A 72,089-nucleotide genomic window follows, 5' to 3' on the forward strand; every position below is an offset into this window, starting at 1 on the left:
GCTGAATAAAAATTTAACCTATAATATTATGTGTTGTTTTATTATTATAATATTTAAATGCGTAAATCTTCAAACTTCCAATAACACTATTTGATGCTGTTTTAGGAAGCTTAGAGATTGGTTTAGGTATAATTAGAAAATTTTGTAGGAAATTTAGAGATCATTTACTACATGCATCTATACATTTATAGTACAGGATGTCCATAAAATATACTGTTCGTTTTCATCATGTTAGAAAACAGAAAAATTAAGCATTTAAAAAAATGAATGATAATAATGTTATTTTAACAATTTACGCATCTGTTCAACATGTTAAAATTAAATGTCAATAAGGAGATAAAATTTGCACTGTACTTAAGAAAATTAATATGGCTCTGCATTTTGATTTTTTTCGAATCAGTACGTTTTACATTTGACGTCAATATTTTTCTGGTGTGATATTCTTATGAAATTATTTGCAAGTAAAGATAAAATTAAATAAATAGTTACTTACTCTTTTGGTGCCAGAACAAATTATGCATGTGTAAAGTTTGGTTAAAAGGTCATGGCAGACAATAAGTTAGTTTTTCTTGTTATCACGTTATTGCAATAGAAAAGGAAGACAGTATATTATTAATATCTTGTAAGGTTAGAACCTTACAGGCATCCATTAAGAAAAGGTTGGACCAGTAAATTTTGGACGTCTGGTCAGGACCTGTAGTCCATTACGAGAATTGGCTTTATAACTCGTAAATCTACAACCTTACAGGCACCCATTAAGAAAACGGGGTGTATTAGCATTTGGACGTCTAGTCAGGTCCTGTAGTCCATGACGAGAATTTGGCTTTATAACTCGTCATTCTAAATTGTCTAAATTCTGTAACAATTTTATCTTTTCGGCCATAATAATAATTATTTTTGTTGAAAATATAAAGTAAACCTTATTATATTAAAGAAGTCAATAGAAATGAATTTGATCATGAAAAAGAAATGTTAAAATACGTATGCAGTACGAAGATAACTATAAAATGTATAGACAAATAGTATAACCACGTAATAGAAATACTAGATTTAGACTAAACTACCGAGTTAGACATATATGAACTAGAATGAGATTTGTCGAGGAAAGACAGTGTACGTTTATAGACTAGTGTCCAATTTTATAAAGTTGCTATTGTTATAGTACAGAGCTGCAAAGACTTGATTGCATTTGCACGTATAGACAAGTCGCGTTAGTTCTTTGCAAGAAAATGGTTATTTTAAGCACAAACGATTATTATTTTTGGAGCTGTTATCAATTACCCTCCATTTGAAAATGTATCGCACACGTTTCAGGGGAAAATATCTTCATTTTTTATAACGTCCTCTTTTATTTTTTCTTATGATGTCATCGCCTAACGATGTTTTGTTAACAGCTCATATGGGAATGTACCGATTTATGACTATAAGAGAATAGGGATTCTAGGATATATTGTAGTAGTCACTCAATTCCTATGAGTGTCAGTAAAGATCAGCGCTTAGTGCAAAACTCCAGCTATGGGTATAGCGAGTCTGTTGTGCTTATTGACTTTAGAGGTCAACTCACTAATCTGTTGTTACTTTATTTTTCTTATCGGACTCAACTTTGGTGTGTTGTGAGGTTAGGGAGAAACGTCAAATTTGCAGTACAAAGAGGCACATTTGAAATATAAAATTTCACTTTATAACGGAAAAAAAGTAAAAAAAAAATTAATAGAAATGTCTAATAATAGTATAATATGTAGATACTAATAACAATTTAGATAAATAATGTCACATTTATCAGATACAAATATTAATTCTCGTATATATATATTTAGATCATCTTAGCTAATGAATATCATGTTTAAATAATGTTTGTTGAGTATTGTTTATGTAATTTGAAGTCATTATATTCGTTAAATCCATGTATCTTGATAATAATTTTCATACAGTTTTAATAAAGACACAATATTTTCATTCTTGTTATATAGGACTTTAGTCAAAAATATTTAAAATAGCATATTTTACTTATATTAACATAGTTGATTGGCGCCGAAATATATTCATAATGTTAGATAGTTAACGTTAGGAAACGAATAACGATATTTGTCGACAACATTTATGCTATTACTATGTTATAGTTTAGGTATGAAATATAATCTTTTTCAGGCGATTTGTTTTTCTTGTCCATTTATATCTTAAGTTGTGTGTATTGTTTTAGGTTTCGATGAATCTATAAATCTTCATCATTTCGAATGACATACGTTAGGCCGTACATATATGTCGTTAGAAAGAAAAGAGAGAAATACGTTTTGCTTGTTACATTTTGAAAACGAGTAGACATATATTCTTCCATTAACATTTTTTAAAATTTTTCTTCAGTAGTCGATAATTTTTATCAATATTATACAATTTTTACAGTTAAAGATATACTTCTAGTTTGCATTTTTGATTTTTATATAAATGTTACTGTCGTTATTGAAGATTTGATGAAAAAAAAATATATATGGGTCATTTGCAAATAAATTGGCTTTTTGGAGACTAAAAACGGCGTAACTTAAATAATTAAATTATCATTCTCATAATTAGCACTCATCATACGCACAAAAATTTAAACCCTTCAGGTTCGAGGCCAACTTATTTATTAAGATTTTCACCACTTACAGCAAAAAGGGAAATCCATGCATCAGGAGAATGACAGCAAAGCCAGAAGAATGACATAATTTTTTAATTTTGTGCTTGCACCTGGCAGCCAGAGACTCACATAACCTTGAGCGTTAATACAATAATAATATTTAATTATATTTAAAAACTAAGGAGTCAGAGCGTGAAAAAAGTTTAAAATTATATTATTATATAAAGAATATGGAAAACATAAAATAATAAAGCGATATGTGTGACATAATACTTAGTTTTATTTACAATATCCATACAGAAAATATAATATATTGCATGTTTTAAGAAATGATATATAACAGTAACATCACAGTCGTTCAATCTAATTTAAATTCGTATTTCTATGTGCGAAACTAGGAACAGCAACATGATATCTTAAAGAATATAGCCTATGACACAAATTCTAATCTGAAATTCGATGGCTATAAGACAAGAAGTCTGAAAATAAACATACCGTTTCATCATACAAGCTTTGTTTGTTGGAAAGTATAAATTTAATGCAATTGATATATTTTTCACATAACTTTTATAAAACAAGATCTTATCTAAAAGAGTGTGACTTTTGTCCGTATTCAATAATAAATGTTAGAGACCGATCATTAGCTTTTACAATACTATAGAAGCAAATGCATTATTAAATTTAAAAGAAATTACACAGAGTACTTTTTTACTATTCTATACTTAAAATTTATAGAACTCACGCTGTCCTTTTAAAATAATTTCTGGTTGTGGAAGAACTTTAGTAACTTCATGAATATTACAACTGTAAGTAATACCATTGAGGTTTCTCTTCCATAGTCTCGTGTCTTTATCCCATTGAATAAGATACTCAATATTCACTTCACCATCCTTCACATCACTTCTACACAGTGCAATGTACTGAAATGACCTTTTCCTACCCTTTATATTAACGCGAATAAATTTTCCCTCTTTAATGCGTCCCGAAGTAGTAACATTTGCACAAGATGCATCATCATCACTACTATAAATGTCCTCAACTCTGAGTTTCTCTTTGGTTCGAATTTGAGAATTAGAGTACTGGCCTAATTCATAGTGATAGCAATCGCCTGTACAATCAAAACAAGACAGCATTCTCATTCTGAGTAATCGTCTGTTACTTGTGTCCTTTTCAGTGACCACTTGATGTACAAACATGCTTCCTTTAAATTTTTTAACCTTTCTCCTGGATAATTTGAACTTCATTTGTTTAATATCATCCAATGATATCTCTTCAACGATTACATTTTACATGCTCTCTTTTAAATACTTGACTAAAGCTGCTGAGTTTGCAATATCCTTACCCTATGCTACTATGTTGTCTGCCACTCGTTTACACGTGCCTGCAATGCCATCTGGTGCGCCTTTACCATGACCAGCTTCATGATAGTTCCAGGTGGCTTTAGATATGTTTGGGTACATTTAAAAAAAAATCACTGCACAAAACACTAAACATCAAGTTATTCCTATATTGAGTAAAAGGGCTGTCACTCCAGAAATAAATTATATCTATAGTCGGAGGCAGTTTTTTCATCACTGGTTGAAGATGGGCCCAAATCGCAGGTACTCCATGTAGAAGGTTACTGGATATTGTACAAAAACTTCGTATATTAATGTTAGACTCACTTTTGTCGCGGGTATAAACGACCACCGTGTGCATTGCCACTTGTTGTCTTGATTCTCCAAAGTTAAATGAATAACTGCATTTCTTCTGAATATTTACATGCATAATTCTCACTAAAATCCATGTGAATTTTTCATTCTGTTATGACTGCATTTTGCAATCTCAAGCTATTTTGTTGGTGTCTTACTCGAGCCACATGCTTCGAAATTTCATCTACTGTTTCTATTAACTCATTTGCTATTTTTAACTCTGTCGTATTTATTTTTTCTTTAACAACATTTTTCACCGACTTGACCGATCCATTGCTATCTAAATAGTTTTCAGTTTTTGGGATCCACTTTGAATATTCGGCTTCATGATCATCAAATTATTTGAAAATGATTGTTTCCTTGTTGCATCTTTCACATTCTCTTAATAAACATTGTTCCTCTTGCGAGTCACAGCAAGTTATTTCTAACACCGAGTCTGGTTTTGACACGTCTGAACAGCCATATGCATAGAGAGCTTTGATTAACATTTCCATATTTGAAAGCTTCACACATTTGCACATCTCTCTTTCACCGATAGTCTTTTTCGTCACCCATTTTGGCTGGTACCGGGTAAACGTACTTTAGCTGATATATTTCCTTTTCGGGTTATCTCTCAAATACTTTGTGTATAAGGTGGTCATGTTATCTTCCAATACTCTTCGTTGATGCTTTCCACACTTAGAACTGACATAATCCTTTTTTCCTGGGAATATTCTACTGACATTTTCTTGCTCGTAAATCGAGAGGATATCCTGTTGAAGCTTCAGAGTAGCTTTCTTGCGCTTTCTGGTATTTTCTGCCTCTAACATTTTTACGCGCCCTCTCTTCATAAATCTAGCTGCGGACAACATCCGATACTTTTTTAATATTTTTCCTCTGGCTTTTAAGTGTAACATTCCTTTTTTTCTCTCCGAACCCCCACCCTTCATTGTCTCAACTGATTGTGTTAACTGTTGATTAATAACTTCACCAAAGAGAAGTCCTTTTCTTATTTCACAATTATTTCTTGAAGCTATGAGCTTTCCTACTTTCTTTCTTGGAGTTAAAAATGATTCTTTGTTTTGAGCTAATTTCCTTAGAATATTTTGTTTTCAATCATTGCAGCCGTTTCTTTTATTTATCCAACTTTCTCTTCAGACATTTAATCACTTCATCTTTTACTCTCAACTCCCGATTATTTTCTCTTCTCACTTTCTTTTTCTCTTGTTCTGTTGTCTTTATAATTTCTGCCACAATTTTTGGGGAATGTGGAACATCCTTGCGTTCCGAAGCAATGTCTGGTGGAATATCACAAGAAATAATCGTATTAATTGCTACTCTCCGCCTTTGTCTCATTCTACCTGTGTTTTGACGCCACTGTTTTCTTTTCATTCGCTTTTCCCTTTCTGACATTTCTTTGATGAGCTTAACCTGTCCTTTCTTCCGTCTTTTTTGGTATTTCATTCTGGACTTTTCTTTCAATTCTCCAGCGAAGGAAGGACATTCCGCAGCTTTTTGCTTCAGTCTCTCATATCTTCGACGTTCAGCTTCCCTTTTTTGTTCCGAAGACGCTCTTCATTACTTTGCTTCTTTCTCGCCATCTGCAAGTGACAAGGAAGTCCACTTCAGATCCCTTATAAGTAACGTCTGGGTGCTATGACTCCTGATCACGTAGCAGTTGCCATTCTCCTGGCACGAAAATGCCAGGAGAATGACTGCCTAATTATGACAGAAGAATGATATTTCGCTAACATTTCGTTAAAATCTTACACCGTCTTTATCTGTTACATGAAATGATGTACTCATTTTAAACATATCTGTTTTGTCTCTCTCAAGAAAGCTAATTAATTCATATTTACTGTAAAAAACAAACTAAAATGACTTACCAGAAGAATAACTGGAAATGCTGCAAAGAATCGCACACCTACTTCGCAGTACACTCACTCAAAAACTGGCTGACGCAACACGCAGGTTGAACAGTGTTTGCAATATCACAGATATAGAAGGTACTATCTGTATAAAAATAAACTTTAACGATTTTGTACATGTAATCAAATGTGATCTTGAAAGAGACGAGAAATCACCCAGGAGAATGACAGAAATATTAAGGACAGAGTTTGATGTTATAGAAACTATTATAAAAATATTCTTTTGCTTTCTCTTTTTGAATTGAAAAAGTGCCATATATTTGAAATATTCTATGTGAAATTTATGAAATAGAATTGACATTAAAAGAAAATATACAAGAGTTATTAGTAATAATTGTACATAGGGACAACCCAGGAGAATGACATTTCTATTCATCTTAAAATATATTAAATCATTACGAACTTTGTAAAAATACCGAATACCAGATTGATATACTTATAAATAATAAGTGTCTCGAAAAAAACTCATTTTTAAAGACAATTTTTTAACTTACTATTGAAAGATTTCAAAATGCTAATCTATTTGCAAACGACCCATATATATGTGGTTTATTGAAAAAAAGGCGGATAGGAATGCCTGAAAATATTTCGTTTTAATGACCATTGAAGTATTGTCGATTTAGATGTTTCATTTCTTTGAAACTTATATATTTTAATTTCATTAGGTCATTATTTAGTCATGTATTGAAAGAAAGAAATAGAAAATTAAGCATCAGTTTTTAATGAATCAAAAGATTTTATTATGTATTAGTAGTATTATTGCGTATATATATTTGATTATTATTTGTACGTATATTCTTCATATAACTTTTAGTCTATAATAAATGTCACTTAATACAAATTATGCAAAAGAATAAGAAGTCAAGTCAAGTAATATTAATGATCAGGGACGAGAAAAAAATATTAATAGGAAAATTTAGTTGAATTTCGTATGGATTATTACTTCATTTAGTTTTCTATTTTGAGTACATTTCTTTTATTGGATAAAGGGAACGCGCAACCAAGATTGAAAAAATAATCATAAAGAAAAAAGTAACGGAGATTTTTAAGGAAATATTTTCAATTATTATTATTATTATTAACACAAAAGGAAAATCGGAATAAAATTAATTATTTGATAACCGTTTAATGCCTATTATCCAAATGATAGTACGTTATAGAGGTTCTCCTTCAGAGTACAACCTGGCCAGAGACATGTGAATATGAATCTCTAGGTTTCAGCCTTAATATAGGAAACAGAGGATTTCTTTTTGGAGAAATCAACATGACCCACAGTCAGTGAGGTTTCAGCTGTTTTTAAGATATTTTCTTAATGTGAAAGTTTTTGTATATAACGTTGTAGGTTAAAAAAAAGAAGGGAAGAATAAGTAAATAAAATGAAATAAGCGAGGAATCATTACATCTAGTCAGTTAACGAAATGACAGAATATTAATTGATTGATGATAGTAAGAACTTTTAATTAGTGTCGAAAATTTAAAATTTAAGGTTTTCAGCATTTTTTAACGATTATTTGATCTAGCAGAAGTAACATAGTCATGTGTTTTAAATCAATGTCAGTAGCCGAGATTTATGATTTGTATAACAGCAATAAAGGAAGAAAATGAATGTTTCTATGGAAAGGAAAAATTAATAAAAATCATATAAGACAAAAAGGCAGTTAATTAATAACAGATATTCATGATTGGATTAAAAGGTATATGGTGTATATACCCCGTTGACAATGCATGTCCGGGACCAATGTGTTGTGGAATGGTTAATGGTTTTAGGCTATGCTCAGATAGCAGTAGCAAGTAAATGTCTTTGTGAAGACAGTGAATTCCGAGGTAGATGTTGTGCCCTCGATGTAGTTAGACGAATTCCGAGGTGGACGTTGTGGCCTCGATGTTATTGTATGTACTAATGGTATAAAGGTTTTAAGACAAAAGTATTTGTTAAAAATAATATTTTCTGGATACACATACGAATGATGCAGATGTTCAGGAAGCCTCGTGTAGATGCTGTTGAATAATTTAAAATAATTGTCTTCCAGATTAATCTCGAAGTAACTAGATCACATGACAATAAAAATGAAGTTATGGTGTAATATGAAATGATCAGAAATTTTTGGAATTTTTATGAGTTTCATTGAATCTAGTTAATAATTGAAGTATTCGAAGGTGAATAATCTTGAAATTGGAAATAGACACCTGTTCGATAAAATGCTCATGATGACTCTTGATTCAATTATATTGGTTGTTTGAAATAATAGTTAAATCAGAAAAAGTTTTTCTGCTTTGTGAGATGTAATATATGAAATTTGTTTTGGTTATTTAATGTAAAATTTTGCTATTCTCGTAAAGTAATGCACAAATCTTGCGATTCCGATCCGAAAAAGAGATACTTATAACCGTCCGTTTACGGATAAGTTTTGTGAACTCTAAAAGCATTTGATTTTTTCGTTAATTATGTGATCCAACAAGGTTATTTATATACATTTCGTAGTACTTTGTAATATTATTGTAAACTTTGTCATTGTTGTCATCTTGAAAATTTGAAGAATGGGTAAATCATGAAAAATTATACACAGAAATACTAAATAAGAAATAAGGATTCAAAAAAAGAAAAGAAGACTTATAAATATATATATAAAAGAAAAATAATCATATAAAAGATAGGACATTTTAGACAGAACAATTGATATACATAAAAGTGGCTTAAAAAAAGAAAAAGAGTGGCTTTAAATGTAAATGCCTTAATATGCAGGTGAAAAGACCACCTGGCTAAGTGAATAGATAAAAAAAAGTAATGGATAAGGCATGCAATAATAGTGAATGATGGCATCAATTGTATTTTATAAAAGGTGCTAACAAACTAACTAATTCTATGGCCTATGGAAACCGGAGGTTGAATGTCGCGTTCACAAAAGCTCTCCACTGACTTCTATACTTACCTAACTGCATTCAGTTTCTACTTTGTATTCCTATCTCTGCGAGATTCATCTTAATATTGTCCTCCCATCTGCGAATAGGACTTCCTAATGGTCGCTTTCCGATTGGTCTTCCAGTCAAGACTTTGAAAGCGTTTCTTTCTTCCATTCTAGCTACATGACCTGCCCACCAAAGGCTCCTAGACTTGACGATCCTAACAATGTTGAGTGAGCCGTATAATTTATGTTGTTCCTCGTTATGAAGTTTCCGACATTCCTCATTTCCGTTCCTCTTGGGTCCAAACATTCGTCTCAGGATCTTGTTCTCAAATACTCTGTCTATGTTCTTCCCTCAGAGTAAGCGACCATGTTCCGCAACCATACAGAACAACAGGATGATTATCGTATTGTATATTTTAAGTTTAAAATTTCTCGACGGAATTCGCGACGACAAGAGATTTTGAACCGAATAATAACACAAATTCCATGCTTTTAGTCGACATTTAATTTCTCTGTGAATATGATTTTCGTCTGTTAATATTGATTCTAGACATTTGAAAGTATTCACTTAATTGAAAGTATTATTTAATATTTTAACGCATCCATAATTTGCCGTATTACGGTCCCGAAGCCTTCCATGTATTTAGTTTTCTCTGCATTTACTTCTAAACCCATGTCCCTGCAAGCGTTTAATAAGATCTCTCCATTTCTTTCTATTGTTCTCCTATCATCCCCTATTAAATTTACATCATCAACATATGCTATAACCTGGTGAATACCGTTCAAGTCCAGGCCCAGGTTGCTATCTTTGATTTTGCTTATAGCGTATTCCAGAACAAAGTTAAATAATAATAACGACAACGCATCTCCTTGTTTCAGGTCATTTTCGACGTGAAAATTCGTGGACAAAAACTTTCCTACCCGGACTTAACTTTGGGATTCATTTAAACATATCTTAATCTAATTAGCTTTCTCGGTATTCCAAGTTCTGTAGGAATGATGTATAATGTTTCTTTCCTAACCGAGTCGTACGCCTTTCTAAAATCAATAAATACTTGATGTACTGGGTATTGTATTCTCACTTGTTTTCGAGTACCTGGCGAATGGTAAATATTTAGTCGATAGTTGATCGATTTCGTCTAAATCCGCACTGATAATCTCCAATAATTTCATCTGCGTAGGGGGTCAATCTTGCTAATAGATATTTTAAACGATTTTATAAGACGGTGACAGAAGAGAAATGCCTCAGTAATTATTACAGTCAGATTTGTGGCCTTTCTTGTGAATTGGAACAATGATTGATTCTTTCCACTCTTGTGGTAATTCTTTTTTGTTCCAGATAAGAATAATGAGTTTGTGTATCTTGTTCCACAATTTTTCGTCTCCAGCTAAAATAAACTCAGCCAGAATTTCATCTACATCCGGAGATTTCTGTTTCTTTAATGTCTTTATAGCTGTTTCTACTCCTATTCGGTTGGGTTCTGGAACATACGGATCTGCGGTGTGTATCTCTTTTTCTCCACGCACATTACTTTTTGACTGCGTGTCCAGAAAATCGTCAAAGAAATCTTTCCATCTATTTAAGATGCTATCCTTATTAGTGAGAACTGTACCGTAAGCTTTTTTAATATATAAGCACGAGGTTGTTAGCCTTTCCTAAATTCGCTGATCCTCTTATACATGTCCCCGATGTTTTTACTTTTACTATTTTCTTCAAGTTCCTTAATTTTAGCTTTCAAAAAATCGCGTTTTTTTGTTCTAAAAGTTTTGGAAGTTTTCCGCCTGATATCTGCGAAATTTTGTGCAGTTATTTCATTCGGATTTTGTAACCAGCGTAACTTTCCTGTTTTCTCTGCTAGTTTAATGCACTCCTGGTCGAACCATAGTTTGTTCCTACGTATTTCCGCGTGTCCGAATTTTTCTTCTGCTGAAATTTGAATGCTATCTCTAATTTTAATCCAAGCATCCTGAACACTACTGCACTCGGAATCTACGAAAAACTGAGAATCTTTGCGAAACTTCAATCTGGTATTTCTCTCTTACCTGGCACTCTTCTAATTTCTTTAAATTAAATCTCTCCGTTTTCGGTAGAATATTACCTTTATTCAACGATAATCCCACTCGTACTATGGCTGCTACCAGTGTCATAATCAGCCCCTCTAAACGACCGTACATCAATTATGCTAGATTGCCTTCTTCTATCTAATAAACCTAATCAATTTGATTATGTGTTTTCCCGTCTGGTGATGTCCAAGTGTATTTATGAACGTCGCGATGTGGGAATTTTGTACTCTTCACGATTAGGATTTTGGATGTTGCAAAGTTCACGAGTCTAACACCGTTGTTATTAGTTTCCTATTGCAGGCTTTCGTTACCCATAATTGGGTTGAAAATATCGTCTCGTCCTGCCTTAGCATTGAAATACCCAAACAGAATTTTCATATTGTATTGCTGGAGTAGGTCAAATGTCCGATCTACTTCTTCGTAAAAACTGGCTTTTATGTCGTCATCCTTATCTTCAATTGGGGCTTTACATTTAAAACTATATCACACCAGCGTCTCTTAAGAGTAATAAAGGAATGTCTGTCAGTAACAAATTCAACCCATTTAATTGCTGATAATATTCGTTTGTGAACGAGAAACCCTGTTCCTAACTGGTGATTTTTATTTCCTTCCCCGTAAAAGAACGTAAAATTTCCGGAATTCACTGATCCATTTTCTTTCCACCTAACTTCCAGAACCCCTACTAGGTCCATCCTGTACTTGTTTCTCACCCGTAACAGATTTTAACGCGCCTGCCCTTGCAAAGAGAATAATTTTCCTCAGATATACGTATATATCTATATATATATTTTCAGTGCTTCGAATTCTTCATTATTTTTCTAAAGTGTCGCAGTGGCGTATCTTCTAACAAGCTAGTGTTGGAAGTGTTGCATCCCAATCTTCATTAACGTTATTGAAGTGAACTATGTACAGGGTGTGCTCAAACTCATGGACATCCAATAACGGTCCAGGATCCTTTGACAATATCGCCAGTGCAATATTGCCAATTCTCTGTGGACGCCATTTGCTATCGACAGCGTGACGCTCATCGAAGCAAAAAAATTAAAACGTTTATTTTATAGTTTTCCGACTAATCTTAGAAAAAGGACACTAGTTGGTAACAGTGAATTCAGTCTAATCTGCGAACCCCGATTTGGAGACGACAAAATTGTTTATTTCTTTATGTTTAGTGCCTAGAACAATACCCTTTGTTCGGAAGTTGCTGAGACATTTTCTACTTCAGTTCTCATGAGAACGAAAATAGCAAGTCACTCCAAGTGTGTAAGTGACATCTAAACTAATTTGTGATTGGACAATTTTTGGTCATCAACCAATAGTGAGAGGTTGCTAGTGTTATATTCAGTGAGCGTTTGCTAGTCACGCGACCCACGATGACCAGAAGAAGCGCAGGTTAGTCTGGCGAGAAACAGCGAAGCCCCTATCACGGGAGGCAAAATCGGGCGAAAGAAGTCGGACGACAGACTGAAACCTCCACAGCGGAGAGGTAGTGTAGAGGGCAGCCCGACAAACTAATAGTGGACAATGAAGTCAAATGCTTCAACCGAACGACAGGTTGCGACGAACATAATTTTGGTAGTTCTTGAATATAAGTCGTTTGTGACTGTACAAGGAGGAAAGCATCTCTCTTGGTCATCAGGCAGAAGACACTCGTCGGTGGTCTTAAAGTGCAGAGAATTTTTGTTGCGAGGATACCGAGTCGTCATAGAACCATTTCATCATACTTCTCGACACGACACGTTGTTCTATGGAATTTTACGTGGATGCAATTGTAAATAAAGTGCCAATTTTGTTCTGAGGCAGCGACAGGAATATTCAGTGAATTATCTCTCGCGGGAGCTATGTTTCTTCAATTGTGTTAAGATCTAAAACCATTTTAAATAGCCAGCACGCCTAATACGGATTTATTAAAAGAAAGAAAGTAAAAAAGTAAGATTCACTATAGGCATTATTTTGCGAATAAGCCACGTGCGCCGAGAGTTGAATTTACATATTTTGGTTTAATCGATTTTTAAGTAAAAGAAAAAAAGTTTAGTTAGAACAACATAATTTATTTTAAGGCTTCTCACGGCCGAATAAGTAGTTCTTGTAAAATGTCAAGTGTATTTCTTATTGTGTTGTGATGTGTATGTAATTCTGATAATTTTGAAGCTGAAATATGATCATTTAAATGTATTTTACTGACGTAATCATTAAGCTTTCAACTTGACAATCCTTCATACCTCGAGGACGTAGGTTTTGGTACGTGCTTGCTGATAATTCTGAAGCAGTGAGCTATCCCTCGCACCAAGTCTAAAAGGTAAAAAGAGGACTTATAGTGTTAATCATCACACACAGATAGCTCGAACACGACCGACCACGTTCCGTACCAACTTCCACTCAAATCCTCCCAAAGCATGTTATGTATCTCGGTGTTGGAAGACTTACAATGTATATTGGTTATTGAGTACAAGGATAAATAGGAGCGAACTTCCAAACCAGCTATAACAACCCTTTGCCGTAGGAAAACTTTGTATGTATTTAGGATCGTCTGTGTATGAAGTGGAAGAGTTAGAGTCAAACAGTAGCAAATGTAAAGTTCACGCTCCAATTTCAGAAGAATATTTGCGCTATCTCTGTGTTTTATCATTTCCATTGTAAACCGAGTAGTAACGTTACGGCTATAGTTTTGTGTTTGACAACGGAACGCTCAATATATCAAGCTGGAAATTCAGTGAAATACCGTTTTTTTTTTTACATTATGCACTCATAATATAATTTACAATGATGAACACAGATGGCAAGAAAACAGTGAGAGTTACTTGGACAACGTCATTTCACGCGGAGAAGTGTGCCAAATCAGGTGCTTCATATTCTGTATTTTGTTGTGTGGTGATTTTACAGACGAATGCTGGTCCAATGTGCAGTGAACAGAAAACCACGTTTAAAATATGCAAAGCATTACAAACGAGCTTACGAATAGTGCTATTAGTATTAGTTAGTTGCTGGAATATTACTGTTAGTGATGAGTGAATCATTGCTGAGTGATCCGGAAAGGAACAGTGAAATGCCTTTTTACGATCAATTCTCTATATAGAGGAATGACCGCAAGACGAGAGGGGGCGGAGTGTTAGTATGTACTACGTAAATGGAGCAGCAGAGGCAGAATGATCTCGTACGTGAGCGTGAAATCATTTGACCCGGGGTAAGTCTGTGCAAAAACACAAACTTCAACCAGTGTTTCTGCAGACCACATAGAAACAGTCATCGAAGTTTACTTGAAACATTACACGATATACTTTCAAATATTGTTACAAGGTAATAAAGTTGTTCATTTTGGTGACTATAAGTTGGGCTTAGAATGGATCGACAGTAAACATGGGATAGCATCAAACACAATTGAGACCCGTTCGTCGACTATTCTATTCAGGGACTCGATTTGGGTTAGTACAATATGCACCTTTAATTATGTCCTCTATACATTTTCGACAGAATGTATCATCTCATACAAAAAGTTACATCTCTTAGACCACGAATCTCTAGAAGTAACCTACCGCATACTCTATCATAATCAATCCCAAAAGACAGCAACCCAACTCAAAAGCAAAGCTTCTACCTGAATTGGGGAAGGAACTTGCGGTTAAATTTGTCCACGGCCACTTTTACTAGAAAGAACAATGTACGTGGCACTGGATCCCTTTGCCGATGTTCGCAGAACAGTAGAAGATTTTGCACTATACATAAAATAAAAACGATGGAATTTCCAACATGGCACGTCAAAAAGACTCGAGATACATTCCGAAATAAGAAAAAGACTTGGGAATTGTGGCGTATATTTCCAAATGAATATGTATGAAGTTATATGAATGAAATGAATATATATGAGTGAAATCTTCTAAAATAAGACATCACACGAAAAAGCTATTGAGATGTAAATACATACTATATTTAAAAAATTCAGACACTACCATCAACGAAACAAAACAACAATGCTTTCTTATCAGATGTTGGTCTAAACTTCTAGCATACATCCTCTGGTGTACAATGTTCCATCAAGTGCTGATAATTAAGAAAAAAACAAATTTTAATGAATAGTTTTGTAACAAATTCTAAAATGCACAATGAACGTACGTCCCTTTTTAATTCATCTCATTTATGTATATAAGTCCTACAGAGGATGAGTTACTCTTATTTTCTCTCCGGCGTCAGAGAGCCGCTCGCACGGACAATACAATCTTGACCTTTGTGCGTTCGACAGCATCTGTTATTTCTTTTCCACTTTCGCTCATTTTTAATAGATGTTTCAGGAGAAGCTGTTTTCCCTCTTCTTGGGAAACACTCCGTGTGTCTCATTTTTAAATCTGGGTTGAAAGATCACATGTCATCCTAAAGCAACATCTCACTTCTCTCACACACATCGATCGTCTGTGAGAAAATTATCAAAGACAGAGTTTTCAAATTCACCTCTCCGTATCTTAAAACAACTCAAGATGGTTTATGTCTATAGATCTTGCCTAACTAATCTCATTAAAATATTTAATCACGCTGTACATTGTTTTTCCAACAATGCAAAACTTGACGCCGTCTATTTCGGTTTATGTAGTGCCTTCAATTCCATTAACCATTCTAATCTAACTTACAAAATTTCCAATACATTCTGTGTTCATGGGTCACTCATATCTTTGTTGAATTGAGAGTCGTCGTGATAAGATCGATTTCTAATCCTGACATCCAGAGAAGCGTAATTCAAACACTTTTATTGATATTGAACATGAATGACTCGACTAGCAGCTTCAACTCGAATTTTAAGAGAATGCTCTTATTTCCAGAAAACTGCAAAGAAAAGAAGATCCCGAGCTACTTTAAAGCGTGATGGATAATATTTCTTTCTGGTGTAACACATGGCTTCTAAAAGTTCATTCCGACAAGAGTAAATGCGTAACATAACATCAGCCGTAAAGAAAAATATTTACATACTTCTTAAAACTTAATCGATTTGGCTATCTCAAGAGTCAATACTCATAAGGATCTCAGAGTTACTTTTGACACAAAACTAACTTTCACAGAACATACAAAGACTTTCATTAAGCATTCAATGCGTCTTCTAAGACATCTGAACAGATTAACATAATTACAGAACATCTTATACCTAGCAAATTCCTACAGAGCAATAATTTTACAAAAACTAAAACAAACTTAGTTCAGCTATTGTAAATAATTGTTTATATCAATTACATGTTATTATTATTATAGTTATCTTGATTAGTTTTACTATTATTAGTGCATTATGCTATCATCTCTTAGATTTGTGAACTTCGACAAAATATCTTGCCATACTCTTGGCACGTACAAAGTTTGTCATCTGTATGTTAACATTAGTCTTAAGGAACGTGATATTGAAGCATTTTGTCGCACTCTTGACAAGTAAAATATTTCGCACTTGTATGTGTTACTATTTTTGTAAACTGACTACATCCTCTCATGTACAAGCATGATATTTTAGTAAATCGCGTCACATATCTTTTAATGTTTCCACTAAGGAAATATGGAATTCAAGCAAACTATTTTCACACTTTTGCACACCAATTTTTTTACCTGTATGCGATAACATGTCTCTCTGAGACTAAACGTCGACCGAATCATTGTTCGCAATTTTGACACGCTGAATCCTACAAATCTGTATTAATAAACTTGCCAAATATTAATTTCAATGAAATCCACCCTACCTATTCTGAACGAGTTTGTTTCTTCATTCCAGTAGTAATGTTTCCCCTTTGTATTTTAACATATGCGTTGCAAAATATGAACTTAGTATTCACCTTCTTTTCACGTGGGTCCTGCCGCATCTGACATTTTTATCTGTATGGTAAAATGTCTTGCAATTTTTGAAGGTAGAGCAAATACTTTTCCACACTCATAGCATGTGTGAAATTTTTCATTTATGTATATTAAAATTTCTGTTGCCAAGTTTAAATGCGAATCAAATTCATCGTAAGACAAAAGTTTTGCACCTGTGTAGTTAAATGTTTTGCCAACTTTGAATGAAAACTTAATCCCTTTCGACATTGTCGGCTTCTAGGAATATTGTCAAATGTGTGTAACAAGATGCGTAGCCGAACTAGAATGCCGACTAAATCAATTTCCACTTTCGCTGGAGTGAGATTTCCGTACTGTGTGGATTAACTTGTGGTTGGACAAAACTGAAAGTACCGTAAACCCGTTTCTAAAAAACTGACGTTCTTCTGCTGTGTGGATTAACCTGTGTCTTGCCAAACTGGTATGCCGACTAGGGAGCGCGGTGGCTCATTTGTGGAACGTTCACTTCCGATGCTTGGGGTCCCTTGTTCGACCCCAGCTCGCGCCGTGTAGACTTTGTGGTGGACAAACTCCGTGCTCATGGGTTTTGTTGGGGTTCTCCCGTTTCCACCATTTCACTCATCTCTAATCGCCGTCTCCTTTAGCCTAACCGGCATAAGCGTGGGACGTAAAACTTAAAGATTTCATTTTCGACTAAATCCCTTTCTGCACTTTTGGCATATGTGAGGTTTTTCTTTCTGTGTGAATTATCATATGTTTAGCCAAATTTGAACGTACTATAAATCCTTTTCCACAGTTATCACATGTATATCGCTTTTCTCCTGTGTGGGTTAACATGTGCATAGCCAGTCTGTAACGTACATTAAATCCCCTTCCACACTGTTGGCATGTGTAAGGTTTTTCTCCATTATGGATCATCATGTGAATTTTTAACGTTGAACGATGACTAAATCCCTTTCCACAATCTTGACATTTGTGAGGTTTTGCTCCTGTGTGGATTAACATGTGTTTAGCCAAACTTGAACGTTCTCTAAACCCGTTACCACACTCCTGGCATGTGTGAGGTTTTTCTCCTGTGTGAATTAACATGTGAATTCTTAAGTGCGAACGCTCTCTAAATCCTTTTCCACACTCTAGGCATGTGTGAGGTTTTTCTCCTGAGTGGATTAACATGTGAGTTGATAAGTGCGAACGGAGATAAAATCCTTTTCCACACTCTTGGCATGTATGAGGTTTTTCCTCCTGTGTGGATTGACATGTGTCTTGATAAGTACGAACGGTAACTAAATCCTTTTCCACACTCTTGGCATTTGTGAAGTTTTGCTCCTGTGTGGATTAACATGTGTGTAGCCAGACTTGAACATACGCTATATCCCTTACCACACTGTTCGTACAGGTGGGACTTCTCAGCTGTACCTATGGACTTGCGACTTGAAATTAAACTTTGAGTATTGCGTTTATCAGTGTTTCGGTACGTATGATGCTTTTCACTTTTATGTGCTATCGTATTACTTGACAAACGTGACAGAATAATTCCTTTACTCAACTGCTTCGTAATATCAGATTTCTCATCTGAATAAGAAATGGCTTCCTTTAATATAATACACGTATTCACTTGTCTGTCAAGATCACATTCGTTGTAGCGCCTGTAACAAGTTCAATAAATAAAAAAACGTAAATTAAGTTAGTAAGTAACAACCAAAAATGAAATCATACAGTATATTTCAATACAAAATAACGTTTATTTTTGTTCTGTTACATGAAATGTTGTAGAAACATGAAACCGAGAACTATCGAGGTGTTTCCATATTTCTCTAATCTCGAAATAAAAGTGTGTAATTTGCTTTATTATATCAAATTGTTCAATTATATATATATATATATATATATATATATATATATATATATATATATATATATACACGATATCAGAGTTAAGTGCATAACAACGTATACATATGTTGTGCTATGAAATAAATATTCATTATTATCAGTGAAATTAGAGATCCATTGTTACTAAAATATTTATAAATCATTAATTTTTGTGTCACAAAATTTAGCAATCGTAATAACTTGTTGCAATCGCCGCTACAAAAAAATGTAATGATGACAAAGAAACAAAGGAAAGGTATAACAAGTTTTACAATATTGCACAAAATATATCATTTGAATCAGTTCACCAATCTCTACGTGTGTTTTTAATATAGTCTGATTCTTTGAGACAGTAAACATTAATACATAATACAATCGTTGCGTCTATTGATATATAGCTACGCGGTTACATTTGATATATATTTAAGTCCTCTTATTAAGTAAATAATTTTGAGAGTTGGCGAGTATCCAACTTCTTGTAATTCTAATCTGTTTATTTGAAATACGTGACATTATGATTCCAGAAGTCCACGTTAAGGTAATGTGAACAAGCATTAGCACCTTCGTCACCCTTAGATTATTACTAGTGATATTGTACGTTTCTGCTCAAAAAGAAAAAAAAATAAATTTCTAATAACCTGGCGTAATTCCATTCGGAGAAGTCAAAATTCTATAGTCGATTTGGAAACCTGCTATTACTTTTTTTAAACAATGCCTGGGAGTGTTACCGTCATAGTGAAACACTTTAGTCATTATTGTTTTTTACATTAAAAGTTAAAATGGCGTTTAAAGATAAATGCTACACGATGAATAGCAAAAAATGCAAGAAATGTGTTATGCATCACGTTACATAAGACAGGAAGCTGAGCTGTGAGAAATAAAATATTTAATATGTTGAGTGTCTATATTTAAGTGGCATTTTATCATGTAACGTTCATTCAAATGATTATCATAAGGACGGAAGGAGGATTAAATTTTTAGTGAAAAATTGTATTTTGACGAGACTCTCTTTTTAGAGAGAGGATAGTTTCATACTTGCTTTTCTACTTTTGGAAAACTCGCGTGCACCAGTGTTTTGGGAAATACAACACTGAAGAGGGAGAAGATTAACAATCTGCATATTGTTGAATATGAACGAGAGATACGTAAATCCATTTTCGAAGGTTTAAAAGCCAGAAGACAGAAACATTGTTTTCTTAGAAAGATGTGAATTTAATAGAATGGTAATTGAACTACATTACAGCAGACGATCGACAAGAAGAACAGATGGCACTACGTTCCGTTTACACTAAGTTGGGCTTTCAAAATTGTGTCCAAACATGAAGAAAATGAAAACAGAATTTTTGAAGTTACGTTCCTCTGGTTTTCATGCGACGATATTATATCTCAGTAAACAAGCTAGACATCTAGGTAATGTGGCTTCAGCTGCGGAAATGAGTAAATCGATTGAAATTAGATTTTACACTGCAGTTAGCTAGAAAACTTCTTCCTTCCTTTTTTCGCTACTGTCAGTAGAATGAAGATCCTACGAGTAAGAGAACAGATTTAAATTTTATGCGAAAAGCAACGTATGTGTCGAGTGGATTATGGTAGAGAGGTGGAATTTGTCATATAAAATCTCTACTCAATACCTGTGAGCAAGTGATCAACTCCCTACGACTTTAAACGGGTAATTTCCGCAATTTTTTTTATATATAAATGTAACATATGATATAAAATTAACATGTAATGTATAGAACTCTATCATGTATTACCTGATGCAGTTAAGTGATCACAATTTTGCTAGCATACAAGAAATTTTAAGAAAACTACATTTTCAAGCGGATGTTGTGAAATTACCATGTAAGTCCATGTAACTTCAAATCAACTTATATACTTATATATACGTTTTAACACATGCAACGTAGGTTCTAGTATGCGAATTAAGAATTAACTAATGGGAAGCAAAGCCTCTCCATAATTTCTTTTCCAAATAATGCCTTTATAGTTTTCGGACGTACTTCTTTACTTATATGGAGCATTCTACTTCATGGGAAAAACATCAGAAAATCACTACTTCTTCCTCCGGAATTCACATTAACATTACATGTTTCATTTCCGCGTTACTACAATACAATACTCAAAGAAGACGGCTATGGGCACTCTACACTAAATATGTCTACGTAGTTTTAAGGGAATTATACATAATATATCTTCTTTAAACACAATCTTGACGGAATAAAAATTATATAATCCTATACGCCTAATATTGTCATGGACAATGCACATTTATAAACCATACCAAAATCAAAACTACAAAAGTAATTTATACTTAACCCGAGAAAGCCCATGCTAATTATAAACCATATTAAAATCAAAACTGCAAAAGTAATTTATATTTAACCCGAGAAAGCCCATGCATTATAATAAACTTAAAAGATCCAATAGGTGACTCTGAGGCTCCCTGTTGCAAACACAAGCTACCTGAACTCACCGCGACCATTTGTATTTTCCGCCATTAATAGGAAGGGCTAGTCACTACATTGCTATGAAATCATTTGTCAATGATAATAAACAACGAACAGTATCAAATTATCAGAACAGTGCATACTTCAGTAAGAACGTCAGAGGCACCCCTTTACATAAGCATAAAAAAACGCTATTCTTTCTGAGGTAAAGTAAAACAAATGCTTAGGAAACGCAATAAGATGTATTTCCAAGAGATAGAAGAATTTTAGAGCACAGGACACGGGACGAAATATCTATTAAGAATAATGCCATTAAAATTGAACAGGGTGCCTCCGAGGCACCCCTTGAGTAGTGATTGACAGTGGGAATATTCCCGGTGGGAAGGAATTTAAAAAATGGGAATATGCCCAGGTTTTCCCCCTGGCCTATAAATTACCGGGAAGGAATTTATTTCCATTTCTTTACTTTATCTTCCAAATTATAATAACCCTATGACTACATTATTTTACATTATTTTAACATATTATGATTTACTGCTAGGTTCTAAAGAATTTAAATTTCTTTGACTGTACTATATATAATTAATAATATGCGTTTTAAGTTGCATTTTCATTTTCATTAAAAAGTAAGGTAATTCTTTAGTATTTGGGGGCTAAAACTAGCAAAAACGAGTTGATAGTGGTGTTCAAGTAGTCAAGAAAATATCGAGCACAATTTTTTTGGTGGGGGGCAGTAGGGGATTCGTACAAGCCATAAAGATAAGTGGATTGATTTATGTGAGAAAAGAAAGTGAATTGTTGGCTTTGAAGATAGAAAACAACGTGCCCTACGGGGTTCTACCCGCCTTCACTCGCTAACACTCGCTCGTCAATTCTGTCTGAGTTTAATGTTTGTAACGTAATTTAACCTATGAAACCATAAAACAACCGCATCGGATTAGAATATCGCAAAAAGTAGGTGCAAAAACTGGCCAGCCAAAGCTAAACAATAGCCAAAAGTAAGAAAGTACTAATTTATAAATGACGAAAAGGAACCATTTTGTAAAGTAATGTAGAATTACGTAGAAATAGAGATTAAGTACTATTAACAGGCCCTGAACTACTGTTAGTATTAGACGTCGGTCTGTCTCCTATCTCTGACTCGAATTTCTAAAAAGGTAATCGGACTTCTCTTACATGTGAATTAACGCATGAAATTTCAAGACATAGGTAGCAAGAAAGGTCATGTTTGGCAATGTTAACACTAGAAGCACGAAGCAGTCATTTTGACTGCTTCGAGAAATATAATTTCGTATCACTTCTCTAATATTTCCGCTAAGACCCTTAAATTCAATGACTTTAATATTGTTCTGCTCACTTGCTGAAAGTATTAAGCGAAAGTTTATATCTCTTTTTATAGGGGCGCTAGTGTCAGTTGTACCTAGAAGCACAAAGCAGTCATTTTGCCTGCCTTATAAAGAATATGGAGTATTACTGTTTCTGTTTCTAATTTGCAAATGACATGTCAAAACAATTTTTATTTCTGTACAAAAGAAGAGTTAAAAAATTTATTAATTGTAATTTGAGGCATAAAAAATAAGATAGCTTATTTTTTTGTTGAGATATCTAGTTCCAACAATAATTTCTATGAGATATCTACATAAGTTTTTTCGTTGCCTTGCAAGATATCTCGCAGTGATTTATTGACGAAAATAAATTAGTTCAGGTACATGTGACCAATATATGCATGTTAATGTGTACGTGTAATTGGTTGAGGTGAACTGTGTACATGTGACATTTTACAAGACTTCAAGAAGGACTTCGAGTTTATATGATCTCTCAGGAGATGAGTCTGAAGAAAATAATGACAATTTGCAGAATATGAATGAAGGAGATGGAAAGTAAAGTGATTCTAAACTTGAAAAGAACATTTTAAATTCAAGTCATGAAGAAGTGAAAGACGGTGATGGAGAAGACAACGCCAGTAGTGGTGACAGTTTTATTGCTCCAGATAGAACAATGTGGACGAAACTGGATTTGGGACAAAGTGACATTGTCCATATATCTAAGCAGAATATTGTTTAAGAAGCTCCAGGACTGACAAATTTTGCCAAGCGGGGATTGTCTGCGGAAGAATATAGTAGTGCTTTTCGTTTACTAGCCCTATTTGATGAATCAATGATGAGGCATATCATAAAGTGCACCATTGCTGAAGCAAATATTCAACTGAAGTCAACAACATGGATTTTCGCTCTTTCTGAACTATAAACTTATTTGGGCCATATTATTTACCGAAGTGCTACTGGTGCTTCAGCAGTACGCATTACCGTTTTGTGTAGGAAAAAAACCGGGCCACCAATTTATGGGAAAGACAACGAGTAGGGATAGAATCTGTGAAGTAAAACGGTACTTGAGGTTTGATGAATAGGCGACAAGATCAGCAAGACTTCAAAAGGAAAAATTCGCACTCGCACCCAAACTGTGGCATGGGTTTATTAAGAACTGCACAAAATGTTCCAAATCACACGATAACGTGACTGTTGTTAAACAACTCTATGCTACGAAATTCAGATGTCAAATTCTGCAATATATGCCAAATGAACACGATAAATTTATCACCTGGTTCTGGTTACTTGCCGACATAGAATACAATAATGTCCTTAATGGTTTTCCGTAAGGATTTGGAATGTACTGCTGGGTTAGATTTGTAAGGTGAATTTGTAGTGCGCAGTTTGATAAATCTTCTTACTAAAAAAAGGAATAAATGACATGTGATAACTTATTCACAAGGAAACTAGCTGAATATGTTAGGGCTAAACGTATTAGTTTGGTTGCGACAATAAAGCAAATCGAAGAGAGCTTACTAAAGGTTTTGCATCCTCAAAAATCAAAGACCTGCATCACTATAATGTTTACTGCGATCAGAGAGGTAGTACAATAACTGTCTACAAATGTAAGCGAAACAAAAGTGTTTGCGTTTTGAGTTCCATGTACAAGTCAGGGTCAATTTTCATGGAACGAAAAATGACCCGAATTTATGACATATTACAATGAAAGTTTGCTGCAGACGTCGTGGACAAAATGGTGAAGAAAAACACTGTGATGTGCGTATAGATGATGGTTAATGTACGTTATCTTCAAAGTGGTGGATTCAGCATATTTGAATTCCTGGATAATCAAAGAAGTTACCGGAAAAAATCAATAGGGACAATATCTCCAACGTTTGGCCGAAGAGTTGATGATCACTGTCGCTGATGACAGTTACAATGTATCTCAAGACTAGGAAGTTCCTTCCACCCGCATGCAAAAATGTCAAGTAGGATTATGTAAAACAACAAAAAAGCTGAGATATGTTTCAAATGCCAAAAGTATGTTTGTGGAATGTATGCTACAGAGATCTGAAAGCGAGTTATCTGCAGGAAGTGTAAGTGACTTGGTAATGATTTAATCCTAGGAAGATATTTTAGAAAGATATGATAGGAGATGCTATTTTAAACTAAACATTTAATATCTAAGAGTTGAGAATAATCTTTGATTACTTTTTCATTATTTTAAAAATAGCGGTATCAAACATTTTATTCATAAATATTCTTAATACTACGTATTGATGCACGTAATGTTTATAAATAAAAATAATAAAATTAATAATATGCTTCTAGGATTACTTGTAGATGCGATTCATGGAGAATGTCAATAAAAACTGTAATCCTGTAACATAACGTGGGTTCCTGTCACCACGGCATGGCGCATCCTCAGGTTGTGGATCGAGGAGAAGGCCTCTAGATATAGAGGTTAGCTGCGAATATACTGAATAACCAGTCGCGGACAGCTGACTAGGAGTGGTCCTCCAAATTGGGGGTTTAGGTAAGGCTAACAACCTCATCCTGTAAAATAAAGCACTTGTTCAGAAGTATTCACAAAAGCCTCGGAAAAGGACTGATAACTTGGCACGACCTCAGCATAACAAAATGGACATAAGATTTGGAACATGGAATATTAGATGTCTTTATAGGGCAAGCGCGTTAAAATCCGTAACGAGTGAGTTTGAGAAATACAGCATGGACCTAGTAGGAGTTCAGGAAGTTAGGTGGGAAGGAAATGGATCTGTGAATTACGGAAACTTTACGTTCTTTTACGGGGAAGGATATAAAAGCCACCAGTTAAGAACAGGGTTTTTCGTTCACAAACGAATATTATCAGCAATTAAACGGGTTGAATTTGTTACTGACAGACTTTCTTTTATTACTCTTAAGGGACGCTGGTGTGATATTATTGTTTTAAATGTACATGCCTCAACTGAAGATAAGGATGACGATATAAAAGATAGTTTTTACGAAGAAGTGGAAGGAATATTTGATCAACTCCCGCGATACCATATGAAAATTCTATTAGGAGATTTCAATGCGAAGGTAGGACGAGAGAATATTTTCAAACCGATTATAAGGAATGAAATTCTGCATAAGGAATGTAATGAAAACGGTGTTAGACTCGTGAATTTCCCAACATCCAAAATCCTAATCGTGAAGAGTACAAAATTCCCACATCGCGACGTTCATAATACACTTGGACATCACCAGACCGAAAAACACAATCAAATTGATCACGTTTTAGTAGATAGAAGAAGGCAATCTAGCATAATTGATGTCCTGTCGTTTACAGGGGCTGATTGTGACACTGATCACTACCTGGTAGCAGCCATAATACGAGAGAGACTATTGTTGAATAAAGGTAATATTCATTGTTCGAAAACTGAGAGACTTAATTTAAAGAAATTAGAAGAGAGCTAGATAAGAGAGAAATACCACATTGAAGTTTCGAATAGATTCTCGGCTTCACAAGATTCGGAGTGCACTAGTGTTGAGGATACTTCGATTGAAATTAGAGATAGCATTAAAATTTCAGCAAAAGAAACATTGGGACACGCGGAAATACGTAGGAACAAACTATGGTTTGACCAGGAATGCATTAAACTAGCAGAGAAGAGAAAACAGGAAAATTATGCTGGGTACAAAATGTGAATGAAATAACTACACGAAAATTTCGCAGATATCAGGCGGGAAACTTCCAAAACTTTTAGAACAAAGAAAGGCGATTTTTTGAAAGCTAAAATTAAGAAACTTGAAGATAATTGTAAAATTAAAAACATCGGGGACATGTATAAGGTAATCAGCGAAATTAGGAAAGGCTATCAACCTCGGGCTTATATATTAAAGAAATCGGACAGAACACTTCACACTGATACGGATAGCATATTAAATAGGTAGAAAGATTTCTTTAACGATTTGCTTAACTCGCAACCAAAAACTAGTGTGTGTGGAGAAAAGGAGATACACACTACAGAATCGTATAATCCAGAACCCAACCGAATAGAACTAGAAACCGCTATAAAGAAATTAAAGAAACACAAATCTCCGGGTGTAGATGAAATTCCGGCTGAGTTAATTTTAGCTGGAGGCGAAAAATTGTGGTACAAGATACACAAACTGATTCTCCTTATCTGAAACAAGGGAGAATTGCAACAAGAGTGGAAAGAATCAGTCGTTGTTCCAATTCACAAGAAAGGCGACAAAACTGACTGTAATAATTAACGATGCATTTCTCTTCTGTTAACATCCTATAAAATCCTTTCAAATATTCTATTAGCAAGATTGACCTTATACGCAGATGAAAGTATTGGAGATTATCAGTGCGGACTTAGACGAAATAATCAACTATCGACCAGATATTCACTATTCGCCAGATACTCGAAAAAATGTGGGAATACAATACAAGTGAATATCGTTTCACAGTGTGAAACTAGTGCTTCCGAAATATGCGAATACAATGTTTAAATTACAAGTAGTGCATCTGTAACAACTTGTTGATATACAGTAACCGGATCAAGATAGAATCTGCTTCTTGGAAGCAGGATCCATCTCAAAAACTATTACTAGCTATGCGTTACTCTTTTACTTCTATAGAGATGAATGTTGAAAAAATCTTTAACTTGAAGCACTTCAAATTTGAATAGAAAGTTAGGGAAAAAAATAGAATGTATCGTTGGGACGCTGATCCGATCACAGAAGAGCTTTTCGATATCTTATCCAGTATTTCTATATGAAAATCAGATTACAAGAATACTAATCATTTGCAAGAAAACAGCTCCTCAATATCTGATACCATTTTCGTTTTATAATGATAAATGTTGAAACTGAAGACAGATAATTTTAATCCCTTCAGGTTTGAACAGGTCTTCAACGAGAAAGATAGATCGTTTCCTCGGCAATCTGACTCGATTGAACACAACCAGATCTCAATATATCTTACCACTTATGCTTTACGGAAATCAGTATTGAAACCAGAACTAATTTTCAGTTTGAAGCAAATGTGGTTCTGATGTAGTGCTGTGAATAGTAGAGATATGTTTAAGATGCTAAAACGCTTTCATAAAAGCTTTTTTCATAAACTATGTGTTACTGTGTTTGTTTTCTGACGATAAACATTGAAACCAGAAACGGTTTATTCTAACCACTTCCAGTTTGACTGAACTTCAACGGAGGAAGTGAACATAGTATATAAATAGAGAATCGTTTACAAGAAACTGCAACCTGATAGATCTTAGCATTCTTCCTCTAAGAAAATAAGTATTAAAATTGAATCTAATGGTAAACTTGAACAACTTACGTATTTGAGAGTGTCGCAAATTGTCATTATATATTGTATTCAGACGCTTGCAGAAAACTGAATCTGGTTACATGCTATCGTTTTTGTTCTATGGCAATAAAAGTTCAAAAAAAAAAAAAAAAAACATTGAAACCGGTTTTAATAGTAAATTTGAACCATGTTTGTCTTATGTAGAGTTCAATGGGTAATCGTGATATGTTCAATTTAAACATTTAATTATGTGCAGAAAGCAGCCTTTCGATATCTCTAACCTTTTCCGTTCCGTAAGCGTAAATGCTGAAAGCAGAAATGGCTAACTTGAAATGCTTACCGTTTGAATAGAGGGTTTTTGGAGGAGATGGCCCTATTCTTGAAAAGCTAAATGAATTGTACAAAACCATATCTCGATAACCCTTATCGTCCTTAGTCTACAAAAATCAGTATTGAAACTACCTGTTTAGAAACTTTCAACAACTTCCAGTTTGGTAAAGTGCTGTGGGTTGTGGTATTTCCACGCCAAACCTCAATCGGTTGTCAAACCGTTTATTACTGTTAGTTACCGTTTCCGCCCTATGATGACAAATATTAACACCACAAATAGTTCGTTTCCATCGATCCGATTTGAATAGGGGTTAATGTGAAACCTTAATAGTGCTGACACATTTTGTGTGGCCAAACACATGATTTGCCAGAGCGTCTACATTAAGAAAACAGATGCCATCGGCACTAACAGTGAGTAAAAGGTTCAGCTGCATAGCATACTCTCGCAGTAATTTTCTGAATAAAGTAAAAGCAACGCATTGCTGTGTGTGGCATCGTTCTATATTTTATACGAACATATTCTTACCTAATTACCGCTAACACATGACCACTAAAATTGAAATAAATAAATCATTATTAATAAATGTGAAGATATAAAAGTCAATTTTGAAGAAAAAATGCGAAAGTGTAAGCATATATAACGAAAACTGATTTAAGCTACCCTAATCCATGAACACATGATCTAAAATAACATACGAGAAATGCAAGAAAACAAATATTAATAATATATGTGAACATACAGAAACATATTTAGAAAGAAAAATGTTTCACCTGTCGTGAGTTGAACCAACGACTATTTATCCCAGATATCAACGCGTTAACCATCTGACCACCGAGTCAATCTTGCAAATATTGTTTTGCCCGTTTAATTACTATGCAAAATGGCGAAATTAAATCAAGATGTAAATTATTACATTAAAAGACCTGGACAAATAAAGACGTTGACATTGGAGACACGTAAGTACAACCTAATCCTGTTATCAGCACACTTAACAGACTACAGTAAACATCATAGTAAAAACACGTGCATGGTTTTAATAAAAATTCCCTTAAGGCCGGGATTAGGGAAAGAACATTATAGTAGGTATAGTGTGACTCTAAAATACGAACTGGTATCAATATTTGGTGAACTAGTAACAACCAGTCACCCAACTCTTAGGATCCCTCCTAATAGTTTGGGGGTCTCCACTAGAAGACTAACATTTGTCAGTCGGACGAAAGAAGACCCAAGAGTAATTTTGGCAGTAACGACGAGATGATTATGGTCAACTTAAATCAACGCCCGCGAGCAGCAAACAAAAGAGAAGTATCAATTTCTCCCCGAAAATCACGAGAAGAAGGTGAACAAGAACAAGAAAACTCAGGTGTTCAGAGTAAGGTTGACAGTTGCTCTATAGGTATGAGTAATTATCAAGAAGTATTCAAGTTTATTGACAATACACTCGACGTAAAAGAAAATGATAAAGTCAAAATAGATGCAGTTAAAGAAGAATTAATAAAATGGCTGTTCTACCAATCCAGGATGGAGGGAATCACTGATAATATTAAGGAAGAAAATTAAAAACTAAAAGACGAAAACGGGGAATTTAAGACTAGACTAGACTTAGGAAAAAATAAGAAATCAAAATAGTGTTTCATGCACGATTGCTGATCTCAAAACTAAAAGCCTTGCAGAGATAATAATAATAATAAAAAAAAAAGACGGTAAGAGCTAGAGCAATTAAAGAGGCAATCGCAAAACAAAAGCCAGTCATATTTCTAAAAGGGAGGGAAAATGTGTTCATCAAACATCTTCAAACCAAGCTTGCGAAGTATTTTAATCCAATTAAGGACAGAGTTAAAGTTGTTTCTGTCAAGCTGGTGGGTGGTTCACTGATAGTCGAGACAGAAACTAAAGAAGATATAGAAAAAATATCTATAAAAAAAAGTGATGGAAGAATTCAAATTTGAAGAAGAAAGGAAGAAAAGACCATTGGCTATTATATACAATGTACCGGCAGATATTGTACATTGCGGCAGAAAGACGCAGATATTGTGTCTAAAATTATTGAACAAAACTTGGAAGATAACGATGTGGAATTTGCAGAGAAAGAAGTAAAGCCGAAATTCAGAACTGGTCCAAAGAATGACACCAGGTGCCATTTGGTAACTGAAGCACCCAATGAAATATATAAGAAACTACTTCACACAAATAGGGTATATCATCCTTACGAAGCCTTAACAATCAAAGATTTCGTTTCAATTCCTAGATGCCTTCGTTGTCTTGATTTAGGACATACCCAAAGGTTCAGCAAGGATGACACACCAGCTTGTAAATTTTGTGGACGAAAAAAACAAAAAAAATGAACAAAAACATTGCTCGGAAAAAAGTAAACCCAAAGTTTGCATACCTTGCCAAAAAAGCAACAAAAAGTGTACGCCTTCCAACGAAAAGGAATGCCTAACATACAAAATGTTGTATGAAAGAGAAGTATCCCGAATTGACTATGGATAAGTGTTTCTTACAACTAATATTTAAACTACAAATTAAGATCATCTTAGAAAACAAAAGAAACAAAATAAAAATCGGGAGGACAGACACTGGGAATCGTAAAGAAAGCTAAATATGGATGAACACGTAGATTTACGTATCAATCTGTATGAATTTAGTTTTGACAATATAGAACAGTATGCTAAAACTGTATTTATTCAAACAATAGGGAAATTTTTCAATTTCATATTTAAATGCTAGAAGTATACGGAATAAAATTAATGAATTAGAGCTACTGTTAGATAGAATACATACTGTAAAAGTTATAATTACTGTTGAGACATGGTTGTATTCTGGTGAAATTGAATACTATAATATTAATAACTATAATAAGTTCTATGGTGTGTAGGGACTATAATCGTGGTGGAGGAATACTTGTTTATAGCAGTAATGGTTTAATTTGTAGACAATTATATATTATAGATAAAGCATAGTGTACATTTAATGATTATATTATATATAATCCAAACAAGAATATGGTTAATGAACTGTTAGATGACATGGAGACTGTGGTAACTAGTTGTAAAAATTCATCCATTCTAATGGTAGAGGAATTTCGTATTGACACATTAAACAGAGATTCAACTGAAACTTTCAAATATGTACAGTTTTGTGGAAATTATGGCCTCTTTCAGGCAAATATTAAATATCCGACCAGGCTGACTGATAATAGTAGAACCTTGATAGATCATGTATTAGTAAACGATTTACGTGAAGTGGTTTCTGTTAATAATATATTAGCTGATATAAGTGACCATAATATATTAATATGTAATATCATATTTCAACGAGTATAATATTATGTAAACAATATGGAACATTCACATTTACCTAAAATAAATTATAAACTAAATTATTTTAGAAATACAAAACTTTCCTTAACTACTAATTGTATTGATGAACAATACGGAAAATATATAAAGTATATGTCAGAAGGGATTGAAATATCTAAATATAAAAATATGCATAAAGTCTGTAGGAAAGAATATAAACCTAAGTCTCCTTGGATAAACGAGGAATTGTTAAGTTTAGTAAAAATGAGAATAAATATTACTCTTTAATTAAAAAATTCCCAGATAATATAGATATACGAAATGAGCATAGAAAACTTAGAAATATGGTAACAAAGTCGAGACGGCAACTAGAAAGTGAGTATTATTACAAAAAAATACAGGAATCTTTGTCTGACAGTAGAAATTTTGGGGTGTTGTTAAAGAAATATTAACTAATAAGATAAATAATGATATAGATTCTATACAACTGAAAGTATGAAATACATTAGTTGATAATGAACAGATACCAAATGTGTTGAATGATCATTTTGCACTAGCATCAAAGATACCCTTAATGGAAAATACAGCTTTGAACTCGGGTATACCATACAACCGCTCATTGTTTTTTACGCCAGTTACAAACATGGAAATTATTAGTTCGCTAAAAAAAAAGAAATCAGACAAAAGATGGATTATATAATGAAATTTTAATAAATTGCAAGGACACCATAAGCCATACTTTATCTGAATTAGTAGTTCTTTCCTTTACTCTAGGCGAATTTCCGATGCAATGTAAAACTGCTAAAGTCAATTCCAATTTATAAACGTTGAGATAAGTTAAATCCGAATAATTATAGGCCAATATCAGTATTAAGCTGCGTTTCCAAATTAATTGATAAGCGTGTACATAATAGATTGGTAACTTATCTCGAGTCTATCGACGGTTATCTATATATTTTATCTCTGGTCTTCCTGTGCCTGGTATTCCTATTGTCTTTCCATCTATCAGCATGGTGATCAAATCGGAATGCCAAATAAGATGGCCAAGCATGCTGTTTCTTCTTTTTCCTATTATTTTTATGACCTGTTGTCCTTCATTAGTGTCCTTTTGTCCTTGTTCATTCCTTCCTCTTTTTGTCCTTGATATGCGCATCATTGTGCGCCAATACCACATTTCAAGTACTACCAGGTTGGATATTTTACCTTTTCTCAATGCAAATTCTGGGGTAGTCCTACACATATGTAGGTACAATAGTAAGTTTCTGAAGATTGTGGATTAACTTTTGCCTGATCTTGATCAACAGATCCAATCTTTTCTCTAAAGCCAGACGTTAACCCATAGACGTCTAAAACCCGTTAATAAAATTCAAACTTCAAGTGAAACCGGGGGCAATTTCATGACAATGTGGAGTTTTATGGCTGACTTAAACGTACGCCTTAGATTGTGGACATACGGGGACAGCGCGTGAGACTCATTTTAAAGGTTCTCGGGTCGATTTGCAGCCAGGAATTACAGATTGTGTTCCAGGAAATTAAACATCTTAAATTTTGTGTACCATTGCTACTAAAAAAGATTTATTCTATAAAAGAAGAAAAAACCAAAACAGAAAGATGGGGTACGAGGGAAATGCAGACTATCTATGCTTAAGAGTTAAAATTTCGTTGTTCTTTCCATGGTTCCTCTGTATCTGCATGAGGCATATTACTATATTCATTTTGTTAGCATTAATTTTCATCTCTTAGAACTCAAAGAAAATATAATTTATCCTATATATCTAGTGGTTCCCTAAGTGATGCCGAAATATTCATTCTTTCCTGCTCCAATTGGAGGAATATCCTGGTATGTCATGTTCGGTGTCCAGCCATAAGACATACACTGAAACAATTCAAATGGATGAAGGAGCTACTATTTATTAGAACGCCAACCTTTATAAAGTTTGGTGGTTAACAGGCTAGGAAAAGTAATAAAAAATTGGATAAAAGGAAGGAATTAGCAAACATTTAATAAATAATTGGAAAAATTGCGATTAGTAATAAAGCTAAACGCAATCATCGAAAGAAAATGCATAACATATTAAAAAATAACAAAAAAGCACAAATTGGAAAAATACATTCCGAATATTACAACTAGGAAAGGAGAAAGAGAATTAAACAAAGAAACAATGGAAATTGAAAAGATCATGGTTCCTTTAATTCTTATACTAAAAGATTAAATATCGAATATGATTAAACATGTTACTGCATGGTAGACAAAACGCCGGAAGAAATCGACGTCGGATTAACCTACCGGCCAACGGTTTACGCTCGATACAAGCAACGGCTTTTGGGTCAAATATAGTAAAATACCACATGATACTTTTTGTGAAGTTTCAATCTACAGAGATAAAGCAATCTATGTATGAGACTATTCTATCTCTGAATTGTATTATATTCAACTTTTCAATTTAAATTTCAGGTCAAAATTTGTACATGTATAAAAGTTGGTTGTCTAGTGACATTCTGCACATTTGAAGCTGGTAACACTGTTATCCTGGATAAGTAGGCCTTAATCAGAAATATTCGATTAAACATTTCTTTTCAAATGTAAAAGTTATAAAACTGCCTTCTGGCAACTTTGATGACTCGCTACGGTGCCTGTGTTAAGACAAATTTACAAACATGGTATCTTATTATGATATAGCTATAATTTCGTTATTTTCATTGCGTTTTCTATTGGAACAAGAAGGTAATATGAATATTGTATAGAAGTTGTATCGTATAAGAGCTGTAAAAAGTAGTTACTAACCGTAGCTTTCAAGATTTGTTTGCTTTAAGATTCGTGAAGGCAATGAGTATATATTATTTATTTCCCTCCGTTTGCTTGATTTCAAATTGTTAAGCAGGTATCAGTTTCGCTGATGATTACACCAGGAAAGTAGTACCAGAATCATATCCTGCCATGTCATGATACAATTGCCACCTCGCATACAGTTTTGATACTTCGTTTCTTTTCACATCACACTGAGTTAAATATGTAAATGAATTGATTAACAAATTTTTCATTACCTTAAACAAGTAATAAAAATCTCAGTAATTTCACACCAAGTGTTAACAATAAGATAATACTGGTTTAGCACGAGCAATGTCGTTGTAAGGCACAAGGAGCGTAACAGATTGGGTGTCGAGCGGAACACGACGTTGTAGGGATAGTGGGAACTGATGAGGGGGAGGTGCCGAAGACACAAGGAGGGGAATAAGTTTCTCTGTTATCAACTCATATAAACTGTGCATACCTTTCCCTGCGATAGTCTAAAACATTTCTTTCCATAGAATGTAATCGTGTGAACTGAATTGGCATATCATGAAAGCATAGGAAATACAGAAGAGAAACGTTTCAGACTGTGTTTTCAATGACGTCCTTGACAAAATCAAAGTATGACTAACCGGTATTCGAACACGGAAACTTTTACCATGACATGGTGTGTTTCGATCCAAGGTGGCTTTCTGATTTAAAATTCGAACTACCCATAGAAAGCAATGAACAAAACCTGTAGGGAACTTATCAACTAGAGAAAGGGAAACTTATCGACTAACTAAAATTATATGCAGAGGTTCGATCCAAAACATCGTAAGGAGATGTTGTGAGTGAATATGATAGTGAATATATAAGTAGTGAGTATGAGACGATATTGAACCAGAGATGTAAAAATCAACTTAAAAAGAAAGCTAGCAAGTCTTGCTTCACATGTGCGTTCAAAATTATATACGAATGTCGCATATATGTCTTATGTTATACATAACTCTTTAAATTGTAACAATTTCTCTTTACGATCCCTCTAACACAGGTAAATTGTTAACGAGCGTTTTTCAAACTCAAGATTATTAAATCTAGATTAAGGGCGAACCTCGGTCAAGACAACATTGAACCGTTTTTGTTAATGCAGTATGAAATGTATATACTAAACAAAGTGAATTAAGATGTCATAATTAACAAACTCTGTCATGATAGTACAGAATTGAAAATATTTCTGATGTAAGGTAAGAATGTCCTTGTTTCTTGTCATGTAAACAGATCAAAGTGATAAAAGTTAAATGCTCTTTATATATATAATGTGGCATTGCACCAATAGTAATCAAGCTGTCTGGAACGAAATTGAACTATCATAACTGCACTTTCAAGGTGTCAACAAGTACCTGTAAAACTTTAAAGCCAGTATCTAAAATACCAAAAAAGGCAGATTGCTACATTGGTACATCATCTTTTAATGTGAGTTTAACTATCACTGTTTTCAAAAGCGCTAATTTATCAAGTCATTAAAAACTACATAGTCCAATCTGGCTACAGATAGCTCGAAAGTGCATTTAGTTCACTGCTTTCTCAGAGCTCAATTCAGAGCCCCATAATAAAAGAGACCTAAGTTATTTATGACGTTTCCACTAAGGTTTATTTATATTCAGAAATGTACTCTCCGCAGCATAATGTGCTAACTAGAAGAACAACATCGCCGTTCACTTTAGGGTCTTCAAATGATTGAACTGCATCGTGGTTCTATTCCAAGTTTATATATTTCACTATGGATAATAGATTTCCTTCGCACAAATAAACTTACTTCAAAAGTTAGTTAGTCGTCTTGACCTTCAAGGTCTTCACATTACGTATGAGGTAGATGTTTTATTGAGTTTAATGGAATAAAATTATGTGGTTCTGAAAGTACATTTTGAGCGTTTAAACGGACTGCGATGATAGTTTTTAATAGCACAATATTTACTACTGTTGATCATCCAGTTAAACATAAAATACGCCTATGTAATAACGTCTCTATGTTAGAGGTAATGCACCCTCCTGGTAGAGGTAGTGCCCCCTCATTATGATCCTGCTAGAAATGAGAAAACTATTGATATTAGAAAAAAACTAATCCAGAAGCATGGGATAACATCAGATGGTAAAATATAGAATCAAATTAATTTCAGAACTTAGCTAAACAAATGATCAAGAACATGCCGAGGAGAAAAACAAAAGGAAATCAAGAAAATGGTCGTACATTACTTTAGCACCGATGATAAATCTTTATAAACGAAAACGTGAAAATTTGTCATTAAAAAAATTAACTTCTCTGGAAATAACCTGGAACAGGTGTACATCACTTTCGTTTTGTTAATGAACGTTATAATACATGTTTGTGATTGCAGGTGTGTTTGTGTTTAGTGTGGCAACAAATCAAATGCAAGAGAGGACAAACCATAACTAAATGAGATTTGGAAGAATGAAAAGAAAGTCAAGAACAAACTTTTAGATGATATTCCTGTTCATTGGCATCTGTATCTTCTTGCATTATTTCCATTTTCACTCGAACTTCATCCTATTCACATTAAGACGATACTAATGGGAATTAGAATTGAAGGATTAATCCAAATAATAACATTAACTTTAACTGAAGATAAAGAAGAGAAACTAATTTTTTTGATTCACTCCCAGCACTTTTGGGATTATCATGTATGTAAGGTATGTGCTTTTAGAGAAATTTTTAAATTCAAAAAATAACGTAAAAAAATAGAAGGAAACGAAGGAGAAAGGGACAGAGTTTAACTTCAGAGACCATGCAACATCTGAAATGCATAACCGTAACCTAGTGAGTTATAATTAACCAGAAAAGGGCGGCAACGGAAATAGACAATTACAAGGAAGAAAAAGGTATGAAGTAAGTGCCTTGGTAAGACTGTAAGTAGTCGACAAAGAAAGGGGAGATGCGGGCTATAATCTTAAAAGGAAACAATAGTATAAATTAAAGAAATCCAGGTTTGATAATGGAGATTTTTGTAAAGGGTGATGCTTAAGCTTAAAAACGAAACAAAAAGCAGTATCCTATGAAATTTGAGCCATCTCCAAACGCTAATCGAACAAATATCAAGAACGCAACATTTTGTTGGTAAATTATGAGTATTTTGAGAAACTGTAATTTCAAAACTGACATCGAAAACAATCTCAGGTTTCCAATTTTTTTCGCCAGCTGGTAATACTATTTGAAATGTTAAATTTAACTTTAATTTCTAAGGCTTCACCTGTCAACTTCCTGATTTTATATCGAATAGCTCAGCGTTTACCGGTACAACTTCAAGTGCAAAAGGTATGGACCTGTGCAAAAACGCAGTATGAAGTACGGTAAATGCTATAAATACACGACTACTGACAAGATGATAGAAAACTCAGATCCTGGTGGAATAAGGCAAAAAGAGTGTAAAAAAATATTTAAAAAATTGAGAAAAGCTGCAAATTAAAGAAAGGGAAAATACTAGGAAACACAAAATATATTTCTTTTAAAAAAACTTATATACAAGTAAACTATAAACCTTTGGCTTAATAACCTCGTCAGTCTTGGTTCCTTGTACTCTCACGCTCCTGCACTTTCGATTGGATCATAGAATATATTCCAACGTGCAAGAAATCTAATACAAGTGGACAATGGTTTTTCTTAAAGCAGTGTACATCTTTTCTCTCATAAAACCTTGGATTCATAGCCATCATTGCGCTTTTGTAATGTAATCCTGTATTAAAGAATGAAAGAAGGTGAAAGATAATGCCCCTTAGAAGGTGTATTTTTCTTTGCTACTATGAAACTTTTGTTCGAAAGGCGGGATGTACTTAATAATTTCGTATTGAGGATTATATTCTTAATGTGGACTGGAGAGGACAAATTTACAAGTAAATGAATATATAAATAACGCTTTGCTGGCATTTTGTGAGTACAACAGGCACCGCAATGAAAATTGACTTAACGTCGCTCTGAAATCAATCTAAGTAATAATGATGATGTCAGCCTAAAGAGTTCTAAATAGAAGAACGAAAAGAAGTTAGAAAATAACCTTTTCAAATGTACCAGGAGGATATTGTCTGAGAAAATGCTGCTGCTCTTAACAAAAATTGAGACTAACCTTGCTTTGAAATCGATTTGTAGTCATAAGAACCATCTCCTTTTAAAGGAAATGCAAAAAAGAAAAAAGCACCATCAAGCACCCTTTTTAAAGGTATTAAGATTTTTTTTTTTGTAAAAGAAAAGAAGATACCTTGCGTACTTATTTCGTACTGATAAATCTCTTTTTAATATTTTATTATAAAGCGATTTTTAAATGAAAAATTTAAATCCTGCGGGACTTGTATCTAGGGCCATTCTCATGTCTGTCAAAAATCTAAAAGCAAAGTACCAAAATTTATTTCACTCACTTAGTAACAAAGACCTGATCTCAGATTACATCCTCTGCAGTTAGAAGCAAAATAGCACCAATAACTGTTAAAGCTCGAAACATGTTTCAACTAGAATGATTAGGGATTTTTTTTTTTATTTTTTGTACCTGGGATATTTTTACATTCCTTTGTATTCCCAAATAAGATCTCAATTCATTTCAGTCGCCTAAAACGAATGAATGATCTCAGAATTATACCATCTGCAGTTAGAATCAGAGTAGGACCCATTCTCATCAACAAGTTTGAAACGAGTTTAATGCTAAGATCAAGATTTCTTCTCTTGTTTGTCAGTACGGACATTAACACTTCCTAGTTGATTAAAAAAAAAAAAAACTCACGATTTATTTTCTCTTCTACTAGGGATAACACGATATCACAAACAGACTTCTACGATAGGCTCAGAGCAACGCAAACAAAAAGTTCAAATCAGAAAGCGCTTGAAATAGAACTTTCTTCCAGCTAGGGATATTCTTACAAATTTCTAAGCTCTAGAAAGCACAAACTCTAAATTTGTTATACTTAACTACTAAAAATGAAAAGAAATAAATTATTCATTCCGCAACATTGATTGTAGAATAGTTGCAATTAAAAGGTACAAATCCGAAACATGTTACGATAATGTTTGTAATTCTTATTCTTGAAATATTATCGATCTTGTGGTTGATAATAGTTTTTCCGCTTCTCAACGCGAAGCATATAATTTGGAATTATCTTATCCGTATTAACTGAGGGAAACACATTATTTATTGTTATCTGATACAACATAAAGGATAACGGTATGTTCGCAGATAACAGAAAATAAGATTATCCATTTCTTTCTTTTCTTACCTAATAAATCTTTTGACCTCTTATTTACGCGCTCTGAGGAACTAAGGGTTTACTTCAAATAACGTTATCGGTATTCGATGAGTGAAATAATTAGCTATTATTTTCTTCAATGTGAGAAAGGATAAGAATATCTTAGGTATGAGCTATAAATATTCCCAATCGTTTTATCTGTAACATGTTTTGAATTTGGAGACACGCCATTTAGTAAGATAAGTGAAATGACTTTAAATTTTGGCGGATCTTAAAGAGAGAACGCACCTAGATATGAGTCACAAATTATTTCCAACTTTTGTGTTTATTTCAGACGTTCTTCGACACTGTAGGGAGCACTGATGCCTAAAAATTGTTATAAATATTGTTATACTTTAGTGGAATAACTCTGTTTTGTCCTGGATTATTCAACAGGTTAGTAGTAATAAGGTATATTTTGCAGTTATATTTCTTGTATGCTATGTTCAAAAACTTTTTTATATATATAAACAAGTTTAGGTAAAAATTACTGTTATAATACTGTACAAACTTGTATTGCTTCCATGTTGCAGGAGAAATTGCACTAGCTTCAGAAAAAAGAATGTTTATACAAAATATTTTGAAATTAAGAACTAATGAGAATAAATATAAAGAGCAACGTTCTTGCATTTTCCATGTCCATTGCCGACACAATTGCCATTCCTAATCATGATTCTAATAATAATAATAATTATTATAAAAATTGCGCAAACTTAACCAATGAGCAAGAACTGCTGAGCCTGAAAACTATTTATTCGATACTGATAGCAGCCCTATTTGATTAATCTCTCATCTCTATTCTTCGTAATATTTTGAGCTCTTTTACCTCTACAGTACTCTTTTCCATATTGTTAGTCATAAGTGTATGTTAACTTGCTCTTATAAATTAGTATACGAACCGAGCTTCATCTTTCTAACATGGTGGCAGAGAGAGAGAGAGAGTAAATTTCTAATATTTTCTTTAACTCTTCGTTTTCCCCCTTATGGTAAATCAAATAATGACACATAGCCTACAGTTTCTTCGAAACTCTGATGTCTTGCATAAAAGTACATTGAAGTATACAAACTCTACGGTTGGAATTTGTATACAAGAGCAAGTAATATGACAACTTTAACTGGTCGAACTTTACTATAAAAGACAGGGAACTAATTCGTAATAGCATTTTAAATAATACCGTATTGTGAATGTTATACATAAATTCGTTCACAAAGTAGCTAGCAACCACTGTAAGCGACATGAATAACTAAACTCAATGTGCTAAATCATGACACAGAAAAAAAATATTTGGGAGTTAAGGAATCTACATAGGTAAAAAATTTACGTTCCTAATGTATTGTTATTTTGGAACGCAAACATGCAAGCAATGAAAGCATTTCAGGATGTTACTCATAATTTCTTTAGGACCGTACAAATACATATTCAACACGTATGATATGTAGACTTATGCTATATACAGTGCTTTGCGCTATCCTAGTTTTCGTGTATATTTATTTGCGTTGATATAATAGATCCTAACTGACACATCCCTGTTCTTCCAGTCGGACCAACATCCTGCGCCTTGCCCTCATTTACATAGCAATCTTTTTCTTTTACCGACCACCTAGCACATGCTGGTTAGTGTTGAGTGTACAATAGTTCTTGTATCGCCTGCGTGCGATCTTGTATAAAGAAATAGATTTCCATATTCTAGAAATGATTGGTGAATATATAAAAAGTCGACTATCTTGAAAGAAATGAGTACCGTATAAAATGAATTTATGTCTGTATGGTCATCTACAATTATTGAACATCCATTGTTGGTTAAAATACCCTTTTATCTTGTATTTTGTTAAAGTCTTTCGAAGCCCTCCGGAAATTGAGGGTAGACTCATTGGAGCTAAATCCTCAATAAAATAATAAACGTCCATATCTTTTGTTCCAGAATAATCATTTCACATTAAAATTTCGAAAATATTAGGATAGATTTTATTCTTACCACCGGTTATTTTACCTAAGACTCTATATAAATAAAACAGTATCGTCGAGCACCCATATTGTAAATATATACAAGAATAAAAAAATTGGTCAGAAATTCGTATTTAATAATAAAGAATCATTATTTTATCAAAATACGAACTACATAAGATTTGTTACGATGGTATCGATCTTATTATTATAATTTTGTAGTCTATGTGTGCCATTTCATTTCCAAATTGCAGATAAGTAATTTACGTTCGAGATGTCTCTTATATCTAAATATTTTTCATGAATTATTCTCTTTAACCTACAAACTTTTCGAACCTATGTATCCATATTATTAATCTGAGCCAATTACTTTATGAAAAATTGAATATTACCTTCCTGGCCGAACGGAATTTAAACTTTTTGTTGTTAATTGTTGGGAGTCCTTAGAGTACGACGCGCAAGTCTCTTGAACCATTGGTTTTCTTAGCGTTTCTATATCACTTTCAAACACAGGATGTTCTACGGCAAATTCTGATTTCACAGTATCAACGTTTAGTTTCTCATCCAAAGAATACATAACTGCATCCTTCTCCATTGTTTGCTCTCCTTCCGTTGTAGATAATACTAATTCTTTGTTTTCAGTCATCAGTTCGTATGTCCACCCTTTCCCTTCCAGTGGATCTTCCTGAGGTAAGTCATAATTAATTTCTTCTTTGCACATCAATTCCAACTTAACAGGTTCCTCTCCAGCCATTATGACTTCAAATTTAATAAGAATTTGACACTGTTCTTATGCTTCCCTTGTCTTTTAAGCTGCCAGTGTTAATGAAATGATTGACAAGAACGTTCACAGCAACTTTACACTTGCAATCAAACATACGATCATATTTTAATAAAAAACAGAATAAATGCAGATTGAAAACAGTAAGTTCTTCACAATTTTAATGTCCCAGGTAACAAAGACCATTGGACTGTTATTACGTGTATTAAGCATATAATAAATAATAAAAGTGAAGTACTTAACAAAAGATTTAAAGTAAATAATTATGCGAAGAGAAGTGTTACCACATCCCACGCCGCGTCGTGAATAGTGTGACTACCCAGTGAAAATATTTTGTACTAACTTATGCAGAAAAAAAGTACTAGATCTGAAAAAAAGTACTAACATTTTATCATCTCCCATTTCACCCTATTTATGACATTTTACGATATTAATATCTTATTAGAAGGTTTCCGGAAGCTTCCTCTCCGCTGTGGAAAGGAATGTTCCACACATTCTCGAAAGAACCTCTGACTTTAAATTTTTAAAGTCAAAATTCGATACAAACCGTGCAAACCACTTACACCCTCCCAACAGTGGGGGCGGTTAGACGTTAAAAATGGGGGGAAAGACATGATCTGAATATTTGCATATAAATGTTAGTTGTCCTGATTGTTTCTAACATTTTGTATGACGAAAGGTTGTATAACTAATAGGATACTCTTTTTCAGTTAAAATACCGTATATCGTAGGCCTATTTCATGTTTTATTAAGTAAATTGACAAGAGCAACGCAAGTGGGTATTAGCTCTTTGTACTCTTAAACAACGAAAGTGTAAGAAAAGATTTGATTCCTTGCTCATGAACATCTTAAAATTCTGTCTGAAAAACTGTGTGATGAGATTATTGAATAACAAATTTACAAAACAAATAAATAGAAAAGATAATATTAACCATAGTGATGAATAATGATGCTTGTTTTGCAAAAGTTATGTTGAAACAAGGATTAATAGTCAACTTAATTTTTAATTCTACACATGCTACTAAATATGTTATTACTCTTAGAAAATGAAAACAGTAATTACTACAAGCATATGCTACGACATTTAAAGAAATATTTGCTTTTGCAACTTCCCGAAACATGTTAGTTGCCATTGGGTGTAGTTTTCACTTTCTTGGAGCCAGGGGTGTAGCCAAGGGGGGGCCCGTCGGGACCGGGCCCCCCCAAATGACCAACTTTTAAAACATTATAGTAAAATTATCTCGCTTCATTCATTTAAAAGTAACAAAGTTTATTGACAATTAATAATTTATGGTAAAATAGCATGGAGAAATATTGTTTTTCCATACCGATCGAAAAATAGTATAGTATCTCTTCCTTATACCGATCGAAAAATAGGATACTTTTTGTGACAGCAGATTACACAATTTACTGCGATTTATATTTGACAGTTTGAAGACAAACGTTTTAACAAGGTACTACAAATACAGCCATAAAACAAAGTACTAAACTGATTTGTAAGTACAGTGTATTTTTATATGCTTTAACAAGTGTTTTAAAAGACATAGAGGATGGAAAATTTGGTGAGAAACAATGCTTTTATTCAATTTGGGTTTCATTCGCTCTCTTTTATTTCTACTCACGAGGAAACGGTCTTAAATGTAAACAACCGATTTGGCTGGGGTCGGGATATGTGTTACGGGAGACCAAAGTAGGAGACACGTATTTTGGCGTTTGGGCCCATACGCAGAAATTTCCGAAATACGGGGCCCCAAAGTGGTCCTACATGCTATAACTAGGAAGCGAATGACGTAACTTGTACACAACCGATTTGGCTGGGGTCCGGATGTGTGTTACGGGAGACCAAGATAGGAGACACGTAATTTGGCGTTTGGGCGCATATGCAGAAATTTCCGAAATACGGGGCCCCAAAGTGGCCCTACATTCCATAACTAGGAAGCGAATGACGTTACTGGTACAGAATGTTGGCTTGGGTTGGAATATGTTATAATATATCCAAAAGTATGGGACTTGTGTTTGTTGTTAGGTCCCACAAAAAGGAATGTCGAATGTACAGGGTCCGATATTGCTAGATTTTCAATAAGGCCATGAAGTTAGAAATACAAGTGAAAAACGCAAACATTCTTTCGCTCCGTTGACACCCTTGTGGTCAGCAGATCCCCCTCGACGGCTCGTGCCAGCTGAACATCTGTTCAGAATCGCATGGGTACCACACACGCCAACTTAATGACCTTATTGAAAATCTAGCAATATCGGACCCTGTACATTCGACATTTCTTTTTGTGGGACCTAACAACAAACACAAGTCTCATACTTTTGGATATATATAACATTCCAACCCAAGCCAACATTCTGTACCAGTAACGTCATTCGCTTCCTAGTTATGGAATGTAGGGCCACTTTGGGGCCCCGTATTTCGGAAATTTCTGCATATGGGCCCAAACGCCAAATTACGTGTCTCCTACCTTGGTCTCCCGTAACACACATCCGGACCCCAGCCAAATCGGGTGTATACAAGTAACGTCATTCGCTTCCTAGTTATAGCATGTAGGGCCAGTTTGGGCCCCCGTATTTTGGAAATTTCATGTATGGGCCCAAACGCCAAAATACGTGTCTCCTACTTTGGTCTCCCGTAACACATATCCGGACCCCAGCCAAATCGGTTGTTTACACTTAAGACCGTTTCCTCGTCAGTGTAATAAAATAATTATGTTTTTTTAGTCACGAATAATAAATAAGTATATTTGTCAGGAAACCGTAAAGAAATTAAGTGAAATTTCAAAGAAAATTTATCTTGTGTAGATAGGTTCTGTATACAATGTCTTAAATTTAAATATACAGGTAACCAAGAAACGTGTTGTTGCTTTTTCACCCACCGCCTTCGAACATTGATATGTCACCTAACCTGGAAGATGAAAAATAGTCCCCATCAGCATCGACGACCTTCTGAAAACGTTCTGGAAGGCCATGGAATCCATCGCGGTAGAACGTGGTAGGCGTGAAACGAAGAAAGTATCAGGTGCATTTTGGACTTTTACTAGGGATTTGAAATGGCGTCCTCTAATGCGATTGTCCAAAGAATGGAACAGATGATAATCGGACGGTGCAATACGCTGGGAATATAGTGGTTGCAATATTGTTTCCCATCCAAGGCGAAAAATGGTGTCCTGAGTCATCCTAGCCACGTGGGACTTAGCGTTGTCCCGTAAACGAGGACACATTTGCAATTCAGAAGTGATGGCTCCAGAGTTTTGAGTTTTTGTTGAGCACAGCTCAACTGCTGACATTACACAGTTGCATTGATACTCTGACCAGCTGGTAGCAGTTCCCGATGCACGATGCACCAAACACACAGAAGGACCTTCTTCTGGTACAGTGCTGGTTTCGGTTGTTTTGAAATCGGTTCATGGGACACTAACCAATGATGACGACGCCGTGGAGCTTCGTATAGGACACACTTTTTATCACATGTTAACGCCCTGACCAGAAATGACTCCGAAACAGTAAATAAACACAGGCGACTGCCGCGTTGCCTTCTGACCCGGAGTCAAAATATGAGAGACCCGTTGAGCTCCTCCGTGGCTAAGCGGTTAGCGTAAGCGCCTTTGGCGTGGGAGACCCGGGTTCGTTTCCCGGCGGGAGCTCATGTGGTTCGGATTCCACGTTAATCAGTAGGTCCACGTCTCATATAGCCTCGCTGCTGAAAGGGACGCTAAACTAAAAATCAAATCAAATCAATGAGAGACCCATCGACCCAACTTGTAGTGCTTCACAAGTTGATGGATGTGCTGCCGAATGGTTTCTCCACACCCTGAATTGTAGTCCCAGTTCCTCTTTGTACATGTGTTGGTCTTCTGGCACGTGGTGTTTTCGGGTGTTTCGTCATCGTCCTTAAACTTGTTAAACCATCGCTGCAATGTCTGCGTCATCACGACACCCTCACCAAAGGCCTGGCATATCTTCTGTCCCGCTACAGCGGCGTTTGACCTTCATTTGAACTCGTTCAGCATACATGCTCCTATGACGCTCTGTGGAAGTCCCATGTTCCCTCTGTCTTTATGCAAGTTCACGGTGTGTCTGAATTGCCACAACCAGGTAGTATGTTGGATATACCTACAACAACAACTGACTTTCGCCTTATCTCCACTCGCATTCAACTCACGATGTGAGGTCCAATTGAACACAGACCTCCACGAAAAGGGACAGAACTTTCTTGGTTACCTTTATAGTTATGCACAAAAGTATAGCGTTTGGTCCCGGGCAGTAGTTCCGGATTAAGCATAATAAAAACTATCTTGAATATAATTTATGTATAATAATAATAATAATAATAATAATAATAATAATAATAATAATAATAATAATAATAATAATAATAATAATAATAATAAAATAATAATAATAATAATAATAAGCTAAAATAGTGTTTTTAGTTTTGCAGACTAGCAGCAATACATTTTTTTGGCTTTGTACATTGTAGCTGGCCCCCCTCAAAAACGACGGGCCCCCCCTACACAAACCTGCTGGCTACACCCCTGCTTGGAGCACATCAAAACACAATCCGCCTTATGCAGAGTCGTTTTGACGTTATGATTAGCGTCATACTAAAAACCTGACTTCTGCAGAGAACATATGTTAGTCGATCTCTTTAGTATGCCACTAATCACATTTCAAAACGACTCTACATAAGGCCCAATAATACTTAGAATCACTCCATACTCCAGTTACACAAAATAACATTAAAATCTAGAATTACGTTTAATTCATTAAATTTAATTCATTAAATTTAATTGTATATACACTCGTACACCCCAAACACACCACTTCACTCGTATATTACACTACAAAGCAATGGAAAAGGTAGTTGTTTCTTATTACGCTTTTGTTTTGTTTTCTTATTTTAGAAAGAGGAAAGGACATTTTAGGAACTGTCAATTTTTGTGTAATTAAAGAGTTTGTGAAAGCCCATTTTTTTTCGAAATGTTCTCTCAACTAGTTTCATAGCGGCTGATTATCATATCGAGATCTTGTAAGAAGGGAAAGTATGCTAAAATTGTTGTGCTCTGATAGGTTAATTTTGGGTTATTTTCTGTGGCAATTAAAACGCAACTCCTGTAGTTTTCTTTACTCCAGTAGCGTAGAGTGCTATGAAACACTGAGACAGTGTCTACCCTTTCAAATTAAAAGAACATGGTTTCAAAATTTCTTAATTAATAAGAATCAATGTACTGTACATTTCATGTTGTAGAAAAATATAGAAATAATAGGGTCCGTGATATGTTGGTTCATAGCAATAGTGGTAGAATCTAATTTGTTAATAATTTTATTTTTCAAAACATGGGAATTAGAAGTTCGGTCTCCGTGAAACAGGCCACAAGGAGACATCAAGAAATCTGTCTCAACGCTGCTGAACAAGTCAGTGGAGCACCTACTTGAAACTTGCGCGCACATGTGGCTGTGTCGGGTTCTCGCTCGCTGAAAGAACCTGGCAATGAGACATGTTTCAGCTGCAGGGATACCATACTCAGCGCATTTGTACTATTGTAAATTCAACACACTTTTTCCTCTTCTTTTTCGATATTCAATCATATTTCAGAGAAAGTTTCAAGAAATAGAAGAATAAAACCAGTTTATAACTACCTGAACAATTGCTTAAAGTTTTATGAATACCAGTAATTCATATAAATCCAGGAGCGTCATTTCAGACCTCGCTTGGGGGGGCAAGGGTACCACCGACATAAGACTTTCACGTTTTGTACTAGTATATTAGTAGACAGTCGATTAAAGTTCATGTTCCTCAAACTTTTGGGGGGGCAATTGCCCCCTCCTGCCCTCCCTAAATGACGCCCCTGTATAAATGTTCCACGATTTAGCTTCGGCTTCTTTTTAATCGCAATATCAATGTATCAACACTGCGAAAGGCAAAAGCGAGCGCAAGATGTTTTATACTGTCTTTTCTGTTGTTGCTTTTAAAATCGTTAGTAACTTTGTGTGAATTTGGATACTTTGTTAATTATGTATTATGTGAAAACTAAATGATTAGATATAGATTTATTGCATCAGCTGGTATTAAATGGCATGCTAAGTTGTCGTATGAAAATTAGTATCAAGTTTAAAACGTAGCCAATTTCTGAGCTTACTTTTTGAATCAGAGATCACACTTTACAAAGGCTAAGCAAATAAGAAGATATTACATTGGAAGTAAATTATTAATTCAATTTAACGTATCCAGTGTATATACTGAGATCCTTCAGAATGAATTAATATCGGTATGGTTGTTTGATTTAAACGTTGAGAGCTTTGTTGATCAAAATTAAGTCTACATATGTTATATACAGTAGTGCAACCTCGCAAAAATCAGTTTATAACGAAATTTGGTTAGGAGTTTCATATTCCTTTCCATCACCGAAGCTGTATGAGACATGGCCCTACAACTTAATGTTGGTTCCGAACTCGAGAAGAAATAATAATAATATCTAACCAGGCACGCAGCCAATTTTTTGTTGGGAGGGCGGAGTTGCCCCCAACTTTTTGACAAAAAATAAAATGCCACCTATATGCTAACTCCAGATTTGTGTAGAAAGTGTTTCACAGGTCCGACACTGACCAAAAGGTCTATCGGAGCAGACAATTCCTAACTTCATTCATGGCGGAGGCGTGCAGGGTTTAGGGGGATCCAAGCAGCACCCCCCTAACTTAGATTTTTCTGGAGGGCAAGCATTAATACGCGTATTTGGGTCTCGTAGAAAAGTTGTTTTCCTTATTCTTGGGCACTGGCGCAAATCCCGGGGGGGACGAGGGGGACATGTCCCCCCCAATGTTGGACCTGGGGGGACTGTCCCCCCCAATAATCTGATTTAAAAAGCGCTTTTTCGGATTTGTGTCCGACTGCCCCAAAGGAATGTAAGATGAAATTGATTTCTCTGGGCTTTTCCATTTTTTTTAAAAAAAGAATCGTATTCTGTAGTATTTCAAACTGAACTTCGTGCTGTAGTGAGTTTAGTAGTCTCATCAATATGTATTAATTCCACTTCCGCTATTTGGGCACAAATTGCAATAAATGCCAGAGGAGGATATGCCCCTCTCCTCATGCTGGAAAGTTGTCTCAGCTGTAGGTACGGGCACAAATTCCGGGGAAATGGGGAGACATGTCCCCCCCCAACATTGGAACTAGAGGCTCTCCCAATAATCCGATTTGAAAAGTGCCGATTTGAAAAGTGCATTTTGCAGATAACTGTGATGAGTTGTGTCCGACTGCCACAAAGGAAAGTTAGATGAAATTTGTTTCTCTTGGCTTTTCCATTTATAATGAAAATGAAGGCGTGCAACTGTGCGTGACGTAACCTCATATGAAATCTTATCTCCTCCTCTCCCCTAGGCCCTAGCACACGAAGAGTATATAGACTATCCAATGTCAGTAGAACCCATCTTTTCAGTAAATGCGCATTTAATCTATTTGTAGTATCAGCCTAGGCATCTACTCATGCTTCGTAAGCTAACAAACTCTATAGCCTATGGAACTCGGAGGTTCAATGCCGCGTTCACAAAAGCTCTCCACTGACTTCTATTCTTAGCCAACTGGATCCAGTTTCTACTTTGTATTCCTATCTCTGCGAGATTCATCTTAATATTGTCTTCCCATCTGCGCCTAGGTCTTCTTAATAGGTGTTTTCCGATTGGTCTTACCGCTAACACTTTGAAAGCGTTCCTACTTTCTTCCATCCTGGCTACATGTCCTGCCCACCTAAGCCTCCTAGACTTGATGACCTTAACAATGTTTGGTAAGCCATATAATTTACGTAGTTCGTCGTTATGAAGTTTCCACCATTCCCCATTCCCGTTCCTCTTGGTCCGAATATTTCTCTCGGGATCTTGTTCTCAAATACTTTCAGTCTATGCTCTGTACTCAGTAAGCGTATGATTATCGTTTTATACATTTTAAGCTTCAAATCCCTCGGCAGAATTCGCGACGACAAGAGGTTTTGAACTGAATAATAACACGAATTCCCTGTTTTTAGTCGACATTTAATTTCTTCGTGAATATGATTTTCGTCTGTTAATATTGATCCTAGATGTTTGAAAGTATCCACTTTATCAAAAGTATTATTTAATATTTTAACACATACATAATTTGCCGTATTACGGTCCCGACGCACTTCCATGTATTTAGTTTTCTCTGCATTAAATTCTAAACTCATGTCCATGCAAGCGTGTCTAATAAGACCTCTGCATTTCTTTCTATTTTTCTCATATCAACCCCTACTAAACTTACATAATCAGCGTACGCATAACCTGGTGAACACCGTTCAGCTCTAGGCCCTGGTTGCTATCCTTCATCTTCCTTATAGCGTATTCCAGGACAAAGTTGAATAATAATGACGACAACGCATCTTCTTGTTTCAGGCCATTCTAAACGTGAAAGCTCGTGGCCAAAACTTTTCCTACCCGGACTTTACTTTGGGATTCATTTAAACATGCCTTAATTAATCTAATTAGCTTTTTCGGTATTCCAAATTCTGTAAGAACGTTGTACAATGTTTCTCCCCTAACCGAGTTATAAGCCTTTCTAAAATCAATAAATAGTTGATGTACCGGACTACTGTATTCCCGCTTATTTTCGAGTATTTGGCGAATGGTAAATATTTGGTCGATAGTTGATCGATTTAGTCTAAATCCACACTGATAATCTCCAAACATTTCATCTGCGTATGGGCTCATTCTTGCTAATAGAATGTTTGAAAGGATTTTATAGGATGTTAACAGAAGAGAGATGCCTCGATAATTATTACAGTCAGTTTTGTCGCCTTTCTTGTGAATTGGAACAATGATTGATTCTTCCCACTCTTGTGGCAATTCTTCCTTGTTGTAGATAAGGAGAATGAGTTTGTGTATCTTGTTCCACAATTTTTTGCCTCCAGCTAAAATTAACTCAGCCGGAATTTCGTTTGCACCCGAGATTTGTGTTTCTTTAATTTCTTTATAGCGAGTTTTACTTCTATTCGATTGGGTTCTGGAATATATGATTCTGCCGTGTGTATCTTTCTTTCTCCACGCACATTAGTTTTTGGCTGCGTGTTAAGCAAATCGTCAAAGAAATCTTTCCATCTATTTAAAATGCTATCTGTATCAGTGAGAACTGTTCCATCAGCTTTCTTTCATATATAAGAACGAGGTTGATAGCCTTTCTTAACCCTGAAACTCCAGACATATTTTTATACCTTTGTGTACCAGTCGGGTCCAATGGACCCACAGTAGTATATTGAGACCCTCTAACCATATAATTAAAGTTTTGGGAGAAAATGAACAACGAAATACTGAACAATGTCATTTGAGCTATGTATTTATGACGAATTAATAAAATACACTTCGTACTTATTGTAGTTATACCGTACACTAGAAATATGGTAACTTAGCAGTATTACTATTTCTTTATATGAGCTCAAATAGAAGTTCTAATTTTTAGGCATAATGAAATAGTCAACCTTTTATACTTGAAATACCTGAAATAGTTAACTTTTGTACTTCTTTGGACAGTACGAAACTATCATGGTATCCTGTTGCAATCCAAACAAACTGCTCCCTACAGCCCTACTTTTATCCGCTTTGGTAAATGAAGTTGGGAGTTCTGCCTTACTCTTCCGTATAGTTCCGAAGTAGGTGAGTTTTCGTTCTTTCAATTTACGTGCAAGAGAAAGACTTGTAAAGAAGTTATTCCCAGTAATGTTTCTACCACTTCCAGCAATCTCTTCTGTCAGTTGAAGAACGACTCTTTCCTTTCGATTTACTTCTCTTCCCTGTTCTGGACTTTTTCCGCTATATATTTGCATCTTCCACACATAGTTTGTGGTGCTATCACAAATAACCCAGAACTTTATTCCATGTTTACCCGATTTACTCGGTATGTATTGCCGAAAGGGCACGAAAAGTCTCAAGCTGTTCGTCCACCGTCATGTTATCTCCCGGAATATAAGCGTCCTGTAGAGTTTTAACCCAGTCTTCAAACACTGCACGAATAGGAGATAGTTTATCATCAGGTATTCTCTGGCGCCTGAGCTCTGCATCATCAAAACCTGGAGCGGAATTGATTTCTTGAAAACGATTCCTGCTCATAATGGAATTGAAGATAGGCCGACCGTTTTTCTTACTCCAGAACTGCCTAGTTTCTTCATTCTTTGATTTTTATACCCTAATAAGTATTAACATGCCGATATATTTCTGACGTTCCTCAACACTACCAGGTTTTCCACTCACGAGGAAATTTTATCCTACCTTCCTTGTTAGTCAACTTTCAAATTGTTTCCAAAATGTTCCTACGAAAAAATAGACAAAAAGCAGATTTCTCATCAACTTTCCTGCTAGCATACCGTGTAGGACCACGGTCCTTTCTAGTTACATTGGCAGCACCAGCACGCCCGCGACTGGTAGAACATTAGAATTTAGTACCTCTCACTATGCCACTTCTAGAGCGGGATATTGCTTCATCTTGCACGTCGCTGTCACTAACATAAGAAAAACCACTCTCACATGCAGATAACTCTAATAATTCACAGTCCACTTCTCCATCATCTGTCGAATCACCAGAAAAATCCTCCTCTTCTGTCAACAGACATTGGCGTATGTCGTTATCGGAAAGTCCGCCACGTGCCATTATCCTCACACACTAAATCCAATGACTAAAGTGAAACGTGTACTGGCTGTTTAGAATATATTATAGGTAGAAATTTATAATATGCCCCTGAGAAGTGGTGTCAGGAAGAAAACATCATAAACCAGTAGGCATTACGTACAAAAGAAATAATTAGTTAGTTAGGAAAATTTACTAAAACTGCATTAAACTCCTTTATAAATAAAACATTTTTAAACATAATACTGATAACAAAGAATAAAGAACACGCTGACGTTAATTCTGTCATCTATGCTCCACAATGTAAATCATAACTAAAGTTAAACCAGTATTTATATTTAAAGTATACAGTGGGTCCACTGGACCCACCTGGTACACAATGCTATAATATTTTATATACACCACCTGACTTAAAGCAGCAAAGTATTTCTGACATCACATGCGAGAGGAGCGCCATAAAGAAAAAGTCACGGAATATTAGCGACCACTCAGGTAAACTTACTCTGTAATTAATAAACGAAAAGTCATATGGGTCCAATGGACCCGTTTGGGACTCCCAGGGTTAAATTCGTTGACCCCTTTATACATGTCCCGAATGTTTTTATTTTTACTATCTTCAAGTTCCTAAATTTTAGCTTTCAAAATATCGCGTTTTTTTGTTCTAAAAGTTTTGGAAGTTCCTCGCCTGATGTCTACGAAATTTTGTGTAGTTACTTCATTCGGATTTTGTAGCCAACGTAATTTTGCCTGTTTTCTCTTCTCTGCTAGTTCGAACCATGGTTTTTTCCTACGTATTATTTCCGCGTGTCCCAATTTTTCTTTTGAGAGAGGATGTTTCGTAAGCAAAGAAAAGAATTCAATTGCTGGAATATTTTTCTCTCTAATCTTAAGGTTACATCTGTTAAGTAAAGAGTATGACATGCGTCAGATTTCTGAAACGATTCCTGTAATGTTATTGAGATTATAATCATTTTGCTCAAAGAGTATTGTTGCGTCACACATAATTGATATTCTTTCTTCATAGTTTTGGGGAAGTCGTCATTTATATTATTATATTACTATAAAACAATTTTAACGTGGATCTTTGTGGATGCCTAATTAGAAACATACCAATTATAAATATGCATGTATTCAGATTTCAGAATGTTTTCACGGCAGTGATTTGTAATACTGATATGTACTACTACTTCATCTACATCACCTAATATATAATATACTCTACAACAGTTGATCAGATTCATCTACCGTAATATGAGTTTCATCTCCCTTATCTAGAATAAGCCTCAAATCTGCCCACCTTCCAATGTTGAAGACAACCAATGGCGTATTTAGGATTTTCTTTTGAGATCTATGCCCAATACAAGGAAGGAAGTGGGCAATTGCCCACCTGAGTTTGAGAATTAAATATATTTTAATTTATGCATAAATTGAAGTTATAATGACAAGAATTACAGATCGATAAATCCTATATGATATGACACAAAAATTTAAAAGTGAATCTAACGCTTTATTCTATTCATACAAGAAAAAGAAAGCATCCTCTTGGCCGTCCTAATTTCCCGGGCTAATTATTCCCCCGTTTTGATTTTCTTTAATTCAAACATTTCCTTCTTTTAAAAATAACTAAACGATATAATTGTTCCTTTGTTATAATAACTAAAGTCCTGTCATGTTGATATCCGCGCATGTTGGTGTGGAACACTAGTTTCGCTTATCAACTCCTCTTAGTTTTTGTGTTACTGATGACGGCCAACTTGAATCACAACTGACAACGGTCGATAAAGTATGATAGGCGAAATGAAAGTAGTAACGTCAAGAAAAAGAAACAGAAAAATAGAAAGGATGACAGAAAGAACAATTAAGGACGCGGTTCTTACATGGAATGAAATTTGACAAATACAGTATTATTTCTAAACAAAAAGCATAAGAAAATGGAAAGTCAATGACATTCTTAGAAATGGTGAGAAGGATTATTGTTGTACGTGGAATGCGTAAAACTAACAAATTATTTCGAGGGGAGAATGAGCCCGATAGCCTCCTAAATTCGTCACTGAAGACAATTCTGCTCCCCTGATCCTTCTCAGCATTGTTTTTCAACTTCATAAATATTTTGAACATCGCTTATATATATATATATATATATATATATATATATATATATATATACGGGACCATCTTACCCGTCCCCCCCAATGTTGAAGACAGATTTGCGCCTTTGTTCTTGGGCCCCTTTTTCCATCTTTCTCTTACTCTTTATGACCCGCCCTAAAGCCTGTGGGCCCTCAAGTACGACAAGATCTGCGGGGCCGTTAGTTACACCTCTGGGATCGTTCCATACATGACAAATTAATTAAGGGGACAATATTGACAAATCTCAAAGCCATACGAATAAATATTCTCTAGGGCCGCTAATAGCAGACATTTTTTTTACTAAAATGGGCCCACGACTCTTTTGTTATACTTCCTTTTGTGTACTGTTTTATTTATGTAATGTAGTAAATCTGTTTGATGCTTCATTTATAATTTCATGTTCGTATCGTATATGGAGTAAGAAAATTTTGTCTTAAAATGGGTCCCCCTCGAACGGCGGGGAGTTTCTCTGGGGGGATCCAAGCCACTACGTCTATGTAGTATTGAACGGATATTATTCTGCACTCGACAAGACAAGTAACTGTAATGTACTTTAATCTATATTTTCAGAAAAAAATATGGAAGTACATTGTTTTTATAAGAGAAATAGTACAGATGATATGTAAGATCAAATTTTCATTCTACATCAATAATTTCTCTACTAAACAAGCATAGTTTTATTAAGAAAATTAATAAAAGTATATTGACTTAAGAAGTTTTGGGGATGTCGGAACCCGGTTGACTTCCTTCTCTCGTGGGTGCGCCTGTGGTATCTTCCCTTTGCGAAAGTTAACGCTACGCTACTGCTTTACTCCACGGCAAGACAACCAATACGTTCTTACGAAACGGCTTATATATGGCACCATTTTGTCTATGAACCAGTAATAAATACAAAAACTTCAGATTTCTAAATGAAACTATATACATTAACGGGTTACTTCAAAAAGTGCGGGGGCAACTCTTCTCTCCTAATCGCCGCCCATGCCTCCCAATTATGACTTTATTCCCCCAAACTAAAAATCCTAGCGGAATCTCTGCTTAATTGTCGTATTAGAACTCACTGTAGAAATAAAAAATAAAACTAAAGTAACACCACTATGACAACTGTAGAGGATGTCGGGAGAAAACATGAAATATAAAATGGGCTTATTGAGAAAATCGAGTTTTAAATCCTTAATAGCCTAATTTTTAAACGGATCACCAAATATGTAATATTGTTTACAGTGGTCATTTATTAGTTTTAACCCTTCGTTCTTTGACACTTTCGTACTTGCTATTTTGAACAATAGAATGAACTAAATTCTGAATTATAAGCCAAATTTTCATTATATTTCTTTTTCCTTTCGAAATGTATTTATGGGAAAAGAAGAGGAAGAGAAAAGTACTGGATTTGTTGGTGAACGTACTAGAACACTAAAATATTATAAAATGTACTAGATCTAGTACGAAAGTACTGGCGGTGGTCACACTGGTCCTGAATAGTGATGGACTGTGGGAATATTCCTTGTAGGAAGGGAAAAAATGGGATTTTCCCGGTTTTTCCCTGGCATATAAATTCCCGGGAAGGAATTTATTTCCATTTCTTTACTTTATCTTCCAAATTATAAGAACCATATGACTAATTACTTTATTTTTAATTATTATGATTTACTTCAAGGTTTTAAATAATTTGGAGGTTAAAATGTTAAAATTCCTTGACTGTACTTTATATGACTAATCATATGATCTATTAGTATCATTTCCATTCGAACTAAAAAGTAGCAAAGTACTAATTTACAAATGATTAAAATAATTTCTGTAGAAATAGAGGTGAAGTAGCATCAATATACCCCGAACCACTGTTAACCCTCGAGTAGTCGCGCCGCGGTCAAAAGCACCGCAGGGAAATTATTTTCGATCGTGTGTCCATTCTGTTTGTCCGACAGACTTCTCTGTCTAGCTAATCTTCCCCCTCACCTTCCCGAAATTCCTGCTCAATCACTCCGTTATCCGTTGTTTAGTTTAACTACTAGTGATTGTTTAGTGATTCTGCGGTGCTTTCCACCGCGCGCGACTAGAAGTGTAATTTTTTTCTCAGTGTTTCGCTCTGCACCTGACCTTTGCTTTGCAGATGTTTTAAGCTTTATAAACATAAATATTATTTTAATGGACGGAAAAGAGGTCGACAGAGTTAACAAACTGATACCAAGTATATATATATATATATATATATATATATATATATATATATATATATATATATATATATATATATATATATATATATACAGCAAAACCTGTCTTCAACGGACCCTTTATTAAACGGAAAACTGTCTTAAACGGAAATATTTCACGGTCCCATGAATTTTGGAGAACAAAACGTGTAAAAAGTCCCTTCACTAAGCGGAAACTGTGTTACGCGGACAACGGAAAGAAAAATAAACATTTAACGGAAAATTCTGAGTTCCGGACTACAGCGTTTAGAAGATGTTTAGACATTTTGTGAGACATATACATTACACTGTCTGCGATAAAATGTTCTTTCTTTTGTTAAATATTTCTGGACAGTGTCTACCTTCTCCAACCACTACTCATATTCACCCCCACAAATTGTCCTTAATCCCCGCAACTTAATCAAGAATCATACGGAATGACGCAAAGAAGAAAACGAGATAGAGGAAGAAGAGGAATGCGATACCGAGTTCGAAGAAGAGTGTAGAATAAATACATATCAAGAATCTCTCAGAAGTTTAAAGGAACTGCAAAAATTTGCCTTACGGAAAAATGATTCTGATTCACTTAGTGTAATTTCTCAGGCTAAAGTGTATGCGGAAAGTCAAACAGCAATGTACACAGAAAACCCTGCTTGCTATTAGAAAAATGAAGAAAACGTGTGCATAGTATATTTTGTATTCATTTTAATTTTTTGTGTATTTATTCGTAGAAGAAAGAAGTACTGTAATCGAACAATGTATGTACAGCAATATATTTTCTCAATATGCCCCTTTATAAGCATGTATTAAAAAAAATAAAGGAAAGGTCTACCTCCACTAAGCGGAAACCTGACTTTAACGGAAATTTTTGCAAGTCCCGCTCGATTCCGCTAAAGACAGGTTTCACTGTATATATATATATATATATATATATATATATATATATATATATATATATATATATATATATATATATATATATATATATATATATATATATATGAGTGAATACGAAAGGTGAAGTGAGGAGTCTGGGAGCGAATATCTTAAACCCAGAAATAACCAGATATTCCCCGAATGTAGTCAGAGCAGGAGAGGACGAAATAAGCGAAGTGTAGAACAGTGTAAGTTTGAAGATAACCTAAAATAATTCAATGTAGTGCTGTATAGGGAAGTTTCAAAATAACAGGACCGTAAAATAATTCAATGTAAATTTGATTTGATTTCAATTTAGAACCCTTTTCAGCATCAAGGCCATGTAAGACGTGGACCTATAGCTTAACGAAGGATCCGAACCACATGAGGTCCCACCGTGAATCGAAGCCGGAAGTCCCACGCCAAAGGCGTGTATGCTAACCGCTTTGCTACGATTGAGCTCTAATTCAATGTAAAATGCGCTGTGAAGCTTTGTTTTAGTGTTATGTTTATATAGTATAGTTTTAACTAATTTGCTATTGCATTTCTAATTTTAGACGAACCAAAGTTGACAAAAACTAAAGATCATCATCAGATTTCGAATTTTCAATAAAACCAGTACAGTCTATCTAAAGAAATACGTAACGAAAATAAAACATTTTATTCCAAATGAGAAATAAAAAAAGGACATGTCTAATTGTAGGTTTTTCTAATAGTTATTACTGTAAAACTTATTATAATAATAAAAATGTTATTCCCTCTTAATCAGAAAATATACAAAATTACGTTTCTAATACAAGAAAATTGTTTAAAACGATATTTGCAACACATTATGTTCGTGCGGTCCTTTTGACCGCGCGCGACTACTCGCGTTACTTTTTCAGCGCGACTTCTCGAGGGTTAATAATAGTATAATTACAGTATTAGGGTTCGATCCATGTACGTTCCTGTTTGGGAAGACATATAAGTATATGTGGTTTGTGTTTTACTGTTCTCTAGGAGGGTTTAGACATTTACAATAGTCCGGGATTTGATCCTTTATGCTTTGGACGTTTTTTTATGCTTTAATAGCAGTTTGGACTTTTTCCTAAGCCCAGTGTTGGGTAAGTTACTTGTAAAAATGTAACGCGTTACAAGTTACTTTATTGCCCCCAAAAAGTAACTGCTACTTTACTTCGAAAGTAACGCGTTACTAACGCGTTACTTTTAGATCCGAAACTTGAAAATGTGAAAAAAATATGACTTCAATTTTCTGTACTACTATTACCACCGCTATTATTATTATTATTATTATTATTATTATTATTATTATTATTATTATTATTATTATTATTACACGTTCTGAATCGCCTTATGTAAATACAAGGACAAATTTTTATTTAATATATGAACATTTTCATATAATGTAACATTGATAAAATGCCATACTGCGTTACTTGTAGGGATGGACAAGAGCGAGTTTTCTTTGACACTCGATTCGACTAGAAACAGACATCCTTGAGCTCGACCCGAGAACTCGACTCGAAAAATTTCCTCCAACTCGACTCGAATTGGGGTCGAGTTCCGAGTCGACTCGAGCCAAGTCCCGTGTGTAGTTTCGAGTACATTTTTTAAGTATATTACAATGACAGTATAATTATTATCAATGACACTTATTATTATTATTATTATTATTATTATTATTATTATTATTATTATTATTATTATTATTATTATTATTATTATTATTATTATTATTAATTATAACAACACTGTATATAAAAAGAAAGATAGGCAGTTTGTATTTGAATACTAAAAACTAGTTGATTGCCAACCTCGGTAGGCCTAGTCGTAAAGTCTAGGAGTCAAGGACATTGTTCACGAGCTTCTGAATTTGGATTGAGGGTCTAGGTTGAGTATTCGGGCTCGAGCCAAACATTGTTAAAAGTTATAGGGCACTGGCCAAATATCTTCAAAACTGCTCGGCCCGGGTTTAGAATTGTCATCGACTCGAGCAGCTCGGCTCACAGCTCATTCACTATCGACCCGAACTGAGAAGTGAGCCGAGCCAACAGCTCACCCAACCGACTCGGCTAGAGCCGTCGGCTCAGTTGAGCCGAACCGAGCAAATAGCTCATCCTTACCAAGCCAGCTCGAGCCGATGGTTCACTCCAAGTGAGCCGGCTCGAGCCATCTTCTCAGTTGAGCCGAACCGAGCTGAGCTTGTTATAAAAAATCTCTTGTGGTCTCGTTATCGAGACGAGACGAGATGCGAGCAGTGTCCCCTCTCGTGAGCAACACTAAAAGTATTCCATGGCTTTCGTTTTCCAGTGTAATCAGGCCATGATTTCAAGACGACTTAAAACGAACGAGCCATTTATCAAACTCGACTGGACTCGAAAAACTGAATCGGCTCGGAACTCGACTAGAGGATATTACCCTTGACTTGACTCGAAACTCGACTTGAATTCGAGTCGAGTCGAGTTTTAGCTTGACTCGTGTTCATTCCTACGCGTTGGAAAAAAAATGGTTGCTTATTATTATTCTGCTAAACTAATTATATAATAATAACAATGTTATGTAAAATTAAAAATAAAGAATATAGAGAAATATTACACTGCTCTATAATCAACGGGACTCTAGGATAAGCAAACTGATCTGAAATAACTCCAATATTACATACAATCAGCAAACTATTTTCTAGTAATAAAGTAGGCCTGCTCATCAGAACACAGTTTATTCATATTAACCCCTTACTGTAAATCGCTAATTATGGCACCCTAGTTGTTGATAAATATTTTCCGCCGGGGCACATCAGACACTTTACTTTTAAATTCTGTTCACGATCATCCTCAGCTCTTAAGAAAAAAGTATTCTTCCAAATATTCGAACGGTAAAATATTTTCGTTCTCCATCTTTATAAAAACAACACCAATCAAAGTAAAATAGACTACCGGTATCATTGCACTCCTAGTTCACTCACTGAATGTATTGATTTGAAGATGTCAAAATCTATGACAAAATCTTCCAGGTGCTTGCAGTCAGTACACGTGATTTCCCTGGGGCTGTTCTCATGTTTCAAAAACAGCAAGTGGCACAACGAACTTATCTGTTTCTCTGTGTGTCTGTGACTGTCGGTCATTGACATACATAGTTCATGCTCGATTGTTTCATTCTGAGAAATTCACTTACAGGAAAGAAACATTTGTTTCCGAAAAATATATATATATATGTATACATACATTGTAGTTACTCATCCGAAATGTAACGCGAATAAAGTAACGCAAACTAGGTACGTTACTTAAAAATTTGTAACGCGTTACCGTTACAGTTACTTTGGAAAAAATGTAACGCGTTACTAGGAAACGTTACTTAAAATGTAACGCGTTACTTGCGTTACGTTACTTCCCAACACTGCCTAAGCCAACCAATAACCATTGGACAATACGGGTTAGAGTTTGGGTTAGAAAGTTTTGGGACATCGTTATAAAAGCTGATTCTAATCGTATTCCAATACAATTTAAGAATGTAAGAATTATTATGTTGTATAGTCATTAGTTATTTATGCTGAAAAGAAAAGTAAATTAGGTTATCTCTTAAACTAGAAAATACAAATTTATACCAAGATAATTATTTTGATAAAGGATATGCAAAATTTCACTTTTCACTTTAATAAACAACATTGAAATTGCACAAACACATATGATATTACATTTTGGCACTTTAATTCAAATATGTGAATATGATGAAATTTAATACTTGGTCCAATTATTCTTATTTCAATCACGGAAGATGAGGTAGTCGCGGGTTACCGGCTGTATTCCACTACATCGTTACGTTCCGCAATTTCGCACTGTCACTTTTCACTCATTTTGATGCTGGAGAAAAATTATTTTTGGTGGTTCCAGGGGGATATCCTTATGGTTGGGGTGAAGTGCCCCACTTTCCATTCATTTTTTTGGGTGGTCTCGAAGTTCATTTATTGTGCGGTTACTCCTTGTCGTTAAGACGATTTTAAAAGTAGCTATTACGAATGAATGTTCTAGCATTTCAATCTTTTCTTTTGATGCAACATTTTTATTAACGTTAATGCACTAGTAATGCGTTAAACACTGTACCTAACTGCATAATAAATGTACCATAATTCGCGCAGTGTCGTTCGTCTGCTCTTTCGGAGCTGACTCCTTGGTTACATGCTGCTGTCACACAAGGAAGGATTGTCAGACTAACTTAGGCCAGTTTTAGACGAAAGCATTTATCGTAGCAGATGTGCTGCCAAAAATCTCGTATAATATTCTATGGCATCAAAAGTATATTGTGCTTTTACACGGTAGCATTTTGTCGTGACGTAGCAAACAAATCACTGGAGAAGAGCGCAATTATGGCTCCAAAACTAAAAACAGATATTTCAGTCACTATTTCTTCTAAAGCCCTTTTTCGCATATGGTTAATATGATACAAAGGACTTTTAACGGTGCAGTTATACTATACAGATCCATAGATTTTAAAATTTACAGAAGAAATTTCTAATGTTTTAATAGAGTAGTGTATAAGTAATGGAAATATGGTGTGCACTTACATCTGAGATGCGTATTTACGTGGAAATATAGAAATTAAAGTCGAACCTGAAATGCACGTAATTTTCAATAAGCTGCCATAACATTTTGGCATGTCTGTAAATTCCCCATTTTGTATCGAAAACAGAACCCAACCATCCCCTTCGGGGCTTCTAACCCATTCCCACTACTACTGCTGCTGCTACTACTACTACTCCTATTCCAAGTACTACTATTACCCGTTCCCACTACTGCTGCTGCTGCTGCTGCTACTACTACTACTCCTATTCCAACTACTACTACTACCCGTTCCTACTCCTACTCCTATTTCAACTACTACTACTACCCGTTCCTACTCCTACTCCTATTCCTACTACTACTACTACTACTACTGCTACTCTTACTATTACTACACCTACTGCTACTATTACTATTACTAAGTACTCCTACTACTAGTACTACTTACTTCTACTACTATTACTCGTACTACTACTACTACTACTACTATGAATACACCTACTACAACTTACTCCTCCTCCTCCTCCTACTACTACTACTACTAGTACCTATACTATGGATCCGTATAGTAAAACTACACGTTACCACCTGTTAAAGTGAATCTGCACCGGAGAATGCAAGAGCACACCAATAAGTGAAACGAAAAAGTTTTTTTAAAATGAATTTCTGTGTGTATTCGTATAGTGAAACTGCACGCTTTTAACTTTGTACAAACAAGGATGTTCCTCATATTTTTTAATCAACATAATAATAGTATCCCTACTCTAACTCATTTTTCTTTACTACAATTCAATTTCCCACACATCGCTTCCTTTTAACACACCACGGCGCTGCAATCGGAGCAGAAATGCTGGGGAAAATGCTACGAAATAGAGCAGGTTCTATCGACAAGAAATGCCATAGGAATGCCATGACATGAAAAATGCTATAGCATTTGCTACTTTACACGGTAGGATATCGATGATACGATTTTTGCTACGAGAAATGCTACGATAAATGTTTCCGTCTAAAACTAGCCTTAGTTTTTCTCTCCGTCTCCTCGCGTTTTTACGCTGCGGACAGGCTGACAATGCAGCCTGGTGATGTCAAAGCTAAAAGTAACTATGACAACCCATAGGCAGGAATTCTGTGACAGGACACGCTGCCCCATCAGCATTTGTGTACCCGTTGTTTTCGCAAGTTTTGCGTTTCGCTCACTTCAAGCGGTGTGACTGAGCGCTCCGCTCAGTAACTTTGTGAACTCTACCTTAGCTGTCTAAACTTGACTGGCAACATTGACAACACATGATCAGCAGCAGCAGTGTAAAAGTAAGAACAAGTGGGAAAGCATAAAGAGAAGAATAAAATGAAAAAATGCAACTATGTAGAATTATTTGTAAGTGAATTAATAATAGAACAAGAACCTTTTAAGGACTAGTTTTGTTTTAACCTGCCGGTCAAGGTAAAAAAAAACTGAACATGTTTAAAGCTAACAAGTAGGCCGTATTTTGAAGAAGCAAGACATTGCAAGTAAACATCGCATATTACTTTTGGAGAGTGTCGTACTTAAAATACTTGGATTATATACTTAGTTTGCATGCGTCATAGTAAAATAAAAGACATATTTGAGCAATTGAATTTAACGTGAATTCACGTACTAACGGCAACGAAAAGAATTAAAACAAGTGATATGTGTATACGGTATACGACACACTAAAGCATGCTTTGCACTCGAAACGTCATAGAATTCTTTTGATATAACCGTAGAAACATATGCGCATATAAAAAGTAAATCTAAAATATTGATACATTATTTATGTAAGCCGATATAATAATATTCATTTCAAATACTTCAATCATAACCTAACCTATTTTATTAAATACTGCATATCAGTGCTACTAAAAGTAAATATAAACTTTCTTGCGCCAGTCAATATTAGTAAAAGTTAATAACTTGTATACACTCTGGAGGATCAGTAAATATAAAACGTCATGTATATAATAAGCGCACAATATAAACGCATTACTTTGCATTAAATCCTTTTAGTCTTAAGCTCAAATTTGGAACATATATCCAAAAAAGAACTTAAAAATTAATCTATATTTGATATAGGCCTATACAATAGCATAACTTTAATTTATAGCTATAAAAATATCTAACAACAACAGTAGTAATATAACATCGTTACATAACTGCATTATCTCTAAAAACTGTGCTAGCTAACATATTTGTCTGTGAAGAATGTTTAAAATATCAGTAATAAGTTGAATTCAATCTAAATAAGAGTTCGCCAGTCGCGACTACCAAGTGTCAATTAGTTAGACACTTTGCGTTCATATTAGTATTTCAGTAGTGAATCATCTGTTTGGGCAAAGACAAAACTGAAGATAAAAACAATTATACCAAGTGGCAAGTATAATATAATAGTTCAGTGCATCCGTAAAAAGGAAATAATTAAAAATAATAAATAAATAATAAATACAAATAAAAATAAGAGATCAAACTTCTCTAAAACTATTCTTTCTAGACATTTGAAATAACATAATTTGCTACTGTCGTCTGGACTTTAATTTATTCTAAAAAGATTTTTGAAAGTATAGTACAGAAACCTTATTGCTTGTATTGTTTTTATTTTTGTTGCATATAATATTTTGTATGAATACTATTTTGTAATAAAATGTATTATAAAAACAAATATAATAAAGAAACACATATGGTTTTTAATAACAAGTTTACTTAAGTGTATTCTAAAAATTCTAAGTCTAGATTGCATCATCTTTCTACGTCCACGCTACGTCTAACAACTTCATAAATAATATGAGTATAAAAATTTATATTAAATGCTCAAATGGTAAGTTGTCAATTACAACCCAAAAGTGTTATAATATTAATATTAATATTCTTATATTAGTTCATTATTTCTTAATGCACTTTGTTTTCGGAGCATGCGCTCCTGCTATCGAAATTCCGGATAACGGGAGGTTATTAAAGATTTATTTCATAATTTAACCATTAATACCCTCCACCGTTACCGTCACCGTTACAATTCTTGGAGACAAAGTTTGCTCCCTGCTCTGAATTATAGTACCTTATTTGGAGATACGAGAGGGTCACCAAGGTTTCCGTCGTAGACGCGACGCACACATATATACATATTCCTTTGTTTGCTGAGAGAAAAATTTCTACGAGTGTATTTATACAAGGTTTGCTTAAAAGTTAAAATGTTCTTCATTAGTATTCGATGAGCTGAACCATATGGTTACAATAGGCGTCCATCTGTCTCTGACTCGAATATCACAACAGGTAGTCAGACTTCTCTTATATGTGAAGTAACGCATACTATTTCGAGAATTAAGTAGGCAGAAAGGGCGTAAGGTCGTGTGGCAATGTTACATGCAAAATTATAAAGATAAGTCAGTATCTAGCAAATATTGTGAACAAAAGTGTATGCGAAAATGTTGAGACGTGCTTCTTCTGATAGTTACATAAACTAATTTGTTTATATCATTTAAAAATGTAATATGTTTATAATATCAGTACTAGAATTAAGTTTAGAAAATACACTTACATATAAATTCAAACTGTTTAGCGGTGTAAAAGTATGTGGACTTACTATACCATTTTTTCCACATGTTTACTTGCATAGAACTTTCTGTAAGTAAATATACATTTATGCGTACTCTTTAAATATAATAAAATATTAATAAAATAACATAATATCTTTCTGAATATACATTTTGAAGTATCCTCTGGACACAACAGTAATAATACACTGTGATAAAGAAACACATTTAAGTTAGAAATCGTAATATATTAATAGAATGCACTTTTTTGTGATTGCAAATAAATTTCCGGAATATTTCCTTTTGGGGAATTTTCCCAGGAATATTCCCGAAAATATCTTCCCGGGAATTTACCCATCACTAGCCGTGAATAGTGATGCGTAAGTTCCCAGGAAAATATTTGGTCTAGGAATTAATTCGTGCGGGTGGACAAGAGATGGCGCAACGAACGGAGCGTCCCACAGTTCCGTGTATCCACACATGTGTTGCAAACCCCTGTCATCGCGTATCGTTCGTAGTATAGGGCAGTGGATTAAAGCGTCAACAACACCAGTTTGTAGTTAAGTGAACATGGCGCAATTTGTGCCTGATAAAGTGTTTTTGCGGGGTGTCCTGCTGCATTACTTTAACATGCAGAAAAGTGCGACTGAAAGTCATCGTATTTTGGTGGAAGTGTATGGTGACCATGCTCTAGCTGAGCGAACGTGTCAGAAGTGGTTTGCACGGTTTAGAAGTGGTGATTTCGGCTTGGCAGACCAAGAGCGAGCTGGACAGCCAAAAAAATTTCAAGACGAAGAATTGACAGCATTGCTCGAGCAGGATTCGTGTCAAACGCAGGAACAACTTGAAGCAGCATTAGGCGTTGATCAAACAACAGTCTCCAAACGCTTGAAAGCCATGGGAATGATTCAAAAGATGTCACATTGGGTTCCACATGAATTGAAAGACAGAGACGTTGAAAGACGAAAAACCATTTGCGAATTGCTGCTTCAACGACAGAGCAGAAAGGGGTTTCTGCATCGAATTATTACGGGTGATGAGAAGTGGATCCATTACGAGAACCCTAAACGAAAAAAGGCCTGGGTGAAACCAGGTGAACCAGGTCCATCACAACCAAAACGAGATATTCACTGTGCAAAGGTTATGCTGTGCATATGGTGAGATATGAAAGGTGTGGTGTACTATGAGCTGCTGCAACCGGGTGAAACTATGAATGGAGAACGTTATCGACGACAATTAATGCGTTTGAAGCAAGCTCTGGCCAGAACACGACCAGAATAGGAGAACAGACATGATAAACTTATTGTTCAACATGATAACGCTCGCCCACATGTCGCAAAACCGGTCAAAACCTATTTAAAAAATGTCGGATGGGAAGTTTTACCCCACCCGCCGTATTCACCAGACGTTGCTCCTTCGGACTACTACTTGTTCGATTGCATGAACAACGATTTGATTGGACAGCGGTTTACTTCTTCAGAAGATATCGAAACATGGGTCTCTGACTGGATCGCTTCCAAGGATGAGGACTTCTTTCGCCACGGAATCCGTACATTGCCTGACAGATGGGCGAAAGTGGTGGCTAGCGATGGACAATATTTTTCTTAAGGTATTTATGTATTTTGTGTTTGTACTACAGCTTCAATGTGTGCGTACCAACCGCACGAATTAATTCCTAGACCAAATATTTTTCCAAAAACTGGGAATTTCCGGGAATTTGTGTACAATCACAAAGAAAATTGCATTCTATTCCTATATTCCGATTTTAAAGTTAAATTCGTTTCTTTATCACAGTATATTATTACTGTTGTCCGCAGAGGTGTCTTTAAAATGTATATTCTGAACGGTATTATGTTATTTTATTAATATTTAATTATATTTAGAGAATGCGCATAAATGTATATTTATGTACAATATGTTGTACGCAGGTAAATATGTGGAAAGAAGGTATAGTAAGTTCACAAACTTTTCAACCTCTAAACAGTTTAAATTTATATGTAAGGGCATTTTTTTAACTTGACTCTACTATTGACATTATAAACATATTAAATTTTTATATGTTATAAATAAATTAGGTTGGGGAACTGTCAGAACACATGACCCAGAATTTTATCAAAATTTGGGCATATACATTTATGTTTACAATGTTGACAGATACTGACTTATCTTTAAAATTTTGCACGTAACGTTACCACACAGGAACTTTCTTTCTACCCATTTCTCGAAATTTCCCTGCGTTAATTCACATGTGAGAGAAGTCCAGTACTTCTTCGGAAATTCGAGTCAGAGAGAGGAGACAGACCGACGTCTATTACTAACGGTGATTCGGGATTTATTGATAGTGATTCATATCTATTCCTACATAATTTCTACATTACTTACAAAATGGTTCCTTTTCATCATTTGTAAATTAGTACTTTGCTACTCTTTACTGCAAATGGAAATGGAACTTTAAAAAAATCATATTATTAGTTATATGAAGTACAGTCAACGAATTTTATCTTTTTAATCTCCAAATTATTTAAAACCTAGAAGTAACCCATAATAAATGAAAATAAAGTATTTAATTGTATAGTTCTTATAATTTGGAAGATAAAAGTAAAGAAATTAAAATAAATTCCTTCACCGGAATTTATATGCCAGGGATAAACCCGGGAATATTCCCATTTTTATTTTCCTTCCCACCAGGAATAATCCCACTGCCCAAACACTAGCCGTGACATGAATCATAATACATTTCTCATTTGCTGTTTGCTACTGAGGCACAATGAGTGTTCGAAACAGGGCTGGAAACAGATACTGTTTAGTACTAAAAGCTATTCTAATGTAAGATATTTTTGGTTGTCATTGTTTTCAATATTTGCTGCAATAGACATTGACAAAGATTATAGCTAGATAGATAGATAGAAAACATAGATAATATTACAAACTTTGTCCGGCTATAGATAAAGTTTTGATTGTATACTAATATCCTGTATTTAATAAATCTGGATTTAGTTTCACTATACGTATCCATATAAGGGGTGAATTCAAGGGGTATCCTGGGGGGAATCTTCTCCCGCAGAAAATTCTTTGTCTGCGTGGAAACTTAAAATTTCAATCGCAAAATGTAGAATTGCCTCACCCAATTATTTGTATTCCTTTCCGTGTACGTATTGACAAAATCCGATTTGTGAATAAGAAGAAACCCCATTCTATATAAATATTAAACATGTATCACCTTAGATAGAATAACAACTAGTCAATATAATCTATGTCTCTAAACGCTATCAGCGAGTTTGGCAGAACATCAAATCGTCAACTGATGATGAAAGGTTTATATATTAAGAGGTACAATATCCTAGCTCTATATTATATATTAATATAGATTGAGATAGGAAAGGAAAGAAATGGAAGATCCTTCGATCATTCCATATGATCTCTGATGTCAACAGATTTCAGCTCTTGAAAATGGACAGCTCTTTCATTACTTGTAGTAGAGCCATCTAAATCCCACTTCTCGCATATACTATATATTAGAAAAGATTGAGATAGGAAAAGAAAGATAGAGAATATCCTTTGATCATACCATGTGATCTCTGATGTTAACCCTTAAATGCATAACATGGGTCTCAGAGGCCCGGCACCTTGAAGAAAGTGAATTGATTCGGACATTTTTCAGATTTTCATGCTAATTTTGTCTAACATCTTTCAAAATATGTTAAGGAATATCTTCATAGAAGCAATTTGCTTAAATTGCCAAAAATAACACATTTATTGATAGGTTTTTTTCATTTATATCTCGTTATTACATAACATAGGTTCTCAGAGGCCTGCTAAAGCATTTACGCTAGTTTGCCCAGTATCTCTCACGAAAACGTTATGTTTTTCCTTTTTTAAGTTATACTTATGTGTTTTTCTGCTTTTAAAGGGAATGCTGTTTCAGAAGTGGATGCTCCTGTGATTTTGGCGTATCTGAAGGAGAGTACGAAAAAAATTGTTTTGTTTTGTATGTATTTTTTAAAAGTTATATATAAAAACAAGAGTTGCGGGTGGATCATTTGCACGTTTGTAAACCCTGAATCTGGCAGAGAAGTCAAATCGATTTCCAGACCTCAGTTAATTATTTAGTAGCATAAGAAGGTCGAAAACGTTAAATTTCCTGAGTTGTAGGTTTCCTGAGTATAGTATGAGTGTCTTGGGTTGAATTGAAATCTAAAGAAGTTACACGTCCGTTTTGGTGTAGTTGTTCAATGTGAATGACGTAACTGAAGTAAAATACGGTATATGTATGTGTCAGTAAACACATGCACCAGATTACAATATATCTACCATTTCACAGGCAAGTCACAATTCAATATTTAGCTATCTCTCATAAAAATCTACACTTGAATAACTTTTTTTCAGTGTCAATGAAGTACAGATAATTTAACTTTGCTATTTGATTTGCTTTTCTTTAGAAAAAAATAAAAGTATCGTTAGATGATGATGAGATAAGATATATTACGGAACGAAGGCTGATCGAGAGAGGAGGAAAATAGCTCTGGTATAAACATACATGCCTCATATGATGAAGATTCAGATGCGGAACCGTTAGCCTCAATTTCATTGACTCAGTTGTCATATCGTGTGATAATACTGCAAATACAAGTGCTTCTTCATATAGGCGTACATAAACGCTTCAAATGAATAACTGTGTATCTAAATCTAATACAATTTGGTCTTGTGATTCTCCGTTAAATTCTTAAACACCGGTCAGGAACAATACGTTTCAGGGATGGACCACCTTGTAACGCAAGTACTTCTGATATTAAAAAAAAAGTTCATTTTTGCTCTTGGTGTCTCAAGAAATACATTCCGAAATTTTGATATGCACTAACAAAGAAGAAAGAGGTTATCAGTTGACGTCAAAATTACTTGGAAGTATGTAACTACGAAAGAACTCAAAGATTTCTTTCGCATATTATCATCGGAAGTTGAAAAACCGGAGGCACTCCAGTCCGTGAGTTATTTTGTTCTAATAGTAATCCACACTATCGAGAGTCCGTTTGTGAATAGACTTCAAACAAGAAGAAAGTTGTTTGGCGATAAAAGGAAAAGGAACGAAAGGTTAAAAGCAGATCGACTGGTTCCTTTTCGAACGTGATGAACAGTTCCTTCCTTTTAGAGGACCCTCTATTCGTTCAACACATAACTAGGAAACCAACCAAGTATGGACTCAAAATATTTTGGTTGTGTAATACGAAAAATAGCTATATATAATGATGAAATGATATACACGAGAGGAGAAGCAAATAACCTTGCAGCCAGTGGCGTATTTACGACGTTCTGCAAGATATTTTATATAATTCACTATAGTAAGATTTCGGTGGGGCTTAAGCCCGGAAACCAAACTCCTTAAAGACGCCACTGCTCTAGCTAAAGATTTGGCCAAGAGATAGTTCTTGAGTTAGCGTAGCTCCTCTCAGCACAGTGAACACAGACTAAAACATTATTCTTGAGATTGAGAACAAACTAGATATAATCATATATTACAATAAAACAACAGAAGCAGTGTATTCTGTGGACCAGATGCCAAGACACTACCCCACAAAACTGAAATCACATGTGACCATGTCTTTTGTTTTCTTAACATACTAGATGTAGCATGTGTAAAACTTTCCTAGTGTATGAGTCACAACATGTAATATCTTTCCCAAGAAATCATTCAAGGGAAGAATTTTTCTAAAAAAACGCTAGCTAAAGAACTAACGTTACCCTATATTCAAGAAAGAAATAAAATTGCCCATCTTCGAAAAAAACATATACATATACAGGGGTTGAAAAATGGTA

At 34.7% G+C, this 72,089-nt stretch overlaps 1 protein-coding gene across 1 annotated transcript; it reads right to left on the minus strand.

The window, feature by feature from the left end:
* Positions 1–17,938: 17,938 nt before the first annotated feature.
* LOC145676371 (uncharacterized) lies at positions 17,939–42,640 on the minus strand. The gene is made up of 2 exons (XM_081747222.1): positions 41,933–42,640; positions 17,939–18,621 (listed from the first exon to the last, which is right to left on the minus strand). The coding sequence occupies exons 1-2, from the start codon at positions 42,292–42,294 to the stop codon at positions 18,090–18,092; spliced, it is 894 nt and encodes a 297-aa protein (XP_081603348.1). The 5' UTR covers positions 42,295–42,640; the 3' UTR covers positions 17,939–18,089.
* Between the last annotated feature and the right edge of the window lie 29,449 nt (positions 42,641–72,089).

The sequence above is a fragment of the Thermobia domestica genome, unplaced genomic scaffold, assembly GCF_964235325.1.
Source record: "Thermobia domestica unplaced genomic scaffold, izTheDome1.hap1.1 HAP1_SCAFFOLD_118, whole genome shotgun sequence".
In the NCBI taxonomy this organism is placed as follows: Eukaryota; Metazoa; Arthropoda; class Insecta; order Zygentoma; family Lepismatidae; genus Thermobia; species Thermobia domestica.

What these genes read in the sequence shown, in the direction of transcription:
- LOC145676371 (XM_081747222.1), bottom strand. Translation starts at nt 42,294, where the DNA reads ATGGCTGGAGAGGAACCTGTTAAGTTGGAATTGATGTGCAAAGAAGAA. An exon ending in AATTCCGTTCGGCCAGGAAG is followed by an intron (nt 18,622 to 41,932) that starts GTAATATTCAAT and finishes AACTTGTTACAG; the next exon opens with GCGCTACAACGAATGTGATC.